Source organism: Brachyhypopomus gauderio, unplaced genomic scaffold (assembly GCF_052324685.1).
Source record: "Brachyhypopomus gauderio isolate BG-103 unplaced genomic scaffold, BGAUD_0.2 sc457, whole genome shotgun sequence".
NCBI lineage: Eukaryota > Metazoa > Chordata > Actinopteri > Gymnotiformes > Hypopomidae > Brachyhypopomus > Brachyhypopomus gauderio.
Genome location: NW_027507278.1, coordinates 1 through 58639, shown reverse-complemented (window position 1 = coordinate 58639; position 58639 = coordinate 1). Strand labels below are relative to the sequence as shown.

Sequence of the window (58639 nt, the reverse complement as noted above, 5' to 3'; positions counted from 1 at the left end):
TTTCCCTTAAAGTATACCGTAGACACTGTTCCTTCTTTAGAAAGATCATTTGCATAGAAGCATTCTAATTAAACATTAATTACCAAAGTGCCCAAGATTCTTCCTTGCACTTTTCCTAGAGTGTTGTAGAAAATCCAAAGGAATTTCACCTGACATGGCAACCAGACCATTAATACCAGTGCAGCATGTCACATAGTGTGTGTCAAGGGCACTGGAAGACCACAGGAATTACTGGCTTAAGTACCTGCAAAGTAGCCGTCCCTTAACTCTGACCAGTTCAACATAATAGCTATCCCTTCATCTGGAATTAATGGCTTGAAGGCAATTCACTCACGCACAGATCTCAATGGAGACCGAACAGCCACGTAGGCAAAAGACAAACCCCAGTGCGTGAATATGAGCAAAATTATAATTGAAATGAAACAGATATGGGCAGGGCCCTGCATGTGACGTGGTGAGTTTATGCATTCTCTGCATTAAACAGTGCACTCTCAAAAGAACAACACAGCCCCGATTTCAGAAAAATGGGCATCTGTTTGATAAGAAACATATAATTATACACATATCTTTTGCAAATGTTAAAATATGTATTTATGAAACCTCTTTAGTGGAAGAACACATTCACTTAATGTGGCCGCCTCTAACCAAATGCAGAACGGGGAGTCAGCCATGCAACAGAAACAAGAGCGAAGCAACACACGTTTTGTTTTTCTGCACAGGATCCAAAACAGTCTGTGGCCACTATTCACTGGGAGCTGGGGGGGGGGGGGGGTGGATGAAAGGCTGCAGCAGCTGAAAGTGGATTTTGAAAAATTTCTCTGCACAGAGGGGGAGGCACGCTTCTAATGAGGCGAAACTTTAAGTACTGAATAATAAATAATAAAAGTTGATCCTTCATTTAGTTTCCCCTGTACTTGAGAGGGAAACATTTACAAGTCATTACTCCCGACGCCCACGATGTGAGCAGTAAGTATTGAGGAATGCATTTAATATTGGCTCCAAGGGACAGGACAAGAACAATCATCAGACTAGCAGCAGGCTAGCAGCTAGCAGAGGCTGGGACAGGCCATCTGACAACCTTCTGCAACCAGGAGCTCCCAAACAGAAGGCCAAATGTGCACAACTGTTACATTTAAGATTCCATTTATTGAATTATTATTGGATCCGTTATAAGATCCTAAATTCAGAATGCATTACGAAGAATTATCCAACATTAACTACATTTGCCAAAGAAGCTTTCCAAAACAATTAGAGTCATTATTTAGAATTATATATTACAATACATAGAACACGCATCCAATTTCAATTCTGCAATAAATATGGGAGATAATATGGAGTTAATATGAACTTGTAAATGTAAAATGTAAATGTGCCATATTTTTCAATTGTGATTTTTTTTTTCACCGCAATTGAAATTTGTCCTCCACTTTTTACCCATCTGTGCAGTTAGAACACACACACACACACACACACACACACACACACACACACACACACACACACTTGTGATTACTAGGGGGCTGTGGTGCACACTTGCCCAGAGTGGTGGGCAGCCCTAGCCCGGGGAGCAGTTGGGGTTAGGTGCCGTGTTCAAGGACACCTCAGTCATGGCCTCAGGCCTGGGAATCGAACCCAGAACCCTCCGGTCACAAGACTAGTTCCCTACCACCAGACAACTTGGGGGTTATTTCAGCAGCAGGACGCAATGGAATTTAGGGCGTACTCACACTAGGCACGGTTTGCTGGTTCCGTGCTGGGGCCCGGTTATCCCCCCTCCCCACTCCCCCTCTGGCCTGCACTCACACTGCCTTTATCAACCCGGCCCGAGCACGCTTACGTCATCACAACGCCGCTTTATTTGGAAAAAAAGCGCGCTCGCACAAAACTATGGAGTTCACGATTCTCTTTTTATTGTATTTTTGGAGTCGTTTTGGAAGTGCAGAAACACGGTGCAAGCACAGATTTATCGATAATTTAACACAACGATTGTCTGCTAATCGCTTTGCCGCTATGACTGTTTAACGTGAGCATCGCATCACTGACGTCATGTTTGAGTTCCAGCGAAATGAACCAATCGGACGAGGCACCAAGCGGGCCCGGGCACGGATAGCGCTCACACTAGAAGCGAACCATGCCCGAGTCCACATGAATCGTGCCCTGGCCCACCTCTTCAAGCGGGCCCGAGCACGGTTAACTGATCCGGGCACGGTTGGAGCGCTCACACTAGCCAAACGAACCGTGCTTCGGCAGGGAACCGTGCCCGGGCCTGGATCACAGAGCCTAGTGTGAGTACGCCCTTAGTGTACACTTATAAATGTAATTTAAATGCATAAAGGCAACTTGACTCAGAGAAAAAAAAGAGACAGAAATGTAACTTTTGCCATTATTTATCAAGCATAATTAATGCTGTTCCCAATTTAAAACTGGTGCATGTAGCCTGCCAGAGGTAGCTATAGAAATATCAAATGATTAAATGCACCCCTCCCCCCAAAAAGCCAAGATTAAGCAGTTAAAATATAGAAAAGGAATTGTAACTACTTCTTATCTCTGCAAATCTGCTATTTTGAGATGTGTTTGCCCCTGGGTGAATAGATCTAGAACAATAGATCATTAATATTTTTGTATTTCAACAAAAACACTTTCAACACTAAAAGCACAATAAAAACTGTAAATAATTGTAAAAAACTAGTATTCTGTGGTCAGTACATATTACTTATGTGATTGTTTTATAATCACAAATACTTTAGACATTTGTGTAGGAAACAACATTTTTAAATACAGATCTTCAAATATATATTTTGAAAGCAATATTATCTATTCTGCTTACACATAATCCCATTAATCTGAAAAGAATATGAGTGTTTAACTGTTTAACCAAAAGACATGGTCTAAAATAGTGACTGATCACATTTAAGAGCAATTTCATTAGGTATACTGAAATGAAACTTAATGTTGCCAAATAAACTTTTTTGACTAGAAAGGCTCAATGATTCTGCCCAAAACAGGAAAATGACATTAATTATATAATGCCCTATACTTTTAAAAGAAAGTGTCTAAGCCCCAAAAATGTGTGGTTTGAAACTACTTCTTAGAAACTACAGATATCATATGGGCAGTTTTACGCCCTACTCCATAGTTATTTAAAAACAAACATAAAAGGGGGTGGGGCGTCTCATTAACAACATCCTTCCCAGTTTGTGCTTTACTTGTGCGGAACTGCAAATTCAATTTGAATGCCATTTGAACAGAACCCCTACAGAGTCTGGTTCTCCTTGCATTGCTATATAGAGGTATACAGAATATGCCACTGGACTGGCAAGACTTTACTAAAAACATATATGTACATGGTACAAAAACCCTGAAACAGTACTTACATATGACAGCATGGCTTTGAGTTCTTCATCACTCCGAACTGTGATTCTGTCACCCACCTCATCTTCATCTAAAACACAGGAACACATTACCAGTGATGTTAACTGAAGACCACAGACAGTCAACTAAGACTTCTACTTACTTTTATATTCATCTGTACATATGCTGCAGGCATACCATGTGGAATTAACAAGAACTGATTGCCTGTCCCTGAAATAATTAAGCTATGGTAACAGGTGTTGACATTACTATTTGAAATCTATCTGCATTGAAAAATCAGTGGCGGTGTACAGTTACATTGTTTCACTGAGTGCTTTGAGTGTTTTGAGTGATTTGAGTGTTTTGTCGGTGAACTCGAAGTAGTAACTTTCCAGCACAAGTGCTTACATTCAAACGCAGTAACTGTGGCCTCAGGCATGACATCTCGGATTGCGACCTGGAAAAAATACACGAACAATAACCAACGAAGTACAATTACATCTCTAAAAAAGCCAAAAACCGTTCTCAAAACTGCAACACTCAAATCAGTTCCCTGAAACCGTCACCGAAAGTGAAACTAATGGAGGAATGAAACTTGTGATGTTGCTCGTCTACTGATATAAACGTCTTTGTGTTTTGGACTTCTGCTGATTCAAATCGCGTCCTACCAGTAAATCGTTGAAGCTCAAATGTGAGGGGTCCACCGACGAGTCCATGTCCCCCACCGGTGTCTTTATCCGCAGTACGAGCCCGTCCGGGTCCATGTCGTGTGCGTTACTCACAGCGAGCAGGATCATAACACACGCACCGCAGCGCTGTCACTTCGGCTAGCCCGCATGCTATCTCAACACCCCTAACATTTCGAAACGAGGTGAATGTGTCGCCACAACACCCGAAAAACTGCCTGTAGTTTTAAAAGACTCCCGTTACGACATATAGGGTGTAAAACGGTTAGAAAATAGCGACGGGAAATGTAACACTGCTAAAGTATCTTCACGTGCTAACTGTCAACAAAACTCAGGAGGAAGTTTACCGGAAGTGTGTTACATTTACCCGGAAGACGGAAACGCAACAGAATCCCGCCATAGTACCATAGAGTTAAATTATCCTGGACAGAACCAGGACCAGATGTGTTTTTGTTAGTGTATTTTTTTAATGGAAAATTTTATTTTTTACGTTGGTAATGATTATCACGGAATTAATAGTCACCTCATACTGATACAGTGCTTAAATTATACTGTACCGTGGATATGCGGTCACTCTCACGTAAACTGAAATCATAGTTGTCTTGATTAATTAAACATCTGTTACATAATGTGGATAACATAGTTATACCATAAACCATTAGTTGCTATAAGCATAGATGTCTTGATAAATTAAACATGTGTTACATACAGTGGATATCATAACATAAACCATAAACTGCAATAATCATACTTGTCTTGATTAACGATCCTATAGATGCAGCAACCGTAAAGCTTGTCGGAAATGATGGTAAATTTCGGGCATGGGTAGTCCCGTTCAATTTGGATCTGTGTTTGGTATAATTCCATGCCTGGTTATGGACACCTCTCACACAAATGAAGATGACTGTAATTCTTGACGTACTCTTCAGATATTTAATTTATTTAATGTACACCCTAGAAATTCAATTAGAGAGGAGCCACATTTTTAGTTTTAGCTGTTATTTCTTGTTGAAATAGAAACAAAAGGCAAATCAGACGTTTCTTTAGGATCAGCCCATTCTATAGAAACTAGCACACATGGCGTCTAACTGAGTAAACCATGAGCTTTTCTGCTGACCAGCCTTTGCTTTGGAAGGGGACCTGATCACTCAAGGAATATGTGCAGAGTTCACAAACCTAGACAATAGCCTCTCCATGAAACACCAGATTGTTCTCTACTTTACACTCATACAAATGTGATTTCAAGACCTGACCAGAGCACTCTATAGGCTGTTGATAAGCAGGTCTCAATCTGAAGTCAACGGGAGGATCCCTGGCTGCTAAATCAGTTTGGATGGCACATTAGAACCTACAACAATAGTGTCTGTGGTCTGTCCATGCTGTGGAGCATGTTAGCCTCAAGCCGCACCCTCAATGGACATCCTTTCAAAGGATGAATGGAAAGTGGAAGAATGCCACTCATAACGTTTTCTGCGCACACTTTGTAAGAGGACAAAAGCTGAAAGCTTAAATACGCAGCAGAGCTAAGTGCGACTGCGGGGCATTCTCATCTCAAGGTGAACGTTAAATAGCATGCTTTCAAACTTGTCTGTTTACAAACTCATTAGATTAATGTTCACATGGCGTGCTGGCCACGTTGTTTTGCCATTGGGAGAGAAAGGGGCTTTCGCTAAAGTCCCAGAATAATAGGCAGAAGGGCCGCATGAGTATGCAGCGGACAGTTTGTGCAGGTGAACACACAGGCTGTGGGTCACCACATTACACACAAACACACAACCATCAGATTTAATGTGAGTGGTTAACCATCGTTTATGTCTGCATTTCATGACGGTTGATTCCAAACGATGGTGCTGACCAAGTCGAGTACGCCCATTACGATGAGCAAAGGCCCGGGCTGTTTGTTGCAGTGTGTGGGGCGGATGCTGAGGGGGTAATGGAAAAGCAGGGTTAATTCACCCGGCAACAGAGTGCTGATGGTGAAACGAATACAGATGGCAGTTTGTCAAACTGACCCCGCGAGGGCACGGTGTTACAGCCCTGCGCCAGGGCGAATTTAAAAGTCCAGTCAGCAGGTTCAATTATCAGAAATCAAAGTCAGGAGATAGCTCTGAGGAGGCCCAGCAACAGACAGGCCGAGAGAGAGTCAGCCAGCAATGGCTGGTAATTAAAAGCCATTTCATCAGCCACAACTCATGCTCTTTCCTCTTCTTCTTCATTGACAGGCTGCTTAGCTAAGGAGAAGCTACATTTGACTTCAGACATATGATCTGGAGGTATTTAACTTTGCAGGCAGAGAGAGTGAAAACAAAGAAAAGCACGAGGATCTAGCTGTTACAGGAAATAGGATAACACTGAATCTATCCACATCTGCCTAACCTCCCTTAAGGACCGCTGGATTGTGTTTTTCTTCGTTTATTCTGAAAATAAACTAAAGATCTATGTTGTAAGAGTATTGGGAAGTATACCAAAGGTTGTGGGAGATATTGTATGATATCAAAGGTACATTCTCTATTCAGTGTTAACAATTGTTGTAGAATTCCTGCAATCATAAATCAGTGAAGTAGCTTTCACTGCATAAAATGTGGTGTCAGATGTTACATATTAAATTCAGTACTACACAAGTTGTTACCTACTCTGATGACAACTTTACTGTTCATAATTACACACTACAGTGGTAAGATTGTGACCACATTAAAAATCCAATATGAAACTGAGCCCTTTCCCAATAAAATGTAATAAAATGTAAAACTGAAGATACATCTGAAATATATTTAAGTCAGAAGTAGTTACAGTAAATAATACAGTTAATATGCCCTCAGAAAGATAAAAAAGATACACTCAATGTTGACACAGCACTCACCCAAATCTTGACCTTTGCCTAACCGTAAATCTTACCATAACCATAGCAACCAATACTAAAGTTAATCCCAACCATAACCTTTGACCTTACACATTGCATTATTTAGTATTATAAGTCAGTGTGGGCAGGTTCCTTTTGTCTTGACAAAATTAAACACAACATATATGCTGTTACAACTTAAGTGAGTGAATGAAAAAAGACTTTCTATTTTATAGGAGTACCAAGCACAAAATATTTATTTTGTTTTTTATCACACACTGCAGATTTGCAAAAACAAATTAATTGTAAAATGATTATTATATGGACATCTGTATGTGCAGGGTAAGGTGAAGGTTAATTTGCAGGTTTTGACAGGTGGATATTTAAGCCTACTGTGGTCAGAGAGGAAGCAAGGGACACAGAGATCATGGGACACAGAGATCATGGGACACAGAGATCATGGGTCAATGGCAGCAACCCTCTAACCAAAGGACACTGATGCATCTGATGCATTCATCACACAAATCGTCATGCATGCATTTTAAAAACTCTGTGCAACAACTACAGGATGGTTTGGGAGACTGTCGATTGACTGAGCTGTGTGGTAATTGTGGGGTTCTGAAGGGGCGTGGTTGTGCGTCAGGAGTGCAGCCGTGCAGTAACTGTGGAACTGTGCAACAGCTGCAATTACTGAGACTGCTGTGGTTGTTGAATTGTGCAGCAGTTTATGGTTGTAAGTCGTACTGTGCAGTGGTTGTTGAGCTGCGCAATGATTGAGGGCCTCGGTAAATACCTGGAGAGGTTATTTTGAAACGTCATTTGGAACTTAAATGTTGACACTGTGGGATGTGTGCATGTGAACGTATGATTGTTGTTTGGTGTGTCGAGTGCAAGAAAAAATTCTCTGTGGGACTACAAACTATATATCACACAAACGCCATCTGAAGGCAGATGTGACGTAAACGCTGCTCCGAGAGTAGTCTTCACTTGAGCTTTAATATTAATGCAATTTTTTCTGTCTTTGATGATGCCAATGCAGTTTACACTCTCCTCACCTTCCATCAGCTTCATGCAGCCTTAACGCATTGCATGTTATAGCTCAGGACCTTAGGTATTCCCTCTGAAGTGATTGTGTTGCACAATGGCAGGAATCGAAACTGGCGGGAATCGAGGTTGGCTAACCACCATGTAGGGTATTTCAAAGTAGCCTATACCAATTACGCTCAAAACCACAACCTAAACCGTGCTCAATGAAGGCTGCAGGTTGAGGTGTCAGCAATATGTAAATGTGAATCCCACTTCATCCATAAATATGGATACATGCATGATGAACTTCCACATGAATATTTAATTACCTGATTATTTTTCTTCACTTTTGGAAGTGGCTTGGCGCAACATCCAATACTGCTATGAATTTACGAATAGTCTTCATCTTGCTCCATTATTTAAGTTCATTTTCATTAATTTATATATATGTTCTCACCAATAATCTATTATTGCTTATTTAAGCAATTTTATGGCTGGTTCCATTACTGATTTTGAAGTGTCTAATATATTTCTAAAAAACAAAACAACCCCCCCCCCCCCCAAACAAAACAAAAAACACTCAAACCCCATTCTCAGCCATTTTTTTTTTGTGAAATGGTACATATAGCATCCTAGTGGCATATTTAAGTCCAAAGCAATGCAAAGGTAGCAACAGTCTTACAATAAAGCTGATTCACTACCTTAAATGTTAATTTCAGGACAGGCTAACAGGCACGTGATTCCTGACCCAGCAGTGCAACCCAAGAGCTAAAACCGATCAACATCGCTTTAAGTTACGATGCCTATGGATGGTTTATGGCTATGCATGAATGAATGCTGTGCACATACACAGCATTCAAGTACACACACACACACACACACACACACACACACACACACACACACACACACACACACACACACACACATACACACATGTACACACAAGAAGTGAGAAAGGTCTTCCTAAATAATGTTGCTTGTAGTATGCTACTGTAATAGGAAAACTATATTCTATATATATAGAATCTCACTGATATACTAAAAGAAAAGTGATCCGAACTGCTCTATGGTTAGCAAAAATAAATCTTGAAGGTATGCAATCTTTTCTTCTTGAAAAAAAATGCTTTTTCTTAGGGATTTACTGGCATGCAGTACATGAAGGTGTGAAAATATGTTTTAGTTGAAAATTCCCTTCAAAATAAAAAAATAAATGAACTATCAGCATATGACTCTAGATTATCAAAGATAAAAACCTCCCCCTCAACACAGCTATGCAACGATGTAAAAATCCTGCCACAATAAGATCAGAGTGCACTGGGCGATCAATGGGCAAAATTACAGACAGACATAAAAGTGCAGATTGAGGTATCCAAGAGAGGAAAAGGAACCCTCGTTTAGTGCTGTATTGATTCTGAGGCGGCTCCCGTCTGCTAGCCCAGAAGAACCGCACGATGGGTAGACTCCAGAGGGACGTTTACCGCGGCTGTAAGAATCAAACCGCATTGTCCGACATAACAAAGGCGGCTGACATGCGAACCCGGATTGTACCTGTTTTCTATAGCACCACGTTTTCATTAAAAACCACAGGCGTGCAGCTGAGGCCCCTCCGAAGCCACAATGCAGCGCCGGAGCACAAGGGCAAACGCCCATGACCCGGCACTAGCCTCCCAGCCATTATGAAACAGGATGGCTTTCTGCAACAGGTTTGAATGTAAATGGAGGCTTGAATGGACATTGGGTTTGTGCACGTGTCTCCCCGGGCTGTCTGCTGTTTGGGTTATGTCTGTCTGTGGCTTTCTTTACTTTAAGGTTCTGGGGACCGAATGTCCCTCTTCCTTTGTCTGCTTTGATGCTTTTGATGTATTATGCTGATTCACCATTAAAGGACGTTCTCGAAGATAGTATTACATACAACGGGCTTCTAAATCATGGTGTGGGTCTACTGGAGACTGATACTTCAAATCCAAATCATTTGAGTCTTGATAACCTGGAAAAAAGAACCCAGAATTGAGAAAACAGCTTAATTTTGCTGTGTGTGTTAATGTGTGTGTGTGTGAGAGAGAGAGAGAGAGACCATGAGTGCTTGTGACAGGGCAAGCTCTACTGTAATTACAGGGCAAGAGTTCACCCCGTACGAACCAAAAGAAAATGCTTGGCTGTCATACCCAGCAACCTTTGCCTGCCACAGGGAGTAGTCACATATTTCTGATGTCACCTCAATTTTGCTGAACCACACGGGGCAGAGACAGAGGGCGGAAACATACTGTATTTTACCTCATTATGCTAGCAGATTTTGACGTAATGTAGGAGGGTACTTAAAGGCCAAACTATCAAATTATATTATTTACAAAGCACTTTTTCCTTGTAAGGGATTAATTGAATCCCAGCTTGAGTGCACTAGTTTAAACATATCATTTTGCAATTTATTGTAAATAAAACAATAACAAATAAAACAATCTCCATAACTATAGCAAAAAAATCTGTTTTTAAAATTATTTTAAGCACAGAGTAAGAGTAGTCAGACTGTAATGTTTGCCATTACTTTGCAGGAGAATTTGGTTGTGTTTCTTTTGTTGACTTCCACACAGAGCTGCCCTCTAGTGGTACAACATATCTGAACAGTCATATTCATAAACACACACAATTTGGATGTTTTGAGATGGAAGATTTTAAGGAATATTTGTTAGAGAGGAATTATATTTTCTTAAATACACACATCCAGTGAAATGCACATAAAATACATTGATATGTACATAATATATATCAGACTTTATCTCTCTCTGTCTCTTTCTCTCTGTCTCTCTTTATATCCCCAGGGACATTCTTGGGCTGTCCAGTGTCTGGAGGCCAGAGGTCAGAGGTCTGGCCCTAAAAGTGGGATTAGTTTATTGATACAATAAGACCTGGCACTTTATTTGTTGTTCCATCACCCCATTTTCCTGCCTCTCCTCAGGTTGATTCTTCATCTCCCAGGTCCCGTGGGAAACCCAAAGACAGGCGGCTACATTAAAATCCTCTCCAAGAAAGTCTGCGTTTGCCATCATTTAACCCCAGCATGGGAGGGCTGCAAGGTGGATGATCCAGTCCTAGTGGTTACTGGAGTTCCCGTTTCAGAAAGAAAGCATGCAACGTTTTGATGATGTGCGCTGCAGATCCAGGCAGTATGTTGCTGGCTCAGGACACAGCTGTAGTTATTATGCTCCTGGAGAGCTGCTTGAAAAGCGTTTAACCCACGCTGTACACCAGCATCTGCTCAGCAATGGAGCAGACGTGCAGCACAGCGAATCCCGTTCAAACGATTTTTTTTTTTTGCGAATACTAAAGTCAAATGTTCAGTGAATGAATGGGTGAGATGGTCAGCTTGGTATGAAAGATAGTAGTTGTTATGTTGTGCTGTGATCGTTGGGCCAGCAGTGACACATATATACAATGTTATGGCAGGCATAACAGACAGGAAAGTGTAACAAGCCATTATCAGATTGTCACACAGCAGTCTAGTAACAAAGGACCTCTGACACACTGACACATCAACTAGCTTAACAGCCTCATGTCTCTCTCTTATACACACACACACACACACACACACACACACACACACACACACACACACACACACACACACACACGCACCGTTCCATCCCTCTGTACCCTCCAGAATCTGTTCTTCCCTCTCTTTTGGAGTGGTTGATGAATGCGTATGCAAGCCAATCAATCATCAGATCAATCAGGGGTCAGCACGCTCTCCTCTGATCAATACCACTCTTGTTCCTGCAGCAGGAGAATGGCATGACGACTTTAGCACTTAATTATGTTGTTAATTGCTGTGTTAAGCTTTCTGCAGGAGGTCCCCCAGGTTGGTAATTGAGGGTGGCCCGGTCCGCAGATTCCCAGCACAATGCATTAATTCACAAATTCAATAACTGGAGCCGATTGTTAATGACCATCTATAGAGAGCCTCCTCTCTGACGCCTGCCCTTACAGTTAACCCACGCCTGCAGGGAATATTGATATCCTCAACAGCAAACTGCAAACACAAAATGCTTACATGAGTGAAAGGATTTCAAAGCCTTGAAAAATGTTAATGTGATTGAGCGAGGACACCTGTTCTTTAACATGCTTGCGTTAGTGCCCGAGTTTGTCTCGCCACAGCCTGCCTTGTTTTCATACTCCCTTGGCAAATAAACTTGGACTACAGACGCTTCGTTATGTCAGTACTACCAGTACTCAGCCCCATTCAAGTCTATAGGCTGTACCAAACCAGCAAGTTCAGGGGGCTCGTATCTTCCATTTGACAAACTCACAAAAGGAGCATCATTTGGCTGAAATGCTGGTGCTCAAGCTCTGTTAAGTTTTAACTGTCTTCTCGCCTCCAGAAGTCTTACAGAGAGAAGACTCTTCATAAACGACTGCATGTGAAGGGGTCATGAATGACGTGCATGGTGGTCTGAGCAGCTAGGGCTCCTGGGCATTAGCATGATTCGAACAACCACGGTTTAGTGCATCCTTCTGCGCTCTGAGCCTGCTGGTACAAACTTTAGCCAGTAAAAGACGGTAGCAGTGATGCAACGAGGATAAAACGTTTGTGATCACTACTATTTATACTGTTTATATGTGGAACTTTGACAAGCCCTCACAGAGCACACACATATTTATAGGTTCAGATATGAACACATACGAAGACGTGCATAATGATGCATATTGGCTGTATCCATAGAAACAGGTTGGGCTCAGGTTCTGCGGCATGAGCCTATCAGCTGTGTCCATTATGTGAAGTCCAGCAGGCCACTCTGGGAGTCCCCAGAGGTCTTCACATGTCAGCCTTGTTCAATGCCCTGAGGATAACACACACACACACACACATGCTCCATATATCATCGTGTCAGGCAATGTAACAAAAAAGGGTACGGAACAGCCAAATCAACAAGAGCCCCCTCCACACACACACACACACACACAGCAGTGAGGCGTTTGGTTTTTATTCTCTGCTTCCTCACAGGCGGGTGCATCCTTGTGCGTCACGGTGAGTTTTCTGAGTTTCCCCTCCTGCAGCGCCCCCAGCACAGACAATAATTAACCCAACACGCACACACAGCCTGCTGAATAGCGGGGCCTCTCTCTGTGCCCTGCAGACAGGCAGGGGCCCGTGGTGCTGTAGCATGAGGACCAGGAACCGGGGCTACAGCTGTGGCAGTCACACGTCCACCATCACCATTAACACAAGCTAAGATTACACACACACACACACACACACACACACACACACACACACACACACACTTATATATGCCATTAGCAGAATCTGTAACATAAGGCTGAAACAGCCATGATGGCTCGACTACATCATCTGGAAAGGGAATGAGCTCTTTGTGGAGAGGGCGGCATGGTTGCCCTGTGAGACTTTGTTTGCCTTAAGCTGGTTAGGAACTTTATATTATCCCTCCTTTCAGTTTTTTATAGCACAAACGATGTGTATGAAGCTCATCTTAATAGATTCGGATTTGATTTTGAATCCTAACAAGCCTAAACCTCACGAAAAGCTACACATTTCGAATCGAGAAGGCTTTACGGTGGATAAACAACAGCAGTTTATTACATGCCATTTTATCAAGATATGGTCCATCGACGGTCGATCCACAAAGGCGGGACTGCTGGTGTAGGCGTTACGGCACAGAACGTACACAAATAGTCCGGTGACACCGAGCAATAAGCCCTGCTCTCCCCGTCCTGTGAGCTTGCCATTGATTAAAACAGCAAGGTGTGCAATAAAGCGCAGGCAAAGTGCTGTCTCCATATGGCCCCGCACCCCGAGGCTGTAGGCAAGCCATCAAGTCTCTCCCCGTTTTCTTCTTCTGGGCTCCCCCAGATGGCGGAAACACGATTTAAAGCCCCACCGCAATAGGTCCCTGGCAGCGGCACAACCGTTTACTCCAGTAATTAACAGCGCCGATACCACAACAGTTTTGGGTCGGACGCTAACCGTGTCAACCCCCGAATTAGTGAACGCTAATAGCTCAGGGGTGCGGTCGGGAGTCCGGTTCGGCGGGGTGGGTGGGTGCTGCTGCCCGGGACGGCAAAATTAAAAAGGTGAAAAACAACATGCTCACGGTACGTGATGATCACCCTGTAATTAGTTTACAAAAGCTTCCCATCTAGCGGCGAATCGCAGTAATTAACGCGTGACAGAAAATCAAAGGCTACTTTGTAAGCGTAAGAAAAATTTACATTTCCTGGCCCGAGGCTGTATGTACTGATTACAAACATATTAAATCAATGTACTGCTAACTGCTAGCACAAATAAGCTGTTGGGTGAGGAGCCTGTAATTGCGGGAGAATTGAGGACTGGCCCTCAAAATATGGAGAGAGGATTAGACAGACACAGAATTATGGCTCCTGCTCTGGACCAAAGTATAGCTCGAGCTACGTGTTATTATCTATTGTCCATTGTGGAAGGGCTTTCCTGAAGGGGTCTGTACACCCCACACCAGACAGACCTACAGATCAAAGCCTGCTCTACCTAATTAGACTATAATTATGGGTTCAGCCCACTCAAATTATCCAGGAGCCTACAGTATAACATGCACAGCAGATAATATGTAAAAGGATTTTAATATCAAAAAGACACAACAAAAAGACAATATGAAGACTCGTGGAATATTTTTCAAAGAAGGTCGTTTTCACAATTCTGCCTAGTTGGCAGATGAAAATACACTATTCATTCTCAGTTGAAGGCAGAGCTAGGACTTTTCTGTTTATTCTGTGGTGTTCTCTCTCTCTCTCTCTCTCTCTCTCTCTCTCTCCATTCCTGATGGCCATCAGGGACTGATCCACCATATTCCGGCACATTCCGCAGGCACACACCTGCACCGTGATCTGTCCCTTTGCCCATCTGGGGGATCGAGCTTCTTGAGCAAACAGCTAATTGCTGCACATCTGTATTTATGTAGCATGCATGGGACAAACCTGTTGCAGCAGGCCTTATGCCTCATGTACACACCAACACAGACTCATTAGATAAGAAGGTGAAGGGGTGGGGGTAAGAAGGTGGGGGTGGGGGAAATGGGGGTGAGGAGGGTAAGAAGGTGGAGTTGGGGGTAAGAAGGTGGGGGGGGGGGGGATAATAAGCTTTGGTTATGAACAAAGCCCATGGTAGTTGTGTGATTCATGACAGTGACCCAAAGAGACTCCATCTGCAGTAGTGCACCTGTTGCTTTTCGACACTGCATCAAAATGGGCCTGGCATGAACACCAAGTACAACTACTTGTCGTATTCATTAAAATGCCAAAAAGCAATATGGACTCTTTTTCAGGTTATGGATGGACCTTAAATACAACTTTCTATATTCTTTTTTGACAGGCTGTACTGAATTACAGGACAACTGCAGTGCCTCCTGGAGGACAATTATGGAACTACAGAACAACCTGAAATGAACTAGGGTGAAAAAGACTCAAAACGGATTGAATTCATCACTCACAGATACTCCCTTACTAAGGCACTTTGTGAAAGACGGTTGTCAGTATACAAAAACGTAGTGACTTTATAACAGATTCATTTCACAGATGACTGATAAGCCCTCCAAGATCCTGGACAATGACATGAATATACGTTCTGGAATAGAGAACGGCAGCACTGTCATGGTGTTCTAACCTGGCACGTGTTATGACAGTGGGAGAGATGGGACACTGTGCATCATGAACTCATTTTAAACTCACACACACAAGCAAGTGAGTTTGAAATTAGCCTGCCTTCAGATTATTGAAATTGTCACAATTGTTGCACAGCTGATGAAGGACCTCTACACACACACACACACACACACACACACACACACACACACATATGTATGTATATATTTGTGTGTGTGTATGTATGTAAATCTATATATACATACATGTGAGTGTGTATATATATATATATATATATATATATATATATATATATATATATATATATACACATATATATATATATATATATTGTTATGATGTTAACAATTATATTGTTATATATATTGTATAATGGGTCTGGAGAGACCCCTACCACAACCTCGAAAGGCTGCCTCCCCCACACATTCTAGCCCTGCTCCTCTGGCTACACCTGTACCCAAGCCCCCGTTCCGTTCATCTTTCCTGTAACCAAACTGTTCCTGTGTCTGTTGCTGAACATTTTGATATCAGTAGACAGATTAGTATGGTCCCTACCTTCAGAGAAAATGAGGTTGATGCATACATTTGTAAATACACCATACTTTATATTTATTGGAACCTCTGTGTCATCCATATTCCACCCCTTCACACCCCTGTTACGGCCTAGAGCAGGGGTGGCCAACCCGTCATAGACCAAGAGCCACTTTTCTGTGTTACGGCAAAGAGCCACATCATACATGGGCGAGTGTAATCTGCTGAGCGGGGGGGGGGGGGGGGGGGGGGGCAAGTGTAAATTACTAGAAGACAGTCAAATGCGTGTTTTCCACTACGCCGGCTTTAAAAGTATTAGCGGCTCGCTAGGTTTGTAAACTAACCGCGCACCACGAAAATGTAGCAGTGTGTCGCCCCGTTTGTGCAGGTGAGCCCGCGGACCGGCTGGGGAGCCGCATGAAACCAGGCGGTGTGCTCTATATATATATATATATATATATTGGTGTGCTCTATATATATATATATATATATATATATATATATATATATATATAGAGCACACCAATTACCAATAATTGACATCTTAAAGCAACAGCGAAGACTGCATGCATATATACAGGTTCTTCACAAGCAGGGTCTCCATAGCCCGTATAGCAACAGCTATAACCCATAGTGAAATAGGCCTATCCTATTAGGATTTTCTCACTATCCCAGCCGCGTTATACCAATTGAAGCGCTGATGATGGCATTCCTGTAGGAACGGTGGTGCCATTTAAAAGCACACGTTTGGAAATGAGGCAATCGGAGACGGCATTAGGGCTGATCTACTCCGCATGATGCCACCAGGATCGTGGTGAGCCTGTCTATCTCCCTCTCTCCAGGTGAACTGAAGGATCCTGAACACTGCGTACAGCACACACACACACACACACACACACACACACACACACACACATCGAGCTCACATCTGCATCCCTCTCCACAGGTGAGCTGGCTTTCCAATCTCTGCTTGCCGCGATGAAAGAAAGCACTCACATGAAAACGTCAGAGCGTGACTAATGGACGTGTTGATGTTCACATGTCTATCTGTTCTTCAGTGGAGAAAGAGGGAGAGAGAGGAGACAGGATCACCAAGAGCACATATGTAATTAAATAATTAAATTAGCACTAATTAACATCTGGGTGATGACTATTACAGCCCGTGTGTGTGTGTGTGTGTGGATGTGTGGGGGGCTGGGGTGCACCACTCAGCTCAACTTCCTAATGATTCCTCTTTGGTTCTGTTGCCCAAAGTGCATCAAGGAACCATCTGCTTGTAATTAGATCTAAATAATATCAGACATTGTAGCTAATCATGTTGACTGCACATTTGATTAAAACTCTGATAGAATTTTTTTTACCTCATTTTATCTCATTTGTCTCTTGGAAGGATCACAAAATCTCTCAGAATAAGCTACTATAAAAAAAGAAATAGCCTATATTTATACAACATTCATCACTCTAGATGTTCATAAAGATTGGAAAATGAAGAGGTGGGAGAAAAAAAAACATATACACTTAAAAACACCAACATGTGCAATATCACCCTTTTATAGCTCATTTTGGTTAAATGAGAGTGGATGCTGGTTTCTAACAGCGGTCTGATACTGCAGTACGGATGGCTGTAATGGCTTTTTATTTGCTTAATCTCCAAATTAAATGGTGTTTGAAGCCGAAGACTCGCTCTTTTCTCCTGCATTATTATCCCCATCATCATGAGCACATTTTCCTGCCGAGACCAATTTGAATAAGACGAGCAAGCCATCCCCAGGCTGTGATGTGTGTGTGTGTGTGTGTAAGTTCTTGTGTGTGTGTGTATGTGTCTGTATAGATGTTTGTGCGTAATGAAGAGAGATAGAATGAATGATAGAGACAGAATGAGAGAGATGGAGAGAGAGAAATAAAGTGGTGTGGGGTAATGGCCCTCCTGGAAGACCTCAAGTGTTTCTAGTTTGCTGACAGCTGCTGGGGCTCATCACCAATGTGGATCATTGACAGCAGTGTTAATACACTTATAAAGGCACCACACAAAAGCAAGAACACAGACAAGCGCATCCAAACGCAAGTGTTATTTCTGATTTTTTAACGTGGACACAACACCCATAAATTATATTAATAAGCAGAAATTACATTAATCAAATCAGCTACAAGCTTTTTCGACTTCCGCTTCAGAATTCAATTAGTCCCGAAGGTGGTGTGACTACTGGGGAGACTTTTATGGATGTAATTAACAACAAATAAATGTTGCAATAAAACACACACACATACACACAAACAGTACTGACACATCTGTATTGCATGATGGAATGCAACAACTCGGGCTTCTGTACAATCTAGAAAAAAACAAAGAAAACTAAAGACTCATTTAAATCCACAACAATTTTCTGTTCTTGACAGCACACTTTTAATTAAGCAAATCACCCCTATTGTCAGCAGTTAATTATTGGAATTATAGTCTAAAAACACCAAACGCTTAGGTGAATACAGTCTTTAGTGTTGCATAAATATCAACATTGTGGAAAATCACAATTTGCAAGCCATTTCAGAAAACTTTTTCTGACTGAATTATCAAGCTAGCTGGTAATGTGGTAGCAATGTGGTACTAAGAGGCCACTGTAGATCTACATATAGCAGTCATAAACTGGTCTTGGTCTGGATCTTGGGGGCTTTGGCTCCAGTTATGGAGACACTTCAGCTAATTTTGTATTGGAGCAGCATTTGGCACTGAACACAGTTCTTAATCAACCACTGAACAGACACTCATCACATAAGAACGATCAAGGTTATGCCAACATTAGTGGACAAAATCTTTAAAGTTGTTGTGTTGTTTAATTCAGATATGCCTTCTGTGATAAGCTTTGATCAGAATTTCAGATTTAACGAATAACCTGACTTGGGCTCTGTTCGAAATAAGACTACTACATACTGGATACTGCATACTGGACTCAGTATATACTGGATACGGCATACTGGTCCTCGTAGCAAATGCAGTACAGTTTCCAGTATACGACAAAAGCAAAGCATACTACGGGGTCACGTGAACGTAGCGTTGCATGATGGGATGCAGTACACCACGAAGATAGCTCTGTTTGTGTACTGGAATATTTGGCGGAAGTAGTAGGTCATCCGGGTATGTTTCGCGTACTGGAAATTTTCATTTTGGTCACATACTGCATACGGCATACTGATTTGGGGCTGGATCAGTACACCAGTAGTATGTAGTAGGCTATTTCGAACACAGCCCCATACTTTACACTGGTTTGCTAAAAAAAAGACCCACAGATAAACATACAGAATTCATAGAAGTGGTGAAGTAAACCTCGTGACCTTCCTGATAAGGTTTTCCAGCCAAAATGGATTTGACCTACCAAAACTTTGTAGTCTTAAATATTATTCGAGGAATGTTCTCATTTGTCAAAATAATTTTTAAAATCATGTGTTCAGTTTTTACTCATGATTTTTTTTTCTAAAAGTGGTCAACAGCCTACATATTAGCTATAAATGAAAGACCACTCGCACTGAAAATTGTGAAAAATCATAGTGCATCTTACAAAGATGAAAAACATTTATAAGGTGTGCAATGTCTCCTACTGTAAATGATGTACTGTCTTTTAAAACAAAGTAACAGTATAGGCGAAACCAGTCATGGCTTGGCAATGTGGCAGGACTAAGAGTTAAAGGTACAGAGGACCCAGATGGTGCTTGCTGTTTTCCTACAAGATCAGTCCTGGTGTTCAGGCAAAGTTGCCTGATAAAAGTCACCCAAGTTCCCTCATGTCTGAATCTGAAAGTGTTCTCTGTCACATCAAAAGAAAATTTCCAAAGGATCAAACTTTACAGTTTTAAATGAGTGTGGCTATTCTATTAGCAGTCAAAACAGAAAGTGCAAAATAGGTTATTAAAGTGCACAAATGTTTTTTCTACAAAGCTGAAGGGAGAGCAATAGGGAGAGAGAGAGAGAGAGAGAGAGAGAGAGAGAGAGAGAGAGAGAGAGAGAGAGAGAGAGATATGGAGAGAGAAAGATGGGGAGAAAGAGAAATATGGAGAGAGAAAGAGAGAGCAGAATCTGCAGCATCTTGTCTCAGTAATCCTCCCCAAGTTGGTCAGTATTTTTGATTGAGTGATTGTTTTGTTGATAATACACTTTCTTTTATTACATTCCTACCTATTTCCTATTTCCTGTTAATTTGCTTGGGCAATAATGTAACAACATTCATGCCAATAAAGCACTGTTGAGCTGAACTGAGAAAGAGAGCAAGAGAGAGAGAGAGAGAGGAGAGAGGGCACAAGTGAGAGAAAGAATGAGAGAGAGAGTTAGAGAAACTAACACACAGAGAGTCAGACAGAGAGAAAGAGGGGTGGGGGACAGAGTTAGAGAAACTGAAGAGAGACAAAGAGAGAGAGAGACAGAGAGAGAGTGTGAGGCTGAGAGCTGAGGGACTGTGCCCACCTCTGTGCTCCACTGTTCTGGTTCTGTTCTGCTGATGCCAGCAGCACCGTTCTGCCCACTGTTCCTGCTGCCCATCTGAGCATGGCGGCGGTGTCAGCTCAACTCTCCACCCATGTGGAGAGCCTCCGTGCCGCTTCACGTACCAGCCTGCCAAGACAAACTCCTTCATTACAGTCTTCACTTTTATAGACTCTGCTGATGTAATTATTTGAAGTTGGCAAGACACCCCCCCCCCCCCCCCCCCCCCCCCCCCCAAGTGGCTCTTGGTCTTTCCAAACTCAATTTAAGGTCAAGTCCTTCTGTATAGCTGCTAGTCTGAATTAATATTAGGTTTATAAGTGAGTTCACGTTAGTGTGTTTGGTAGCAAAATAAAGCAAATATTCACAACAAATATGGATTTTTAAAGAGAGATTTACTGGCACTTTCTCTCCCATTAAGTCCACAGCTCATACAACTCCCACATCACAGACAGTCCCGTCCTGTCACTAAATCATAATACATCACCTCTTTAAATGTCGCGCCAGCTGTCGTGACTTAATCACTAACTGCAGACTATATCCACGGGGCTGAAGCTGCGTCACGCCTGCGCCCGCTACATCAAACATCTGGTCGGAACAGACAGGCGGACCACTCTACATGACAGCAGAACCGGAACCAGAACCGGCGGCTCGAAGTTCCATTAGCATCCGGCGTCTGTTCTCTCGTCCCCCCGCAGCCATGCTGGCACGCCGCAGAGACGGCGCACCGCCGCCAAAGGAGAAGCTGCTTCCGCGCCCTAACGTGTGATATGACAGCGAGCGTGCTGAAGAACTCCTGAATTGCGAGTTGATGTGAAAATTAGTTCGGAAACTTGTGCTGTGGATTAGAGCGAACTAATCTGTTAGCTGTTCAAACAGATTATGGCTTTATGGAGCATGGTGATATTCGCAAAATAAAATATCTAGTGATTAAATAATAATAATAAAATATAAAGTGTTTTCAGGTGCTTAAATGAATCATATTTGCGTGTATGTATGAAAATAAATTAACTAAATAAATAACATTTGTTACATTTCATACAACCACTATCGCTGACTCATGTAGTCATGCCACAGTCTTACAGTTCCCACATACTTTACTGTGCGTGAGTTACAATCGACCCCAAGCACCGCCAGCATATTAGACTGTTCACTGTTCCCCCCTACTGCACACGAGAGTGGTAAAGGGGTGGCCCAAAGTTTACATTATTAACCCTCTGGCCCGTCTCACTTATGGGCAGTACCGCTACCAACCAGCACAACGAACAGTGGCGCTTTGCGCTCGGTAGCCTGTTCGAGTAGAACGTTATTAGCTGCGGGTCACTGGCCGGATTTCCACGCCGTTCAAAATGGCTGCCTTTCAGCAGGCAGGGACGCGAGCAGCCATTAATCAGAGCTCTGGCAGCTGCTGGAGTAAAATTGAATTTTCTTTGTCATTCTGAAGACAGAATGGAGCTATGAAGACTTGAGTCATAGATCACAACAATTACAGAAAAAATTGCGAAAAATAAAAAGATGTTGACGGACTAGCAGGCCTGTTGGGAGAGAGAATAAAGAGGGGAAATAACGGCAACTACATGACAGTGGACGTCGGCAGGTGTATGTGTTTTCAGGCAGGGAGGAGAAACGGACAGAAGGCGGAGGAGGCGGGGCGGGCGTGGGTGGGTTGGTGAGCTCTGGAGTTGAACATCGGTGGGCAGGGGTCCAGGGGCGCGCGCCGTTCCTATTGGCATGCACGCGCGGTCCTGAGACAGCTGTGGTGCAACCGCGCGCAACGCCGCAATCAGGTGTGCGTTGCCGCGGCGGAATGCTGATTGCGCGGCAATCTGTAGACCCCCGGCAACATCTGAGCTTCTGACAGATTTTCCTGCCGAGTAGAGACGAGAAGGGGAGAGAGAGAGAGAGAGGCAAGGCGGGACAAATCACGACCTTTGAGAAGATTAATTTGTTTACCAACAAAGCCAGTAGCTTTCGTCGCCGTGACGGTTGACCTTTATGTTACTGTCAGCACTCTGAGAGGGAGTTTAGTAAAAGAATCTGTTCAGTTTAAGCTCTCCGCCAGTCCCTCATCACGAACGGGAGACAGCTGGACTCTCAAAGTGCACATAGACACCTTTTAAAGAGGGATGAACTAGCCTGTGCAACAACTTTCCTTTAAATCTATAACAACTTAAGAATGTTACTGTCTTCTGTCTTGATACTGGCAGTCAAATAGATTTTTGTTTGGTACGACATATTTCTCAAAAGGATAATAAAATAAATAAAATAAATTAATACCGAAGAGTTCTGATTTTTTGCTGTAATTTCGTGTATAGTAAAAGTTATTTTACATTGAAATAATGAAACAATGTAAAACAGTATGCCAGTAAAATAATACAAAACCTATTAATAACAATAAAAAAACAAAACCTGACCATGAACTCATGAACTGGAAGAAAACTGACACATACCGTACACAGATCACACACACACACACACACACACACACACACACACACACACACACACACACACACACACACACACACACACACACACACACACACACACATTTAAGATGCAAGACATTTAAGATGCATTTAAGATGCAAGACAAAAAAACACATGGCCCATATATGTCAAGAGCAACACGAAACCTTAATGTAACATAATGTATTAATGGCAGCGTACATTGTAACTCGGCTGGACGGAAACCAGGTGTCAAATTCTTTTTCTGAACAAAGGCTATCAAAGTGTTGCAAACAACAAGCTTAAGAGCCAGACGACCCAACGGTCCCATACGATCCCAGTGTGTCAGACACATCCGTCTCAGACTGTCTGGCTGCCGGCTTTTTGTCTTTTTGATGCAGCAATTTGAGACACTATGACATCACAAGACAGCACAGGGCAGTGGGTTGCTGCGTTACCTTCCTCTACCAACAGAGGGCACCATCAGCTACCGAAAAAAGAGGTTTCAAAGACCTACTTTATATGAAAATGGTAATCTTATTTCCTTAAAATATTTTCAGAATGAGAATCGCAAATATTCTTGAAATTGTAAAAGCTTGCCTCGAAAGCTACTGCGAATCTGTGAATCATTTATGTGTTGTGGCCAGAGTGCTGGACTACAAATCCACTTTCATTATTCAGAAGCATGGCGGATGGCTAATTACTCCGGTGGATTTTCATTCCTATCTCCGTTGTTGCTGACTGGATGGGAGGGTAGCAATCACACGTTGCTAAGCAAAAGCCCGCTAAGAGCCACGGGGCATGGCCTTTGTCTCCTCAATGTCATTAAACATTATTTAAGCAGAACACCATTCACATTACTCAATCACAGTTTGGCACTACAATATACTGTTACTGGGGACAGACTATTAGAAGGAAAGATACTTTGAAGTGATTCTCATGTTACGGGTACAATTTTCATGTTTATATAAAAAGGTAGTCTGTAGTCCAAGTTAGCAGTTAAAGGATTCCTGACTCATCTAAGTAATGCTCAGGTGAGAGGGAAGACAGTAATTTCTGTTCTATTTATACTGCAAAAATGTGTGTGTGTGTGTGTGTGTGTGTGTGTGTGTGTGAGGCATTAGTAAGTTACCGTCACCCCGCCCAAGGGTCTCTTGAACAAAGACATCCTGTCAGGTACAGTGTCTACAGTGTCTGTGATAGAATGGAGACTGTGGGCTTATGTTACATGTAACCTAGCAATGCAGACACATGCTTGAGGAGACAGACATCCAGACACGTCAAAGCTTAGTATTGTCAGGTGGGTTGGCCTGTAGTTCCCCAGAGTGGCACACCCACGTAATGGAGTGTTTAACATTGTAGCGGTATGTGTGAACACTAGTAGTTTAGCAATGTATCAAACAACAAGCACATGTCAGCCAATTGAATACTTTCTCCCAGGGACGAAGGACAGAAGGATCTCTTCTATATTACAATGTAATATTCTAGTCAATAAAGTGTGAGCCATGTCAGAATGCTTAAGACAGTTTGGTAGTGTAGCTGAAAGAAAGCATGAGACATTTTCAAACTTGATAGCTATTCCAGCTCATCTGGCACGTGCTGCTAATAACACAAAGTTCATAGGTTTGATTCCCAGGGAGCAGACATAGTGTCATAGTGAGTTGATCTGTATAAGAGCGTCTGACAAACACTATAAATCAACCAAGGCCTAAAACATACAGAGAGGCCAGGTTGACTAGACATTTTACAATTTTACAGCTGTACAAAACAGCCTTTTATAGATTTTAAATTAAGTTATAAAGTATAGTGCCACCACCACTGACACTATACGCACTTTGTCAGTCTCTTTCAGGAGTTTGGTTTTGACCAAAGGGCAGGTGTTAATGGTGGATGCTTCTACCCCATTAATGTGGTGCTTGTCAAAAACACAAAGATGAAATCTTTAAGATATATCTTTTTATTAAAAGTACAATGGTAACAAATACATTGAAGCATATGGTTGACATATATTTTGGATGCAAAAGAAAAAAATACAGAATATATATTTTATACAAAAGAACATTAGCCAATTTAAAGCATAACACAAACACAAAACTAATTGTGGCACCACAGAATAAGTGAGTTGCCACAATCAATAAGCAACACGCACAATAATGCATACTATTAAAAGGTAACTCAACAATTTGCTGATGAAAATTTGTATTCTTTACTCAAGCATGTCAATGTTTTCTTTGTTTTAGTCGACAATGGACCAATATGTGTACCCCTATCTTAGTAAGAAAACTGTGGGGTCCCAAAAGACATTTCTTATTAAAACAATATATACCATTAACAGCATATAATTCTAAATCAAACACATTGCATTTCATAATTTGATGAATGCTTTTAAAACTTTGTTAAAATCTGATATTTGCTGGTAAAACTGAAACTATACTGAAATGTTGAGAGCTCAAAAATACCATTTCACCCCAAATATCCGTAACCTCCTGTGTCTTCACACATGAACCTGCATATGCACGGCTGGAGCCGCTCATCATCTTTCTCAGAGTCGACATCACAGTTTTAATTGAAATCATTATGAAGATCAGAAAGAGGTCAGAAGACATGCAAGAGCCTTCTCTTCAAAGCAGATAATGGCTTAGTGAATCACCTACACAAAAAAGTCATTTGGACAAACGTTTGCCTTTTATAACCCATTTCCCCATCATCTCCTCTATATGGTATAAAAATACATGGCTATGGTTTTAAAAAAGAACTACCAGCAGGTTTTCCTCCATTTGAGTCTTTACCATAAAAAGTACATAAGCAACTTCCTCATTTTGGAAGAACAAAGATAGTAAAATAGAATTTAGGGCAAAAATTTAATCAAACTCTGAAAACAGGCATGCATCGAGATTCAAGACATATCTACAAACTGTTCATTCTTGAGTTAACTGAAACCAAGTGTGGCCCTCATGTGAGTCGAATGACAAGCAATTGTGCACATACTCTGCATATGATCTGAATGGGAATATCAGGCCAAAGTGCATTCAATGGTCTTCACTGAAGTGGATGAGGAGGAGATAACCAATGCTTGTAGATAACCAGTGACCACATTTTAGAGTTCACTGGTTGATTTTGGAATAGTTTTCTAACAAGATCTTAATCAAATGTGTAGTATATGTCTATCTGCATACATATGTATGTATTATTTGATATCCAGAAACAGATACAGTTCTACCCACTCATCCAAAACATATGTGTGTGCCTTTTTGGGCCTAAAGTTAGGACAGCACTTCAATCCTTGCTGAGTGAAAACCATTTAAACTAGGTGTGGAATGTTGCACAGCCACTACAAGGGTTCAGCTTGGTGTATACATCTAGAGGTTTCTTCTGTATAGTGTACTTGGTGTATACATCTAGATGAGGTTTCTTCTGTATAGTGTAATTGTAGATCCTGAATACATTTAATATTGTGACCTATATCCTATGACGAGTCATGAGAGCGGTGGTGGTCCAATAAATTACAAGTGACAATACAGAGAAGATACAGAAATTTATAATGACCGGAAAAAAAACTACGACTCTATGCGAATCTTCTTTGACCTGTAAAAATAACCCCCATTTTATTAGGCTGACTAAACAGCCCTCCCCCCCCCCCCTGCACAATATTTGGGTGGGAAAGCCGCAGCAGAACAAGGACGGAGCACGACTCCCGCCAAAGTGTCCCACACCTCGTGCCCGGTCCCGCGTCTCTCCACCAGCCCTATCTGATCTCAGCAGGAGGGCAGGCAGACACCCTCGGAAACTCACCCACACACCCTCACGGCAGGGACAGCTGGCACACAGATTAAACAGCTACCACAAGCACATCTTAGGAGAACACACACCCACACACAGAGACTTGGCATGGCTCCACACAGACAGATTAAAACACAGAGGGAGAGCTCCACTACAGGGGGAATAACAGCATCTCACCCTGCAGCCGTCTACAACAGCTCCACCCTGCTCACCCCGTACTGATTCCTTAAAGCAATATATAAGGCTCAAGATGCTTATATGGACAGCTGTGCCACACGTGTTACCGTGTTCCTCTGCAGATGCCTTCAAAATGTTTTAGTGAACTGATGATGATGATGATAATGGATCATCTCCTTCCACTTCTGGTTCTTAAGGCACTGGTCAGTTATGGCTCTAAAGAGAGAGTGCCTTTTCTCTGACTTAGCAAACTTTCATTCCAGTTTCACCGTTATAGGACTGGCATGACACTTGTCTATGGATTAAATCAAACAGTACTTGTTTCCTTTTGCACACAGAGCACACTCACATTAACATGTATGACATAGTACATACAACAAGGGTTTTGTCCCCCGCATTTTGCTAAAACAAAAATAGAGACATTTTAACAGAAACATATTGAACTTCGTCAATCTTTCATTGTACACAAATCATTTGTTCTTACATTAATGAGGTGTTTTCTTACACCTGTTGTGGTAACACACAACAAAGTAACACCGTAACAAGGGGACAAACAAGGAGAGTTTACAGTACACATGGCCAGGCAAACTGGCTCTGACCCCCCTAAATCTCAAAAACTACAAAGGACGCTGTAAATAAACAATATGAACACAACATAAAAAAGAAAGTATAAACAAAAATGGTACTGCTTAATGCACACTTCCTCTTTGAGACGAACGTGTGTGAAAGTGCTGTTGAAAGAAGGTGGGTTTTGTCAGGGGAGCCTGCTTTTGCTTTGTGCTGATGGCCTTTAGGGTCGTTACCCTTCCATTCCTCGAGGAAGCTTTTTTTCTGTTTTAGTTCTGGTTTTGGTCTGGTTACCTCCAGTAGTGCTAAGGGGGAAGACATTTCCTAGGACACACTGGAGCAACGGACAGCAGGAGAGCCCATCTGAGTGAGTACCTTGTCCAGCCACTGCAGGGGCCCGTTCAGGTGTAGTTCTATCCAGCAGGGGGTGCTAGTCACTGTCTGTCGCCTGGAGCGTAGAGGAGCAGACAAAACAGAAGAGGAGAGATGGTGAGGGGACGAAAAACAAAGAAAAAGAGAATAAGGATGAAATGCTGTAAAAGATCAGGAAATTTAAGCAGTTATGTGTCAGCGGTGTCTTCACTTCAGTGTTCACATCTACAATCTCCAATGATATGAATGCGGCAATAAAGCAGCAGGGAGTCAGATGTGCGGGATGCTAGGACGTCTGGGATTGAGCTCAGTCAGGACGTCTGGGTTTGAGCTCAATCAGGACGTTTAGGTTTGAGCTCAGTCCGGGTGTCTGGGTTTGAGCTCAGTCAGGACGTTTAGATTTGAGCTCAGTCCGGGCGCCTGGGTTTGAGCTCAGTCAGGACGTCTGGGTTTTAGCTCAGTCAGGACGTCTGGGTTTGAGCTCAGTCAGGACGTCTGGGTTTTAGCTCAGTCAGGACGCCTGGGTTTTAGCTCATTCAGGACGTCTGGGTTTTAGCTCAGTCAGGACGTCTGGGTTTGAGCTCAGTCCGGGCGTCTGGGTCTGAGCTCAGTTGCTGTGTAAACTCAGCTCTGTAGGAACCAGCTCCACACGCCTCCACGTGCCTCCAGACTCTGGCGGGGATCACCACCACTGCCAAACACAGGCGTCTACATTCCACACTGCTGACCCAATGCCTCGGCCTGCTTCTCTGTATTTTACACACACACACACAAATTCCGGCAGCTTGTCTTTCCCCGCCCACTCGTGGGCTTCAACCCGCTCCTCTTCCTTTGAGCTTCTCTTTCATAAAACGCTTTCTGATGGAATATTAAAGTCTTCCACTAAAATCACACACAATGCACTGAGAGAGCAGGTAGACACATCTAGAAACAGACAAGCACCAAACACACACAGTAATTCCAAAGTGGTGTAATTGGTGGCTTCTGCTCCATACTCCTAATAGGGGAGTAACAGATGCTTTGACACTAGAGGACACGCTGAAGCCCAGGACAGCTCCGTCTGCCTGTCCTCCCTCCCTGTACGTCTCTCAGGCTCTCCACACTCCAGGAGAGTGCTTCTGCTGTCTTCTGCAAAGCCCCAGAACTCGAACTCCCTCGCCTTTCACTGTGGGCTCTCTCTCAGCAAATGGTCCTTACCTGCCAGCAGCACCCCCCCCCCCTCCCTCCCCGCCGCTACTAATGATGAGACCAGGGACTAATGAAAGGGAGGAACAGGGAGGACAGGGTGTGGGACGGTGAGGGGGACGGGTTTAAGCGAAGAAGGAGTGTGACAGAGTAAGACGAGACTGTGTCTGGAAAAAGAGATTGGGGTTAAGGCACTGGTAGCTTTGCATTATGCTCTTCAGCGTATGAGGGAGACTTACAGTCTGCAATAATGCAGGGGAACACGACCACAGCAGGCACGCTGGGGAGTTTCATTTAATGTGCACTAATGGTGAAGACCTGTTCCGTTATTCCAACATAAATAAGTTATATATAATAACTAGTGGTGGGACTTTAACGCGTTAATTTCGATTAATTAATTACAGGAAAATTAACGCACTAAAAAAATTAACGCATTTAACGGGCGAGACACTTTTGCACCATGGAATGTTTCTCAGTGCACGAGTTCCAGACATACAGATTATATGGACGCACAATAAGATCATGATGGATATGACTGAAGAGGCTACGCTGGTGGATGGGAAATTTAAATATAAACTTCCAGATGGAAGTAGGCTACAAACAAAAATAGTGTTATTTACACTTTATGTAGGAAGGAGTTCGCTTATCACAGGAGCACTTCCACTCTTCGTTACCACCTCAACGCAAAACATGTTGCGGCTAAAGCTGGGCGTACACTGTGCGATATTTTAAATCGTGTACTCAGCTCCAGCTCAAACTGTACGACTAAATCGCAGGGAGAGTCGGCTCGTGGAGCTGCTTCAACAGTGCGATACTTTCACGAGGAGCGATTTGAATTTCAAACATGTTTGATATTCTTGCGACGCTGCGATTTCTGATCGGGAGTTGTGAATCGCTCCTCGTAGCTATACCTGTGTAAACTATACGATGCACGACACGCGATTGAGCCGAAACGAGTGAAAAATCGGCTGAAAATGGGCCAAAAATCGCACAGTGTCCGATTCACATCCTGTGAGGAAATGTCCTGGTTTTTAAATTACCTTCATTGGACCATTAAGACTGGATTAAACTTTCGCGAGTGGCCGTAGCGCGCGACTCCGCACGCGTTTATACATGACGCGTCACATTATTTGTGTTGTCCGCTCTCAGTGGTCGAAGATAAAGACTTACAAGAAGCGCTGCACATTGCGTCAACTGATGCAAGTTACGAACTACCGTCCAGGGGTGAGTTTCCCAAAACGTTCTTAGCGCCAAGTACTTCTTAACCTCGTACGTAAGAATGAGGTAACGAAGTACTTGGCGCTAAGAACGTTTTGGGAAACTCACCCCAGAAAGACAATGTCGAAGAAAATCCAGCAGCTGTATGATGAGGAATAGGAAGTAAAACAGGTTATTGTGAAGAGCGCCACAAATGTGGCTCTGACTGGGGATCACTGGACCTCTGTTAGCAACAAGAATTATCTTGGTGTGACAGCTCATATAGATGATGAATCTATAGATGATGAAGATCCAGTCATTTGCTTTGAGCATGCAGAAGACCACTTCTAGGCACTATGGAGATGCATGTGGCAGAAGCCTGGGAAATTAAAGAAATTGCTAAAATGCTATTAAAAAACATCTTCTGATTTACTTCAATTCTTCCAATATCCTGAGCAAAACTCCCAAAATTAAACAACATTTTTGATCAGAATTTCCAATGTTCTGAACTGTTTTCTGCACACTACACATATATTGGTCTGTGTAGTAGACTAGTGGAAAAATAAACAAGATGTTGAAGTTTATGATTATGTTCATTGATTCATTCATCATTCAAACTTAAATTAATATTTCTCATGTTAAATACTGAAATGCGATTAAAATGCGATTAATTTCGATTAATTAATTACAAAGCTTCCGATTAATTCGATTAATTTTTTTAATCGCATCCCACCCCTAATAATAACATAATGTACATGATTTTTAAAAAGAGGACAGTAATGTAGTGTGGAAGAGCGTGCAGTCCTAGAATTTACCCCCCAAAATAGCACTGCAGTGGCAGTGGCTCATCTCAGACAAACCTGATGCCCTTTAAAACTTTTTAATTATATTAGGAGTGCATCTATGCAGTGTCAGCCCTTTCCTCTTGATATTTTTAACCAGACCAGGCAGGTTGTTGTAATAAGCAAAGGGGAGTAAGGGGATGACTTAGTAGTCTTAAATTGTAACTGATACCAATGTTGCCCTCAAACACAGAACCACTACGGAATCAGCCCCATCCTGAGTAATTGAGTTGGCCATTTTTTGTAGACCACACCTACAATGAGTCATCCTGATGTACTACACCAAGATTCCTATATTCCACAAATCACAAAGTCTAATTCAGCTTCCTTTTTGAAAATATCCATGCATGCTAAAATCTCTAACCTGTTCTCTGACAGCTGAAAGCTTTTCTGGTAACGCTATTTGTTACAGGGGTTTACCGGAAGGCCTGACTACCAGACAAGCCACAGAAGCCACCGCAAGCAACCAGGAAACCAACTGCGATTCCAAAATAAAACCTACCAAGAATGTCTTTGTGGAATTATGGTAACTGAAAGAAAATCGTGTTAGAAAGTAAGAGAGTGAATCTGAAATATTCACTATTCAGCCCTTTCTCTACATATTTTGATATACTTTTTACAATCATGTTAACGTCTCCAATAAGGTTTCCAATAAAATTGGGGATACAATTAGCCTGTTATGGATACTATTGTGGTGAAAAAGATTGATTTGTGAAAATGATCATTTTACTCCAACCCTAAATACTATCACATACATTGTTATACAATCCCTTCCCACCACCCAATACTCTAGTCCTGCTCTAGCCTCTATTTAGCACCACTACAGAGGAATCTGCTGGACGAAGAACCATTTCAAGGGCAGCTGAGTATTCTACTGAGACACGTGAGATGGGTGAGAGACGAGCTGTGGTGGATGTGACAGAATGATGGACGGTCTGGAAGAGTCCAGAGTCAGTCGACTTTACTGTTAGAGAAGCTTCAGGTGGTGCCTGCCAATGGCAGATTTATGGTAGCCGAGCTCAGAGATACTAGTAGTTCAGAATTTGAATGAATGGGGCTCATAGCTTAAGTAGAAGAGTGTAAGCAGCTGATCCTGCGAGACAAGTAGCATGAGAGTGAAGTGTCTGCCCAACGCACAGTGAGTAGTCTGGGAAACCAGAGTCGTGATCTCTTTGTTTCCTTTTTTGTTTTGTTTTGTTTTTTTTTCTCCCTTCCTCTCAGTTTTGTTCCCTCATTCTCTTCCACTCTCTCACTCTCTTTTCTCTGCGGTGAATGTCCCTGGTGGAAATCCACAACTGCTTTTGATTATGGTCTTGGTTACTCTCTTTCCAACAATAAGATTAGTCACTAGAGACAGAGTACTGGGAAAGGGAAAAGGAGAGAGAGAGAGAAAAAGAGAGAGAGAGAGAAAGAGAGAGAGAGCGCGAGAGAGAAAGAGAATAAGGAGGCCTGACCAGGAAACTCTGACACTTCTTGGAGCTCAGAGGGTGTGTATTTGTTTTTTGGCATGGTGTGACTTGCTAGCGCAGACCTAATAGTTTACATGGCTGGCGTGCTGAGCTGGGGGTGAGGGAGGTCTGCGAGGGCAGATGCTTCATTCTCCTAACGCTTTGCACCAGCAAAACCAGCCCAGATGAACACAGACGTTCTGGGAAACAGCCTTGACCAGACGGTGCACGCACCTCCGTCCTTCTGCGAAACACTGCACCAAGGAGCACCACATCCAGTAAAGTCTAGTTAATTTCAGGAGTTCATAGCGAACAGCTGACTCGCTCGAGTTCCGCTCCCTCTGTCCAAACTAACAGCTTCTAACGAGTTCCACGAATCTCTGCAAGGTTTAGGAAGAGTAAGGAGAACTGATTCCCGAAACCATTTGTACCAAGTGAACCATTTTTCTTTGAGTGGTAGGAACGTTTGCTTTTTTTGGGGGGTTTCTCGTGGTGTGCATGCCCACGGCTAACAGGAACAGGAGATAGAGAACAGATGGACCAGGACAGGACCTCTTTTTAAGCCCTCAGATTCTGCACTACATTCCTTCTGGGTGAACACAGTTTAGAGGTGTCCGGGGACACATTTAATCATAACTGCAGCTCTGCTGTGGCACAGTGAGCCCCCTGGAAGCCCAGAAAGGACGTGGCGTGTGGGGTCCCAGGGCCCAGGGGTGGCAGGGCCCAGGGGTGGCAGGGCCCAGGGGTGGCAGGGCCCAGGGGTGGCAGGGCCCAGGGGTGGCAGGGCCCAGGGGTGGCAGGGCCCAGGGGTGGCAGGGCCCAGGGGTGGCAGGGCCCAGGGGTGGCAGGGCCCAGGGGTGGCAGGGCCCAGGGGTGGCAGGGCCCAGGGGTGGCAGGGCGGAGACCCACCTGTACTCTGCTCCCCAGCCCTTGACAAAGCTCATGCGGATGGTGCACATTCGTGTGAGCTGGTAGACGGCTTCGAAGCCCTGGTTCACCGACTGTGCCAAAAGTGCAGCAAACTCCTGGTTGTTGAAGATCTTCAGATTACAGCCTGATGAAGAGTAACAAGCAGACACATGTATTAATGCGGAATATCTAAGGGGACGGAGAAACATAACATAACAAAAAAAAAAAAAAAAACGTGACTTAAGGGTGTGAGCTGAATCCTAGTCTTAAATCATTGTGCTGTAATCCTTAAATCATTTTCCCAAGTGTGACATACTGTTTGGTTGAGATTCAACTAATGGTGAATCTAAACGTGTGAAACACGTTTGAACAAGATTTGTAGAATCTAAAACTGCGTGCATAATCCATTTCCCACAGGAAGTGTGTAAGAGCTTTTTCAGAGTGGATGCTAAAGTCTCTTTCTCTCTCTCACCTGGTGGGATTTTACACACTGTGGCAGGGTGCCAGCCGTAGCGCTGGTTACAGTTTGGACTCTGAACAAAGATGGCGCTGTCGCTGAGACACTCAGCAAACACCTCGCCACCAATGTAGTATAAGCGTACCCCCCGACCTACAACACACACACACACACACACACACACACACACACACATACACACACAAACATCAACAGAAGTGGAAACCAAAGAGATTGTAAAAAAATAAATTTTAACTGATGTTTCCTGATCATTGCTTCAGGAGTCAGGATATTACATTTCTTGGCACAATTAAGCCTTTACAATGACTCACAAACCATACTGCAATCCACCAACAAAACGTAAGCCATTCCTTTTGTGCTACACTCTGGGCTAGCCCATGTTGGGGAGGGGGGGGGGGGGCACTGCGGATGCACGTGTGTACCGATGTGTCTGCGTGTGAGCTCCACGGCTGCGTTGCGATTCACGTTGGACAGCAGGCCCAGGCAGAAGCGCTCGGAGTTGGACGGGTCAGTGAAGCCGTCCACCGTGAGAGAGGGCTGAGATGCGTGGAAGATCTCTCCCACTCGCTGGTTGAGCTCGTAGTACGATATGGAGCACCAGAACGCTGGCTCACAGTATGTAACCGGCTGCAGGTCTGAGAGGGGAGGAGAGGAAGACAAATGAAGAAATACAGACAGAGAGAGCAAGAAACAAGACATGAAAAGAGGAACAGGGAGCAAGATGGTGTGAGTGAGGGAGAAAGAGAGAGATACAGAAAGAAGGAAGCAGACAAACAATGAGAGAAGGGAAGAGATACTCAGAAACAACAAAGAGAGAAAGAATGAGCGAAGAGGAGGAGGAGAAAGGAATGGCCAAGGAAATGGTGAGGGGGGGGTCACAGAAAACAAACAAATGAGGAAAAAAGGAGGGAAAAGGAGAGAAAAGGAAGGAAAAGGAGTTTCAAAATAATGAGCGGGTGGATATCGATGACACAGTGATGTCAGTAACCAACGCAGATTCCCAGAAATACCAAACGACAGCAGTGGAAACACCACCATCCCTCGGATACACACACACACACACACACACACACACACACACACACACACACACACACACACACACACACACGCTACGGCTTTATTATGGTGAGCGCAACGCAGGCACACCATGATTCCTGTAACTGAGAAAAGAAACGTAAGGAAAGAAAAGACCAGCGGATCCGGCTTGGGCGAGTGAAATGCCCAGATGAAACGTGTGGATGTGGGATTATTTATTATTCCAGAAGCAGTGAGGAAGACGAGCCCCATGTGGGATTCCCACTTCAGATGAAGAGCAGCAGGGTATGGTAATGCAAGTGAGGTGTGGGTGGCGTGTTTGTCCAGGAGACTGCGCAGGGGTCGGAGGCAGGGAAGACAAAAGGCTCATTCAGCTGGAGCTTCCTCTGGGGACACATGTATACACACACCTGCGCATGTAAACCACCCCCCCCCCCCCCCACACACACACACACACGAATGCTTACCTAAGTTGTTGTGTGCTGGAGATACAGGATTTGGTGACAGGTTTGGAGATCCTGAAGACAGATACAAAGAAGACAGCCACAACTGAAGATATTCCCCTGAATTTTACACCAACGCCACAGATAGCACTAACACAGAATCACACAATCTTCTTAAGTACATCCTAAACCTTTCAGGGTACATGAGGGTTACAGTCACACATGGTCTATGAGTCATATGTGGTCTGCTCCTCCAGTGCCCCCCCAAACACGCACACGCACGCACACACATGAAGCACACAGAGGCTAAGTGCCATCTTACACACCTTACAAACACTGTCATTTATTAAATGATTTAAGTGCAGGTGTTCACCGCCCCCTCTCCAAAAGAAAGGAGATTCAGCAAGTACACAGCATGATTACAAACAGCTCTTAAACACAGCCGAGTTTGTCTAAAGGTCTTAACCTGTGTCCATGCTATGGTTCATCTGGTGGTCACTGGTCTCTCCATCCTCGCTGAGGTAGCCTGGAGGAGGTGTCTCTGAAACACACACACAAACATCACCCACACACAGCCACAGTCACAGCCACACCCACACACACACACACACTGGTGAAGACAAAGCCTGCAAACAGGTGCAGTACACACAAACATACGGTGGTGACTCATGAGGTCTTTTCCTCATGACTGAGCTTCCTATTTAGAATCGGTTTGGTTTTGAGCAGCAGGACAGCTCTGCCCAGGAAATGGAAAAGCAAATTCTGCATTACAGTAACTGACCACAGTTCCCAACCTTGAAAAACATTATAATTCTGGGTGAGGCGGAGTCGGACTCTATACACCATGAGCAGAATCAGGCCCAGGTGGCATCCATCACACTGTCTTTCACTTATATCCAGTGTCCTTTATTGTGGTCAGGACAAAACCTCCCATTTAACCACTCATCACTCATTAGTGTTTACCACAATACACTATAATGCAAAAACATCTAAATAAAGAAAGTCGGTGAGTCATATTTTTAACTGTGGTTCCTTGTGTCAACAGTACCACAGTACAGTACAGTACTGTGTTTGTATGTGTGCAGTGCTCAGTGTGAGTCCCATCAATGAATCCAAAAGAAATCTGGGGCATTTTCTATAATATTTTCACTGCTTTGGGGAGCAGAGATGATGACTTTAAAGTGCAGAGAAGGGGATCATGCGTGGATCTGATTCTCTGTTTTTTGTATTTTTCATTCAAAGGTAGATGTAAATTAAAGCAGACGTTCAACAGTCTAATCCTATATTCTGGAGCACAGACAAAACAACACAAATCTATCCACCTTCCAACTACATACTGCACTGTACAAATGTGTGAAAACACCTACATTTAAGTGTATACAACCCCAACACACACACTCACACACACACACACACACACACACACACACACACACACACACACACACACACACACACACACATACAGGTATACAGTGTTTATGAGGACAGCATGCAACCACCATGGTTTAGGAGGACACTGCTTTCCTCATACCCTATCAATGAAATATATATGTCAAATAATTCAGTTTGGATCCATTAAGATACATCCCACTTAAAATTTTGTTTGTGGATAATAAATTCATGTGAACTGAGCATCTGACTTTTTACAGGTTTGAGGGGACACAACAAAACATGGTTTGCAGGGACACACATGTTTACTAGGACTGTTTACATAAAACACACAAACACAAACTTGAAGGTGGATTACCAGGACAACATGGTTTACTAGGACTGTTTATATAAAATACACTAACACAAACCTGAAGGTGGATTACAAGGTCATATATGGTTTACTAGGACTGTACTATGGAATCATTCTTTTTAATCAAAAGTATGTTGATAATACAAGTAAAAATCTTGTCAGTAAATTATTTACTTATTAATTTGTTACTTATAAATTCCTATATCATATTTTAATGTTCTTTTTAAGTCTCCCCTTTGTATTGCAATTAATAAAATTACTTAATATCATATGTAACTTAATAAAAAAAAAATAAAATCCATGCATTAAAATATTGTTTATCTCAACTATTTAAAACACATGGAAAAACATTTTATATTTGAGAAAACATTTATTTGTGAACAGATTTACATGTAAAAGTTTATGAGAGTGTATTACAAAGTCAGTTTTTACAATTTCAATATTTAACTTTTTGCCCTGCAGCACATTGATTCCTTAATACATATGAATACTTTTACCCTGGCTTACAAATCTTTTGAAAATTCTTTAAAAACATCTTCAAAAAATCTTTAAAATCTTTAAAAAAATTTAATTATACAGTGGTATAAAACATTTAAAAAATGCCATCTAGCATGCAACATAAAAAAATGTATGACAGCATACCAGAACGTAATGCCAATCCAACAACTAACTTGAAATACTAACCTGGAAATAAACAAAACAGAAAAACACTTCGACAGTGGCTCCCTAACTGTATATCAGTATAACTCAAGGCTCCAGTTTAAGAACACTAAGTATGACTTCTCGAGAACCCTTACAAAAGAAGACTCCAAATATCAAGTACAAGCTCACGAGGCCCTTCCAAGAACCTACAGAACATTACATTTACTATATACAATACAATCACAACAACTATAAAAGTCTGCTATCAGTATAACTCAAGGCTCCAGTTTAAGAACCACTAAGTATGACTTCTCGAGAGCCCTTAAAAAAGAAAAGACTCCAAATGTCAAGTACAAGCTCATAAGGCCCTTCCAAGAACCTACAGAACATAACATTTACTAGATACAGTGGGGAAAATAAGTATTTAGTCAGTCACCAATTGTGCAAGTTCTCCCACTTAAAAAGATGAGAGAGGCCTGTAATTGACATCATAGGTAGACCTCAGCTATGAGAGACAAAATGTGAAAAAAAAATTGAGAAAATCTTGTTTGACTTTTAAAGAATTTATTTGCAAATAATGGTGGAAAATAAGTATTTGATCACCTACAAACAAGCAAGATTTCTGGCTGTCACAGACCTGTAACTTCTTTTTTAAGAGGCTCCTCTTTCCCCCACTCATTACCTGTAATAATGGCACCTGTTTGAAGTCGTTAACAGTATAAAAGACACCTGCCCACAACCTCAAACAGTCACACTCCAAACTCCACTATGGTGAAGACAAAAGAGCTGTCGGAGGACACCAGAAACCGAATTGTAGACCTGCACCAGGCTGGGAAGACTGAATCTGCAATAGGCAAGCAGCTTGGTGTGAAGAAATCTACTGTGGGAGCAATAATCAGAAAATGGAAGACCTACAAGACCACTACTAATCTCCCTCGATCTGGGGCTCCACGCAAGATCTCAGCCCGTGGGGTCAAAATGATCACAAGAACGATAAGGAAAAATCCCAGAACCACAAGGGGGGATCTAGTGAATGACCTGCAGAAAGCTGGGACCAACGTTACAAAGGCTACCATCAGCAACACACTACGACGCCAGGGACTCAGATCTTGCAGTGCTAGACGTGCCCCCCTGCTTAAGCCAGTTCATATCCAGGCACGTCTGAAGTTTGCTAGAGAGCGTTTGGATGTTCCAGAAGAGTATTGGGAGAATGTCATATGGTCAGATGAAACCAAAGTAGAACTATTTGGTAAAAACACAACTCGTCGTGTTTGGAGGACAGTGAATGCTGAGTTGCATCCAAAGAACACCATACCAACTGTCAAGCATGGGGGTGGCAACATCATGCTTTGGGGCTGTTTCTCTGCAAAGGGACGACTGGTCCGTGTACATGAAAGAATGAATGGGGCCATGTATTGTGAGATTTTGGGTGCAAACCTCCTTCCATCAGCAAGGGCAATGAAGATGAAACGTGGCTGGGTCTTTCAGCACGACAATGATCCCAAGCACACTGCCAGGGCAACAAAGGAGTGGCTTCATAAGAAGCATTTCAAAGTCCTGGAGTGGCCTAGCCAGTCTCCCGATCTCAACCCCATCGAAAACCTTTAGAGGGAGTTAAAAGTCCGTGTTGCCCGCCGACAGCCCCAAAACATCACTGCTCTAGAGGAGATCTGCATGGAGGAATGGGCCAACATACCAGCAACAGTGTGTGCCAACCTTGTGAAGACTTACAGAAAACGTTTGACCTCTGTCATTGCCAACAGAGGATATACAACAAAGTATTGAGATGAACTTTTGTTATTGACCAAATACTTATTTTCCACCATTATTTGCAAATAAATTCTTTAAAAGTCAGACAAAATGATTTTCTCAATTTTTTTTTCACATTTTGTCGCTCATAGTTGAGGTCTACCTATGATGTCAATTACCAGCCTCTCTCATCTTTTTAAGTGGGAGAACTTGCACAATTGGTGACTGACTAAATACTTATTTTCCCCACTGTACAATATAAATCACAACTATAAAAGTCTGCTATCAGTATAACTCAAGGCTCCAGTTTAAGAACCACCAAGTATGACTTCTTGAGAGCCCTTACAAAAGAAAAGACTCCAAATGTCAAGTACAAGCTTATAAGGCCCTTCCAAGAACCTACAGAACATTACAAGCTCATATGGTCCTCTTTAAAGCAAACTACAAACTCAGAACGCCCTATTTAAAAATGCGGGTGTAAAAACTCATAAGGTCCTATAAATGAAAAGAACCTACAATGCATAGTGATGTACAGTTGTGATCAAATTTATTCAACCCCCAATGCTGCGAAGGGTTTTATGGAATTCAGTGCACATTTGTAATTGTGTTCATAATGAAATCTTACAAGGACTTGTTAAAGAACTAAATGCAACTAAGATAGCATCAATTTTTTTTGTCATAAAGTATTAAATGGCCTTTTTGTGATTTCTTCATTGACACAATTATTCAACCCCTTTACGACTACCACTCCTAAGAACAGAGGTTCATTCCAGTGTTTTCCATCAGGTATTGAAAACATCTGTGGATGTCAACGAGCAGCAATCAAGCATGATAAGCACCAATTAGGCAGATTTAAAAGGACTGTGATACTCAGCTCCTTCTAGACATCTACTGGTGTGTTTCCAAGCATGGTGAAGGCAAGAGAATGGTCCCAGAAGACAAGAGAAGAGGTTATTGCTCTTCACAAGAATGGCAATGGATATAAAAAGATTGCGAAGTTGTTAAATATTCCAAGAGACACTATCGGAAGTATCATTCGCAAGTTCAAGTTAAAGGGCACAGTGGAAACGTTACCTGGTCGTGGCAGAAAGAAGATCCTGACCGCGACTGCTGTGCGCTACCTGAAGCGTAATGTGGAGAAAAATCCCCGCGTGACTGCTAAGGAACTGAAAAAAGACCTGTCAGATGTGGGCACTGAAGTTTCAGCTCAGACAATAAGGCGCGCACTGCATAACGAAGACCTCCATGCCAGAACGCCCAGACGCACCCCCTTGCTGACTCCAAAGAACAAGAAAAGTCGACTGCAGTATGCCAAAAGTCATGTGGACAAGCCACAAAGGTTTTGGAACAGTGTACTGTGGTCAGATGAAACTAAATTAGAACTGTTTGGGACAATGGACCAGCGCTATGTTTGGAGGAGGAAGAACCAGGCTTATGAACAAAAGAACACCTTGTCTACTGTGAAGCACGGCAGGGGGTCAATTATGCTTTGGGGCTGTTTTGCTTCTAATGGTACAGGAAAGCTTCAACGTGTGCAGGGTACCATGAATTCCCTTCAGTACCAGGAGATCTTGGAGGAAAATGTGATGGAGTCAGTCACAAACCTGCAGCTTGGGAGACGTTGGACCTTCCAACAGGACAATGATCCGAAGCACACATCCAAGTCCACTAGAGCATGGTTGAACATGAAAGGCTGGAACATTCTAGAGTGGCCATCGCAATCACCAGACTTAAATCCAATTGAGAACCTCTGGTGGGACCTAAAGAAGGCAGTTGCAGTGCGCAAGCCTAAGAATGTGACTGAACTGGAGGCTTTTGCCCATGAAGAATGGGCTAAGATACCCATAGGTCGCTGCAAGACACTTGTGTCAAGCTATGCTTCACGCTTGAAAGCTGTCATAACTGGAAAAGGATGTTGTACTAAGTACTAAAAAATAATGTCACTAGGGGGTTGAATAAAACTGATAATGATGTGAGCACAGTAAAGACATTTGTGGTTATTCCATCATAAATATTATGTTATGTTTGTCTAATTTATAAGTGCCTCTTTGATATAATTGTAAATAAGATGACTGAAATGATCAAAATCAATGTCAAACTGGCCAAAACACTTTATTTCAGTGGGGGTTGAATAAATTTGATCACAACTGTACATACTCATAAAGCCTTATTAAAGGCACCTACAGCAGATAGTGAGTTATTTAAGTGGAGCACCCTTGTAATATAATCCCTTGTTACGTACAAAATCTCTAATATTTTGAACTGTCCGTGTCTCCAGAATTGGGTGTTCTGCCTTTCTGCAAGCATCACATTCTATTAAAGAAGCTAACTTCCCATTCCTGGTGTGCCGCCCAAAATGTGTCATGACGGCTTTGACATCCGTGGTGGTCCAAGGCTTCTTTGTGTAGGCCCTTTTCCTTTTTCTGACGAGCTCTATTATAAATAATTAATACAGTTTAATAGGATTTTTAAACAGTCATTAAGAAATAAACATGCACAAATAAAATAGAGTGAACATCAAAAATCCTACCATTATTGCCAGCAACAGAAGTCTCAGTAGTGTCTGCGCCAACATTTTCACCTAAACAGTACATTTCAGAAATCGTTTTTGCAATAGTTTGATAACGTGCACAATTCTAAACATATGTAGAGCTATAATCCATCCTTGTACTACAGCCCTCAAAACATTAATTCCTTAATACATATGAATACTTGAACATAACAAAAGAACTGACTGTTTTGATGGCACAGCATTACAAGTATAGGACATATTTTATTGTATTATAATTTAGCAATAAACATTGGAAAACTTTAAAGTTTCTTTTAGGAATATTATCTTATGGAGCAGGACTGAAGGGAACGTTGTAGTGTAGCCTGGTGAAGGCCTCTGGCTTTGGGAAGGTTTCTGGCTTGGAGAACCTGACAGATACCTTTAGATTGAGGACCCCAGTGGAGCCCTTTGACTTAAGAATCACAGCAAAGGCCTCACACTGAAAATGGCAGATGAAGCTGGCAGTTTGGGAAGGCAGCTGTGGTATGTTGGAGGTATCTAGCTTGTGTAGCTCAGTAGGGGCCTCTGACTTGAGAAGCTTGCACTGTGACGAACGTGACTTGTATGGCTGGAGGCTTGTGGATCAGTGATGATAAAGACACTACAGCAGAGGTCTCAGACCTAGGGATTGGAAGCCCAATGGAAGATTGGTGAAACTTGGAGGGTCCTGTGGCTTGGGAGTAGTGGTGGAGGCTAGTTGCTTCTGAGCCTGTTTGACATGAGGTGAAGACCCTGGGCAGTGATAGATTAAGAGGTGACTTTTTCAGTCAGGGAGCGCCTGGCTTGAGGAGCCTAGAGGTGTCTTTTAGCTTTTGGTGTATCTGAGGCCTAGAGCTTCGGGAGTCAGGTAGGGGACTCTGGCTTGGGGAACCTAGTGGGGCACCTGGTTTGGGGATACAGTGTTGCTTAAGGAGCCCAACCATGGCCTGACAGTACCTGAAGTCCCAGAACAGCCACAGGCTGATTAATGTTAGAATTAATCAAAGTGGTGATGTCCTCCATTTTGAAGGGAAACAGAAGCAACAACAATGTCAACTGCAGGTAAGGAGACTTCAGGCCTGGTCTTCTGACTAGTAAACCCTTGTTCCAAGCTCTAGGAAGTCCGGTGAAAGCTTGGAAAGTTCAGTGGAGGGCTCTAGTTTCTGGATGCCTCAGTAGAGGCCTGTGACGCAACGTAAAAACAGGGAAACAGGAACACTACATGTTCTCTACTAAATGCAAGACAGAGGCCAGTTCCTCAGCCAGAGGAACATGCACATACTGCTGATGTGATGGACCAGAGATGGGACAAGACAGATTCAGAAACAGGAGGTTGAAGACCCACTGAGCAGGAAGCAGGGAAGCTGGCTGAGTCAAAGATCTGTTGATTAAGTTGCTAGGACTGGAATAAGCCCCAGATCAGCCAGACAAATCACATAGGCATTTAACAGCAGAGCATAGAATGTCATCTCAGAACACACTACAGAACTCTCTGCTGGACTCCAGCAGAACCAGGGTGCAGATGATGTCCAAGAAGAATAAGAGTGTCTTCAGTAGACAAAGAAGCATTGGGACATAACTATTGATCTCTATTATTTAATTTTTGTCTTTTTGTTCTAACAGCCCTTCTGTTTCAGGACTCAAGTATTTAGTGTATTGGTATTTGTTCATGATTCTGTATGTGTACATTTAGTTATGATTTACAGTTTTTGACGACTGCTAACATGCGTTTCCAAATACTTGTGATACATTGTCAAAACTCTAAACACAGCAACACATTGACCTCACACAAATAGCCAAATAGTAAATATCGTGTTCAAAAGCGCATTTTCTTAACTAAATAACAACTCTGCATTTCACAATGCAAACAACTTTGTTAAAACACCTGAACCTGGTTCAGTATCCAATCATTCTTTCAAACACTAGCACATATTCTCTTTTCGAGATGAACATAGTCAATCACTGCACAACCACTGTAAAAAAACTAACATTTGATGGCAATACAGAAACAGTATTACATGTAATGTTTTACCCTCTCCCAGCAAACAACATTTTACAGTAACTTCTGTTGTTTTCTTAGTCAGTTCATTTTTACTGTAATCCGCTTCATTTGGACTTTTTTTTCAAATGTGTGCATTTTTGGCAACATACTGTCTACACAATGAGTGATATTTACTGTTAGGTACTATATGGAATGTAGATTAGACAAAAAAGGAGTCAGTAACAGTTTTGCAGTAAAGGGTATATTTTACTGTATTAGGGACATTACTGTAAATTGTGGCCTAACCCAAAAAATAATTATCGTAATTGTAAACATAATTAGCCATGGTCCCATATGTGTAAAAATACACATATACAAAAAAAGCCACACAAGGGGGAAAAACAGAATATAAAACTGAACAGTCTTGTTAGGTCTAATCTAAACGGCCTTCAGCAGTTGGCCACATGTTTTCATCCACATCACATCTGATGTTGGCCCTTGCCATGGACCTGGGAAAGAAAAGCTTGGTATGTCTTATTCACCCCTGGCAGTCTTCAGCTGAAATGTCTCTGCAGTCGGGATCTATTGCATCCAGGAGGGACATTTGGTCATGGGGCCGATGATCATACGCCTTCCACCTCCAGACTAAAAAAAGTTCCTTAGTGGGGTTGAGGAAAGGCGAGTAGGGTGGGAGGAAAAGGGACATCACTCTTGGATGGTCTATAAACCAGTTTGTGATGACATGAGAATGCTACATTGTCCCATCACAAATGTCCTGGTGTTTCCTCCCACCTGTTCCATTTCTGCTTCTGGAACCAGTTGTTGGTAGAGTTCATTCAAAAATCAAAGAAGGAGGTCACTGTTATAGGGACCAATCTGGCATTTGTGAAGGACCAAACCAGCACTTGAGATTGCAGGACAAATCGTTATATTTGCTCCTCTCTGACCCGGTACATTACTGTACTTCATTTTATTTCATTGATCTATATGTGCAAAAAATCTGTACAACAGTAATAACTTTTCAGCTGCCTTTGTTTTTGCAGAACTTGGCATTTTATACAATATTTAAGGCTTTGAACCTTAGGTTTTCATTTTTGGCATGCTGTGTACAAGCAATTGTAAATAAGACAAAAACGATCCAGAATTTTGTTATTGGATAACCTTGTGTGTATAGAAAATTTAAGCATTATAAAAACATGTAAAATGACTGCATTTTGTGCCATAACAACATGAATTGAACTAATAGTATAGCCACTGAAAACTGCTGTTGTGTTCACTGTGTTTGGAGTTTTGAAAATGTGACTACAGATTGGACAAACGCAGCTTAGCAGTCGTCAAAAACTGTAAAGGGACATGATTTCTATTTCAGGACTCAAGTATTTTGTGTATTGCTATTTGTTCCTGATTCTCTATAATATGTGTACATTTAGTCATGGTTTAAAGGGACATGATTTCTATATCGGGTCATGTATTTAGTGTCTTGCTGTTTGATTATGTCTGCCATCTTTGTACATTTATGTACACATACAGAATCATGAACAAATACCAATACACTAAATAATTGAGGCCTGAAACAGAAATCATGTCCATTTAAACCATAACTAAATGTACACATATACACAATTAAGGACAAATACCAAGACACTAAATAGTTGTCACGATATAGCTACTATCATCCCCTGTGAACCATATATAAATTTACAAAGATGTCAGTCATAACCAACAGCAAGACACTAAATACTTGAGTCCTGAAATAGAAATCATGTCCCTTTAAACCATAACTAAATGTACACATACAGAATCATGAACAAATACCAATACACTAAATAATTGAGGCCTGAAACAGAAATCATGTCCTTTTAAACCATAACTAAATACAGAATCATGAACAAATACCAATACATTAAATAATTGAGGCCTGAAACAGAAATCATGTCCCTTTAAACCATAACTAAATGTACACATACAGAATCATGAACAAATACCAATACACTAAATCAGGGGTGGCCAACTCGCGGCTCGCGAGCCGCATGCGGCTCTTTGCCTGGTTTCATGCGGCTCCCCAGCCGGTCCGCGGGCTCACCTGCACAAACGGGGCGACACACTGCTACATTTTCGTGGTGCGCGGTTAGTTTACAAGTCTAGCGATCCGCTAATACTTTTAAAACCGGCGTAGTGGAAAACACGCATTTGACTGTCTTCACAGCTAATAATTTGCACTCGCCACACCCCCCCCCCCCACCCCCCGCCCGCCCGCCCCGCTCAACAGATTACACTCGCCCATGTACGATGTGGCTCTTTGCTGTAACACAGTAAGAAAAGTGGCTCTTGGTCTATGACGGGTTCGCCACCCCTGCACTAAATAATTGAGGCCTGAAACAGAAATCATGTCCCTTTAAACCATAACTAAATGTACACATATACAGAATTAAGGACAAATACCAAGACACTAAATAGTTGTCACGATATAGCTACTATCATCCCCTGTGAACCATATATAAATGTACAAAGATGTCAGTCATAACCAACAGCAAGACACTAAATACATGACCCGATATAGAAATCATGTCCTTTTAAACCATAACTAAATGTACACATACAGAATTATGAACAAACACCAATACACTAAATAATTGAGGCCTGAAACAGAAATCATGTCCCTTTAAACCATAAATAAATGTACACATACAGAATCATGAACAAATACTAATACACTAAATAATTGAGGCCTGAAACATAAATCATGTCCCTTTAAACCATGACTAAATGTACACATATTATAGAGAATCAGAAACAAATACCAATACACAAAATACTTGAGTCCTGAAACAGAAATCATGTCCCTTTAAACCATAACTAAATGTACACATATACACAATTAAGGACAAATACCAAGACACTAAATAGTTGTCACGATATAGCTACTATCATCCCCTGTGAACCATATATAAATGCACAATGATGTCAGTCATAACCAACAGCAAGACACTAAATACTTGAGTCCTGAAATAGAAATCATGTCCCTTTAAACCATAACTAAATGTACACATACAGAATCATGAACAAATACCAATACACTAAATAATTGAGGCCTGAAACAGAAATCATGTCCCTTTAAACCATAAATAAATGTACACATATTATAGAGAATCAGAAACAAATACCAATACACAAAATACTTGAGTCCTGAAACAGAAATCATGTCCCTTTAAACCATAACTAAATGTACACATATACACAATTAAGGACAAATACCAAGACACTAAATAGTTGTCACGATATAGCTACTATCATCCCCTGTGAACCATATATAAATGTACAAAGATGTCAGTCATAACCAACAGCAAGACACTAAATACATGACCCAATATAGAAATCATGTCCTTTTAAACCATAACTAAATGTACACATACAGAATTATGAACAAATACCAATACACTAAATAATTGAGGCCTGAAACAGAAATCATGTCCCTTTAAACCATAAATAAATGTACACATATACAGAATTAAGGACAAATACCAAGATAGATTTTTTCGGCGTGAGATATCGGAAGTGTGGCGTGAGAGCGTGTGAAAACGGTCAAATGCGTGTGTCTCACGCTCAATGCGTGAGAGTTGGCAACCCTGCGTGATGTTTTAGAAAGCAAATTAGCAACGCGATCATAATGCTAATTTCCGCTAGCGACCCTATGGGATTTCCAATATAACATTAGCATCAAGCTAATTGTGCCATATAATTTCTTAGCTATTCACACCAGCACAGTACAAAACACAATATAGAATGAGTAGCTCTAGCCTGCTGTTTAGATCACAAACATTTATCAGTGCTTTGATGCTTCTACATGAGAAAGTATGCTATACGTGATGTTTTAGAAAGCAAATTAGCAACGTGATTATAATGCTAATTTCCGCTAGCGACCCTATGGGATTTCCAATATAACATTAGCATCAAGCTAATTGTGCCATATAATTTCTTAGCTATTCACACCAGCACAGTACAAAACATAATATAGAATGAGTAGCTCTAGCCTGCTGTTTAGATCACAAACATTTATCAGTGCTTTGATGCTCCTACATGAGAAAGTATGCTGTACATGATGTTTTAGAAACCAAATTAGCAACGCGATTATAATGCTAATTTCCGCTAGCGACCCTACGGAATTTCCAATATAACATTAGCATGGAGGCGTAGAGGCCCGTTCTCTCCTTTAACGAGTCAGCGACAGACCACACCGCCACACGCACAGCGATGATGACAGCTGCTTATGAGAGTGCGCGTTTATCTGTCACCGTACCTGTTTTTATGATTTTAATTGTTTTGAATGAATGCTTGTTTTGTCATCGTAAACATATATTAAACGTCAGACGTCATGTGGATGGCCCAATATGACAAATATGTGTATTCCCCACATGGCATGAAATATAGGAAATAATACAAACAAATTACTTACTTTTAAATTCTGTGATCCTGCCCCTCCGTGAAGATCCTGCCTCTGTGAAAATCCTCCTCTTTCACGGGAAAAAATTATGCCTTCGTTCCGCGAGGAAATTGGTTACATTGTTTCGCGGGAAATGTTGTAAAAATTCCCGCCAAATTGTGTAATACTTCTATACCATTCATTGGTTTCAGAGGACATCATTGTAACACACATACACATTGTGGTATAAAAGGACATTTTTTGGAAACTCCAAAAATCTCTTGGGGATTCTTAATCCTGTAAAGCGCTTTGTGACAACATGTGTTATGAAAAGCGCTATACAAATATATTTGATTTGATTTGATTTGATTTATTTAAGTCAGAAAACAACATTCATGCTCTCGGAATTACAAGGACACTTGGGATGTCCTTGTATACCTGGGTGTCCTTGTAAGGCTGGTCAGTAACCTTGTTTTTAGTCTTTGTAAACCATATAGACACACACACACACACACACACACACACACACACACACACACACACACACACACACACACAGTCTGAGGCCATGTCTGCTGTTCTCTCAGTCTGCTCCCTGGTGCTTTCTCTGCTGTGTGTGTGTGTGTGTGTCTGTGTGTTACCAGTGCTCAGCCCTGCACAGCGTGGCAGCTTGGAGCAGACTGAGGAGGCGGAGGCCCTGAGCTAAACTGTTTCTCTGTCCACTTGGTCTGTCTGTGTGCTTGACCTGTCTCTTTGCTTGCCCTGTCTGTCTGCTTGGCCTGATCTGCCTTCTGACCATGGCACCATGACCAAAAGACCTGTGTGTGTAGTCAGAGCTTCCGCAGTCCTGGACTGAGAACAGTGCCCCACTGCTCAGGGCCTTTTTTGCCCCACTGCTCAGGGCCTTTTTTGCCCCACTGCTCAGGGCCTTTTTTGCCCCACGGTTCAGGGCCTTTTTTGCCCCACTGCTCAGGGCCTTTTTTGCCCCACGATTCAGGGCCTTTGTTGCCCAAAGGCTCATGGCCTTTCTTGGCAACCATATTTTACTTTTACTTAGGTCTGGGTTTCTCAGTTGTCAGTATCAGGTTTCACATGAGGTCATGTTGTTACTATATATCTTTATGAACATATAATGCCAGAGCTGAGGCACAGACACAAACATACATACAGAGCATGTGCACAAACTCACCCACGCACACACACACACACACACACACACACACACACACACACACACACACACACACACACACACACACACACACACACACAGACACACACAGACACACACACACACACACACACACACACACACACACACACACATATATGTAGCATGTGCACACACCCCGCCCTCCCACACCCACAGTGCTCATACCCTCTTTTACACTCAAATAGCCTCTCACAATATCGAATACCCGTTTATGGGAATAAAACGTCCCATAACATCTAATAACCTCTAAATGTCTCTCATTATCTTCTCTTACCTGGGATGTAGTTGCTCTGGGGTTCGATGCCTGCGGGGAAGTTGGTGTTTTCAGGGATGGAGTGGCTGTAGTCATCCAGAGGAGGAAACTCACTGGGGATCTCTGTGTGGCGCGGCACTAGCACTGGGGGCAAGACTGCAAAGATGGTGAGTATTAGCACCACACTTACAACAGTATCTCTAACACACACACACACACACACACACACACACACACACACACACACACACACACACACACACACACAGGTCTATGACTTTAACTTCAGTAACCAAAAATAAATACTTTTGGCTCTTCAGTTTTTAAAATGAAATAGTAGCATTCTGTGATGAGGTAAACATAGCCTGATATTTTCGTACACATACATTTTTGCACACACAGTCACCACACTCCCTACAATGTCTCTACAACACAGAAACAGTACAGAGAGTGAGGTGTGTGTGTGTGTTTAGTTTTCAAACAATTATAAGATCAGCGCTTCAGTATTTAAATATAACATGAACTCTAAATATCATCATTTGCACTTTGTGGTACCGGGAGTGGTGTGTCTCTCACCTGGCGTCTCGACGCGCTGGTAGTGGTAGGGGTTCACACACACCTCATCCTTCTTCATGTGGAAAGCAAACTCACACAACTCAATGGCACGCAGTTCATGATGGGACTGCAGGTCTGGCCAGCGCCACAGCCGACAGTAGATGACATGAGGGAGACCTTTCCTGTGGGACACCTGCAGACGCCCATCCAGAGACCTGCCAGACAGAGAGAGAGAGAGAGAGAGAGAGAGAGAGAGAGAGAGAGAGAGAGTGAGAGGGAGGTAGGCAGAGAGAGGGAGAGAGAGAAAGAGCAGGAGTGACGATGAGAGAGGGAAAGAGAGAAAGAGACAGAGAGAGAGGAAGAGAGAGCAACAGACAAACAGAGAGAGAGATAGAGAGAGACAGATAAATGGAGTGGTTAAACGTTGTAGACATGTGTGTTTATAATATTAAACTGGTCAACCATGCATTTTTACAAGTGCACTGTTATATTGGCTTCTCACCTGCAAACCTATAACCCTGATGTTACAGTAAAATCCAATGTAATTAACATTGCATTAACATTTGTTTACTGAGGTTAGAAACTGATCAGTGGAGTAGGAGGCTAATGAAGTGTGTATGGCAACAGATGGCATTATGCACCAATGACATGTCCCTATAAGACAGGTGTACCCACAAGATGGCCAGTGAGAGGAGGCATAAGCAGGTTATAATAAAAGCAAAGTGATATCAGCTTCCTGCCAAAATGCAGCACAATTTATAATTATGCGCTCAATACATGGCTGAAAAAGAAGAATAACAGGAAGTACAAACAAGAGGAGTTCCTATAAGAGCGGAACCACAATGGGCTTCAAACCTGCACATCAAGTACTGCTACGTTTAGACCCCATGTAATGGACTACACCAGTTAGGCCTCCTTATCCTGCTCCTGACAACCTGCCTCTAGCAGCACCAGAGTGCAGTCAGCCATGCTAACACCGTCTTACATGGACTTATGAGATCACCACAAGGCATCTCATCTGCTCTCTCTCTCTCTCTCTCGCTCCTTTGCACACACATCTGTTTAACTGCAACATGCACAGACACATGACACATGTGCATTCAATCGCTTCATGAAGGTAATGCCCAAAAGCTCTTTATGACATTCTGGTTAGTGTGAGGGAAATATCCCAGCATTTCACCTCTACTGCCCCCCCCCCCCCCCCCTCCCTGCACATGTGTTGTGCTCCTGCAGTAGGGGCCAGGGGCGGGGCCCAGGCTGGGGCCAGGCGCAGAGGAGGCCATCGCACAAGTACGGCCCCGCTGGGGAACTGCTAGCGTTCACCACGGTGACGGCGGCAGCTAGAGGAGCAGCAAAATGTGGTTTCAGTTTTTCGAAGATTTCACTTTGCTGGCAGAGGGAAAAAAATATGGAGGAGGAAAAAAAATAAGAATGATGTAAAAAGCAGAAAACCAGACGTCCTGGTGTGTGAGTGTGTGCATCTCAGGGAGAGAGGGAGGGAATGGGAAAGAGAGTGGGGGGGGGAGATAGAAAGAGGGAGAGAGGGGAAGAGAGGAGAGAGAGAAGGAGGGAAAGGGAGAGAGAACAACACAGCACAGCTACCAAATAAAGGGCTACAGTAGAAATTAATTATGTAACAGCTCTTGGTTTATTCAGTCATGGCCTAATTTTTAAATAATGTACAGCTCTTGTCTTAGCCATACTATGTATAAGCAGTAGCAAAGTCACTTATTCACAAACACACACACACACACACACACACACACACACACACACAGCGAGAGTCAGGGGTGGTTGAAGAAGGAAGGACGGAACTACTTCAGTCTGTGCCTATAAACTGCCATTTCTTCTGGTTTAGTGTTGCACCTGCAAGACCACCAGCACATTAAGATTAAGCACTGTGAACACAGAGAAAAAAACAGAGAGAGAGAGAGAGAGAGATAAATGGAAAGGGAGAAAGTGAGTGAGAGAGAAAAAGAAAGAGGAGGGAGTGAGACACAGATGGAGAGGGAGAGTGAGGCAGAGAGAGAAAGAGAGTGACGTCTCAGGCTTCAGACCTCAGAGAGGTGTCACCAAATGCATCAAAGGCACTAAAGATTTCATTAAACCAAACTCAATAAACTACACTCAAAAATGTTTCAGCAGGTCAGTAAATATTTCTAAATGAAAAATGTGTTTATTATGTTAAAATACTAAGCACTGGAATGTACTTGATCTTTATGAGTTTAACATTTAAGTTATGCTAGTAAATTGTTAATAAAATAATGTTAATAATAAATGTAAAGTGTATATTTTACTTAATATATGCTGTTCATTCTACAAGCGTTTTGTAGCATCTTGGAATTCCTCACAAAAGAGGAATAATCTATTTTTTTATTTTTTTATTGAAATCCACTTACTCTTGCGCACTTACGCATGAAAAAGAAGCATCCGTTGACGCAAGTCAACAGATGAGACGTTGAAGATGAGAGCGAGGGAGGCAGAGGTTGGTCCAAAGTTAGCAAAGCTCAACGTAAGTTACATTTTAACTAGTTGTTATTCAACTGATTAGGAACAGAATAGCAACAAAAATAGTATTGGTCTTGTCATTTTATTTTACATTAGCTTTTCTGGCATCAACTTAACATGTTCTTCAGATAAAAGGTGATAGGTTACACATCCAGCTGAAATTCATGGTGATCAATGGCTACTAAAGCTGAACCTTAGTCGTCAGGCGATGTTTTACTAAGTTACAGGGTTCATACTGTCACGGTGACAGCTCCGGACCCCTCCTTGTGGGCGCGTCGTTACGTTGTCTGTGTCTAGTTATGTCCATGTTTGTAGTTCCGTGGGTGTGGGTTGTTTGTGAGCGTGTTAGTTAGTCTCACCTGTGCCTTGTCTCGTGATCACGAGGGTATGTGTACTAGACCTATTAATGTGCGTTCGCACATTAATGTGTTGTGTGTAAGTGTTTGCGCTATCCGCGCCGCACTTTATTCGTTGTTTCATCATTAAATAAACATTGTATGTTAATGTTACCCGCTCATCGTGCCTGCCTCCTCCCCCCGTAACACATACACCTTTCCAAGGTCGCCTTTCAATATTTTTCAGCCCCGTGCAGCTGTACTAAATTATATATTTATACAAATATATTATAGTATTTATTACAAATATACATGATGATTCATACAATTTTTATCACATTAGAAAAGATGTTTGATAAAAGAAGAATAAGCTTGTCGGCTAAGTTAGCTTAATATATGCTTAAAATACAACCGCGGAGAGAGAATGTAAAGACGTTAAGATTGTGCATTTTGAAAATAAACTACCATTAAATGAAATATATGCTAGCTTGGTTAGGATTTGCTCAGGAGCAATACTACTTCAATCCAGCTTTCAAGTGTCGTGCTGGAATTAGTTTTTAGCTTACTTTTTTCTGTCATCTGTGGCTTGGGGTAGCTGTGGCCTAGGGAGTTAGGGATGGGACACAGCTTTGTAACCGAAGGGTTGTTGGTTCACTTCCCTGAACAAGACAACACAGTTCCTAGGTGCCGTGGTTAGGTCTGCCTCCCCTTGCTGTGTATGTGTGTGCTGCATGAATGGGTTGACATCCCAGACTCTGCAATCCATGTCTTTATGGACCTTGCTTTGTGCACTGGTGCACAGTTATGTTGGAAGTGGAAGGGGCCAGCTCCAAACTGTTCCCACAAAGTTGGGAGCATGGAATTGTCCAAAATGTCTTGGTATGCCTTGGTAGAGGTTGGGGGACTTTTTTATCTGGCTTCTTTTTCTCTGTTTCTTGAGTCTCTCTCTCTCTCTGGTCTTGGGTAATTTTGTATACTCAACAAAAAGCTGTAGCTTTAAAGTCTAAAGAACAATCTTGTTCCCCTCTCTCTTTGTTTCCTTTCAGCTACTCTTTTTGTTGGAAAGTTTATTTCTGTTTATTGCCTCACTGTATGAGGGAGCCAGTCCTTCCCGTGGCATCCTTTGTTCTCTCTTTTGATCCTTTTTGCACACCCAGTTTAGTTAAACTCGGCGAGTGGGTCCTATCTACCCAAAACGTGGCTAGCCCCCACGTTACAGAACAATTCAGACAGCTATGAACCCACTGAGCTTCCTGACCTAGATCGGGTCAGGTCTGCCCTAGCCAATCAAGGGGCAGCAATCAGGAGGCATAAGCAGGCCCTGTAGCAAATCCTGACTCAGCTACAGGCTCTCACTACTGCTCTACACCAAGCTACCCCTCTGGTGATGCTTTCAGTAGCTTCTCCTGCTCCTGGTCCCCAGGTAGTAGAGGGAGCTGCTGCACGACTGGAGCCCCCACCACCACCCTCTGAACATTACTCTGGGGATCCTGGAGGATGCAGAGGTTTCCTTCTTCAGTGCTCCCTTGCCTTTGAACAGCAGCCTACCAGATTCCCCTCCGACAAGGCTAAGGTAGCCTACATTGTCTCCCTCCTCTCACGTAGGGCTTTTGCTTGGGCTACTCTCATGTGGAAGCAAAAGCCTGACATTTGTGCCTCCGCAGAGCAATTTATGTGTACGACCTTCCACCATCCCTTGTCTGGAGAGGTGACCAATTCTCGCCTCCAACGAATACATCAACAAATCGTTGGCCGATTACTCCATTTAGTTCCAGACCCTAGCTGCTGAGAGTTGCTGGAATTCCAAGGCACTTATGGCTGCTTACCAACATGGTCTAAGCAAGGAACTCAAGGATGAGTTGGCTCCATGTGACATTCCTTCAACGCTCGAGTACTTTGTGGAGCTAGCCTTGCTATAGTCTGCTATAGATGGGCGATGAGGGCCCTGACCTCTCCTGAGTAACCCCTGAGTATAGCAACCTCAAGAAGGTTTTCTGTAAGAAAAAAGCCCAGTTATTTCCTCTTCATCGGCTTTATGACATTGTCAATCAACCTGTTGCCCGTCACGAGTCCCCCACGGGGCTGGTTGTTCTCCCTGTCTACCCCTGAGCACAAGGCCATGGAGGATTACATCCAAGAGTCCTTGGCCATGGGCATCATAAGGCCTTCTTCCTCTCCCGCTGAGTGGGTTTCTTTGTTGTTGGTAAGAAAGATGGGGTCTGTACCCTTGTATTGACTAAAGGGGCCTCAATAAGATCACGGTCAAGAACCGTTATCCCCTGCCCCCCTGCACGGCCTCTGAGGTACTGCAGCAGGCGTCCTTTTTCACCAAACTGGACCTGCGAAGTGTCCATAACCTTATTATGCTTAGTGAAGGGGACTATGAGTATTTGGTTATGCCCTTCGGGTTGATGAATGCTCTGGCTCTGGTCTTCCAATGCTACATCAGTGAGGCTATTAGGGAGTCACTGGATCGTTACATGTTTGTGTATCTGGATGATATTCTTATCTATAGTAAACGTCTGGGGAGCATGTAGTTCATGAGGGTTCTCCAGCTCCTCCTCAACCACCACCTTTGTGAAGTCAGAGTTTCATGTTAGGACAGTTAGCTTTCTTGGGTTCATAATCTCTCTAAACCGTCTGTGTATGGTTCCGGCTAAGATCCAGACTGTGGCCCGATGGCCCCAGCCTACATCTCTCCGCTTGACCCAGTCAAGGTTTTGTGAACTTCTTTCTGGGGTGGGTCCTATCTACTAGGGATGCACCGAAATGAAAATTCTTAGCCGAAACCGAAAACCGAAAATGAGGAAACCAAGGCCGAAAGCCGAAAACCGAAACACCGAAATACATAAAGCACTTTGAGTTACATGTATGTATGAAAGGTGCTATACAAATAAAGATTATTATTATTATTATTATTATTATGCCAATTATTAGTAACATTGGATTTATGGCTAACCTCACTAAAATCAAGGCATTGCTATTCAAAGAATAAATCAACTACAAAATTTGATTTGTATATATTTATTTAGCACTGACATTACAGTAATGCATATTATAAAATAAAATTAGTGGTGGGCCGTTAACGGCGATACCGCTGACAACGGCCGACCACTAATTAAATTAAACTCGCTTGCAGACCGTTTTTATCTGAGAGGATAAATATATGTATTTTATACGAGTTAAATTTAGTTATAACTGACTGGCCTGAAAGATAAATATAAATTCTCTCATAAAAACGTGACGTGAGTTGCAACAACATTAAACAGCTCAGGTAAACACACTTCTGAGAAATGTCGTCTGCTCGGCAAAACATAACGGGGCTCAATGTGCTCTATTAGCCTACGAAATCCCTACGACAGAGAACGGCTGATCGTCTAAGGCAACGAGTTCCATAATTTTTGGTGTAATGTCTTTTGCCTTGGCGCCATCACTGGAAAACTTTTTTGCTAGCTTTATCCAAATAAGCGCGTGCAGGTGGCGATTTTTGCTTGCGTCATCACAGCACATTGTTTCGGCCGTGTTGTTTCGGTGATGAAAGTATTTCGGCCGAAAACCGAAAATGCAAATTTAAGCCATTTCGGCCGAAAATTTTCGGTGGCCGAATTTTCGGTGCATCCCTACTATCTACCCAAAACCTCCTGATGGCTCACCTGATTCACCTCTGGCTAGCCCCCACGTTACAGCAATTATAGCCTACAACCTAATTTCAAATCTTATGAAATTAACATCTAAATCTCAATTTTTAAAGCAGAGCTTCCAAATAAGAGACACACAGAATAAAGAAAAAAAACTGAAAATCTGCCAAGTGCAAATGTATGTGAACTTTTTTTTTTTGCTCGCTCATCCTTACAGAACTTCATCAGTTGAGAGAGGTTGGAGGAACATCTGGCATGTACCGCCCGCTTTAGTTCTTGCCACAGCTTTCTATGGGATTGAGGTCCAGACATTGATCCAGAGTTCAAGTCTTCTTTCTCTTAAGCCATTCCTTGGATGTTTTGTTGCATAATCCATTTCCATCCCAGCTTCAACTGGTCAAGAATTTGTTGATAGGCCTGGGAATTGATGGTTCCCTGGAGAATATGTAGTTGTCCAGGTCTTGAGGTAGAAAAGTAGACCTAGACCTTCACCTTTCACCACCATACTTCACTGTTGGGAGGAGGTTTTTCTCTTTATATGCAGTGTTGACTTTTCTCCAAACATCGCGCCTGTGATTATGGCCAGATAGTTTGATTTTGGACACATCTGTCCAGTGAATGGACTTCCATGAAGCCTCTGGTTTGTCCATGTGCTCTCTGGCAAAGTTTTAAGTGGGCAACTTTGTTCTTTCTGGAGAGCAAATGCTTCCTTCTAGCAACTCTCCCATGAATGCCATGCTTATTGATTGTTTTGCCTTATTATGTACACTTATCCCAGATACTGCCAGAGAGGTCAGCAACTCTCTGGAGGTGATATGTGGGTAGGCATTTACCTGAACTAATATTTTTCTGGTGTTTGCAGTGATGCTCAATGCCCTCATTTGTAGATTTATCTTACAGTGGATGGATGGAGCTGGAGATGATCTTGTAGCTTTCCCCAGACATATAGTCTGTCACTTTCTTTCTGTCCTCGGATGTCTCTTTTCCTCTTGCCATTATCTTGATTTTTATGCCTCTGGATTGGTTGGGAAGACACTTTTAATCAGTGTGTCTCAAACCTTTTCCCAAGGATGTTGTGGTTCATTTACTTTTGCACATGCTCTGATTCCATGTTTCATGCTGGCAACTCACATATTTCCGTCAAAACAAATGAATGAACATGAACATGACATTTCATACACAAACACTGGTGATGATGATAAGAGAATCATGGTAAAGCAATAGAAAAATCTAAAATAGGAGTTCACAAACTTTCAAGCAGCACTGTATGTTCATCAAAAACAAAAATAATGGCATGTTTAACCGGCATGATATAACTTTATAGCACAGAGTGAATTCAAAGAAGGCCTCTCGTCAGGCCTGTGTGGCAAACAGCTCCTCGGGACTGACCACACTGCTGTCCTGCCCCAGGCACTGGACACCTGCATTATACACGACTGCTGTGTTTTAGATATGCATCAGACACATCCAACAGACACTCACACGCCACATATCCACAGAGAGAGAGAGGGAGAGGGAGAGGAGGAGAAGGTTATGCTAGTTCAGCAAAGCTTCTCAAGTCCCTCAAAAATCCAGGGCATGGATACCATTCAAGGCACACATTTTATTTACCCCAATAGACAGACTGACAGAGAACGATT

At 42.5% G+C, this 58639-nt stretch overlaps 1 protein-coding gene and 2 long non-coding RNA genes across 3 annotated transcripts; all 3 read right to left on the bottom strand.

The window, feature by feature from the left end:
- Window positions 1–3373: 3373 nt before the first annotated feature.
- LOC143506324 (uncharacterized) lies at window positions 3374–4404 on the bottom strand. Its single transcript, XR_013128281.1, has 3 exons — window positions 4020–4404; window positions 3760–3808; window positions 3374–3442 (listed from the first exon to the last, which is right to left on the bottom strand). It is a non-coding gene; the product is annotated as an uncharacterized LOC143506324 (long non-coding RNA).
- An 8031-nt stretch (window positions 4405–12435) lies between these two features.
- Window positions 12436–21273, bottom strand: LOC143506322 (uncharacterized). Its single transcript, XR_013128280.1, has 3 exons — window positions 21036–21273; window positions 20531–20677; window positions 12436–12737 (listed from the first exon to the last, which is right to left on the bottom strand). It is a non-coding gene; the product is annotated as an uncharacterized LOC143506322 (long non-coding RNA).
- A 3663-nt stretch (window positions 21274–24936) lies between these two features.
- Window positions 24937–50747, bottom strand: LOC143506323 (mothers against decapentaplegic homolog 3-like). Its single transcript, XM_076996295.1, has 8 exons — window positions 50540–50747; window positions 49985–50119; window positions 35898–35972; window positions 35456–35506; window positions 34373–34585; window positions 33945–34082; window positions 33473–33617; window positions 24937–27967 (listed from the first exon to the last, which is right to left on the bottom strand). The coding sequence occupies exons 1-8, from the start codon at window positions 50595–50597 to the stop codon at window positions 27844–27846; spliced, it is 939 nt and encodes a 312-aa protein (XP_076852410.1). The 5' UTR covers window positions 50598–50747; the 3' UTR covers window positions 24937–27843.
- Window positions 50748–58639: the final 7892 nt, after the last annotated feature.

Coding starts and splice junctions, on each gene's coding strand:
- LOC143506323 (XM_076996295.1), bottom strand. CDS start 50,597: ATGAAGAAGGATGAGGTGTGTGTGAACCCCTACCACTACCAGCGCGTC. Junction 50,120..50,539: donor CCAGCGCGTCGAGACGCCAG/GTGAGAGACACA, acceptor CCATCTTTGCAG/TCTTGCCCCCAGTGCTAGTG. Junction 35,507..35,897: donor GAACCATAGCATGGACACAG/GTTAAGACCTTT, acceptor ATCTGTCTTCAG/GATCTCCAAACCTGTCACCA.